This window comes from Patiria miniata, unplaced genomic scaffold, assembly GCF_015706575.1.
Source record: "Patiria miniata isolate m_02_andy unplaced genomic scaffold, ASM1570657v1 HiC_scaffold_7, whole genome shotgun sequence".
NCBI lineage: Eukaryota > Metazoa > Echinodermata > Asteroidea > Valvatida > Asterinidae > Patiria > Patiria miniata.
Window position 1 is genome coordinate 29,897,533 of NW_024037074.1, and position 72,089 is coordinate 29,969,621.

General features: G+C 40.0%; 5 protein-coding genes across 5 annotated transcripts in view; all 5 read right to left on the minus strand.

Moving 5' to 3' along the window:
* Nucleotides 1-2,088: 2,088 nt before the first annotated feature.
* On the minus strand, nucleotides 2,089-2,916 carry LOC119745336 (collagen alpha-1(X) chain-like). The gene has a single exon (XM_038221626.1). It carries the CDS (start codon nucleotides 2,914-2,916, stop codon nucleotides 2,089-2,091), a length of 828 nt encoding a protein of 275 aa, XP_038077554.1.
* A 23,475-nt stretch (nucleotides 2,917-26,391) lies between these two features.
* LOC119745113 (collagen alpha-1(X) chain-like) lies at nucleotides 26,392-27,060 on the minus strand. Its single transcript, XM_038221335.1, has 2 exons — nucleotides 26,764-27,060; nucleotides 26,392-26,574 (listed from the first exon to the last, which is right to left on the minus strand). Exons 1-2 carry the CDS (start codon nucleotides 27,058-27,060, stop codon nucleotides 26,392-26,394), a joined length of 480 nt encoding a protein of 159 aa, XP_038077263.1.
* An 8,450-nt stretch (nucleotides 27,061-35,510) lies between these two features.
* LOC119745114 (collagen alpha-1(X) chain-like) lies at nucleotides 35,511-37,457 on the minus strand. The gene is made up of 2 exons (XM_038221337.1): nucleotides 37,426-37,457; nucleotides 35,511-36,339 (listed from the first exon to the last, which is right to left on the minus strand). The coding sequence occupies exons 1-2, from the start codon at nucleotides 37,455-37,457 to the stop codon at nucleotides 35,511-35,513; spliced, it is 861 nt and encodes a 286-aa protein (XP_038077265.1).
* A 19,010-nt stretch (nucleotides 37,458-56,467) lies between these two features.
* Nucleotides 56,468-57,307, minus strand: LOC119744480 (collagen alpha-1(X) chain-like). The gene has a single exon (XM_038220417.1). It carries the CDS (start codon nucleotides 57,305-57,307, stop codon nucleotides 56,468-56,470), a length of 840 nt encoding a protein of 279 aa, XP_038076345.1.
* Nucleotides 57,308-71,841: 14,534 nt separating this feature from the next.
* Nucleotides 71,842-72,089, minus strand: part of LOC119745115 (complement C1q subcomponent subunit B-like) — a 555-nt gene continuing 307 nt past the window's right edge. The window contains exon 2 of the mRNA XM_038221338.1: nucleotides 71,842-72,043. Coding sequence (XP_038077266.1) covers nucleotides 71,842-72,043 — 202 coding nt within the window. The remainder of the gene's footprint in view (nucleotides 72,044-72,089) is intronic.

The window sequence follows — 72,089 nt, forward strand, 5'->3', positions numbered from 1 at the left end:
CTCGTTCGTTGCTATGACACACGATATCAATAACTGTTTTCATTTGAACGGTTAAACACGTTTGAAGCATAAATGTAGCCTAGCAGAAGGCGTAGGTAGTTTCCACATTATCAAAAGCTAGTGTAAAAGGGTATAGAAAAGTTTTATATCAAACTATTCTTTTCTTATAGTTTTAAGTTGTCACTGTAAGCTACTTTGGGGTTCAAACTTCAAAAGAGGACAAGGCACATGAAACCTAATTTGAGAACTCCAGCATTTTAAGGAGCACGATTTTGTTTGTAATATCATGCCTTGGTCCCGATATAAATTGACTGTTATTAAGTTAATAGTTGTAGTTTCTCACAAGACCGCCGAAGCGATTTTTTGTTTGTTTTTCTAACCCGTGGCTGGTTAAACACTATTAACAAAATGTTGTAAATCTAACACACTGCCATTTTTTCAATTCCACAATTTCGAACAAATATCTCAGCAAAACTGACCGGAATTATATATTTGTTTTCATTATCTCAGTCAGGCCCAGGGTAACATTTTATGTTAATTATAACATCTCATCCTGCGCATTCATAATAAGCTAGTCCACTCAATGGCATTTTATAATTCAAAGGCGACCTCATATATGTGCTAGTTTTGGCTTAGCTAGTTTATTTAATTGATATAATAACGGGACAGGAAACGATAGTCATATAAGAAGTCACAATGCTAAAAATAAACATGGTTCACACTTGGAGAGGTTATGGTAAATCATTAATTCAAAATATGGTATCAAATAAAATAAAAATCAATTACGTCATTCCAGGTGGAATACTAAACAATTATCCCATATCCGTAAAGAACCTTTCTCACTTGAATGGAATTTTTGCTTCGTAGTTATTGATTTGTTAAAGATTGTTTCTTTACCATCTCACAGGCATACACTTTCACTGATGTTTTCGGAGTGAGTTTCCTGAATGCAATAAAGTGCTGGTAAAAAAACAACATAATTGTTCAAATAAGTTTGAGTCTTTTAATCAAGAAACACATGCCGCAAATTTTGTTGAAAAAAAATAAATAGATTTTTGCTCCATACATGAATTTCCATACATCACAAATTGTGGTAAGTGTTTACTTTTTTTTTTAATCATTTGGATAAGGTTTTGTACATTTTTGTAAACATTTTTTTCTCATTAGTTACATAATTTTACATAATATAATTTGACAAAAATAATGCAATCATTTCATAAGAAACAGTGCATTCTACAGTTTTCCAGTCACCTGTCAACTGTAACATTTTACATGCAAGTTTTACCGTTTCAACGAATTGCTATTTCGTGACACTATTTCAAACAGTTATTATTTTCTAACGCCAGATTAAGTCAATGAGCAAATAATTTCCATTCACTTGAGACTTTTTCGTGACATGAACTAAAACGTGATACACACTTGGGATTAATTTAATTTACATCATCTATGCTGGGCATACATGAAATAATGCTAAACAAAAAAATGTATGTTTACGGTAGCGCGCTAAAAGCATCCAGGTCTGTAGGTAGGAATTTGTTTTGACTGTTTGTCTGTTATGCTTACTTTGCGTGCTCTAGGATATAAAGGTATATATGGGTATAAAGATATATGTTTAATAAATCTGTTTTATTGATTAATTACCTAATAATAAGTAATAACATACCAAAAAAACAGTCACATTTATGTTCAGAATAATTATACTGTATTTCATTTGTTTTGTCAAATGTGGCAATCAATTCTGAGGTCGGCAGTTTGGCGTAAAACAGACCCACGTAGGTCGGGTTACCGTAAAGACAATCTGCTATTACTCTTTAACATTCCCATGGCACAGTTTTATGACAAAAACTGTTTTGTTTTTGAAAAAAAAAAATGATGAAATTGCTTTGCATTTTTTTCTTTCATTCTACAGTGGATAAACAATGGTCAACAAATTTAAAGCATACTTGTTAATATGCATGCGCATGCGAAATGCAAAAAAGGAATAATAGCAGATACATTTTGTGACATTGGAAATTAACTTTTTTTTTATAAATTGGTTACTGTTTCGGCGAAACGGAAAGCGAGAAAACAAAAATAAGCAACATTTGTTTATTGGGGGTAAAGGAGGAAGCCACTGAATGAGGCCCAGCCACGGGAAGAACTATGCACCTTTCCGTACATGGTGAGATACACCGTGTCTTCACGGTGCAGAACCAGCGCCGCGCTCGCAGACACCTGCTCATATTGACTTGAACTATGGCTAAGGCCAGCGACAACTATTTCATCGTTTTTCTTGAGATCAACGTACATATTGCTGGTGGAAGCATGTTTAAGCACAGAAAACATGAACACGTAGGTGCCCGACACAGTACAAGTGAAGGTGCCAGTCCCTAGATCGAAGCTGGTGCCCGGCAGAAGCGTTTCGGTCTCCTGAAAGGGCAAACGGTACCCGTGACTCGTAGAGGTATCCGAGTCGCTCGTCCTCTTCACGGTAAAAGCCACCCGCTGGTTGGAGTCGTCTGGCGTCTCCCCTGGCTCACCTTTTTGACCTTTGACACCAGCTTGCCCGGTTCCTCCAACTAGACCTGGTTCACCTCTGGGACCTATCTTGCCAGGCAGACCAATACCTTCGTCACCTTTAGACCCAGTGTTCCCAGGTGCTCCCCGCTCACCCATAGGGCCAATAGGGCCAATCTCACCTTTTTGACCTGCATCGCCCTTTGACCCCGGCTGACCGTACGGCCCCGTCTGTCCCACCGGTCCAGGCAGACCTGGTATGCCGGGTATTGCGGCAGGTCCGTGGCAGCATTGCTGACACACCTGAGTCGCAGGACCATCACCGTCCGAGGGAACCGGCCCAGTAACGGAAGCTCGGAGCTTGACAGAGTTACCTAGAAGAAGGGCGATAGCAAGAATAGTTGTCAGGCAGATCTTCATCTGTAAAGAACAAAATAATAAATAATCATGAGAACAATGGGGTGAATATATGAGAACAGATATTGAGTTCAGGGAAACTGGGAAATCATTTCAAAAGAATGACGAAAAGTTGCCTTCCTTTGAAAAAAATAATGCATAACAATTTATGCACATGTAAAGTATATGAGGATGCATATCCTCAATCATAACCGATCAAATTAGAATAAAAAGCTTCTCTTTTAAATTTGATTTGAACGAAAATCATTGCCTGTTGACGAAAATGACGGCATTAAACATTTTAGCGCGTGAATCGTCGGATATATGTCATTTTGTGACAAATCCGACTTATAAAGAATGCGAATAACGGATCTGACTTTCTGAAATGAATAACGCGAATTCTTAATTGAGATTGTCGCCACAAAACTTTGCCAGTCCGAGTTTTAGTGGCTGACTCGGAAAAATGAACCGCTGGGGAAACTGAATGAGCAAAAATTCTTCGGTATGATCATATCAATATGAACGCAAGAAGATGCTTTTAAATGCCAGTTTGACAAATTAGGCCCAAAACAATTCGACGTTTGCGGTTAAAGGAAATATACTACATTTGGTTTTGCTGTATTTTCAGAAATGGATGGATTTAGGGGATTAGCATTTTATAGCAAAATATTGTTACTGTGACTTGTGTGAAGCTTTGTGTCGGTATATGCTGGAAAAACCAAGAAGAACAATCATGTTCTTGTAGTCAGGTACCCTTGCCCACTTAATTTGAAATTAAACAATTTATAGGCTCGAATTGTAAGATCAGGGAACCAGTCTAGCTGGCTTGTTCCAGTTTATAGGCGTCAAATCGATTGCAAACAACATTCATACTAACTAAATTTGGTAAATTGCGGCGGTATTTGAAAAAAAAAACCAATTTATTTTCAACGCAGCTGGTCAGCCGACCAGTGTTGGAAATTAATACAAAATATCTCTTTTCTTGAAAATGAGGGCGCGCCACTTAAATAGTGGTCTCGATAATTATCCACCACCAAACTCGTTTGGGGGCAACAACTCAAGAAATACAAGATGTATTAAATTGAATTTTTTTCTACTAATTTGTCACTATGCTTAACAATACGAGATTAAACAATGAAGCTATATTGACCTAACAATACAGTGTTTAAGCTCGACAAATGCAATCCCAACGAAAATCAATGGGTATTTTTTGCCTGTAAAATACTACATTGTTACGATCATATAATTTTTATTGTTGGACTGTTTTTCATGATATTCAATACCTCTGTTACACATGGTGGAAAATAAGTGCACGGAATTTCAGGTCCCGAGAAACCTGATTGCAAAAACCAGATTACAATGTGTATACAAAGTCAAATTAGGTTTTGCCCTTCACTGACGTTTTTTAAACACTGTATACTCAGTGTGTTACCTCCCGAGTGAAAGTTGGAAAAAATCACTCGGGTGGGATTTTTTCCAACTTTCACTCGGGAGGTAACACACTGAGTATACAGTGTTTAAAAACGTCGGTGAAGGGCAAAACCTAATTTGATTTATATCACCCCGACGCAAAATTCCATCTTATAATAGTTTATGCGGTACCCACTGCTATGTACATCAGATTCGAACCGGCCAACCGATCCCGTTAGCTCGGTGGTCGAGTGGTAAGACATCTGCACTAGAAAGCAGGAAGTCGTGGGTTCGAGTCCCACCAGAGTGATTTTTCCAACTTTCACTCGGGAGGTAACATACAGTGTTTAAAAACGTCGGTGAAGGGCAAAACCTAATTTGATTTATATCACCCCGACGCAAAATTTCATCTTATAATTGTATAAAAAGTGTTTTTTTTCCGTCTAAATTTGGGACTCATATGGTGTGACATCATGTACAGAGTTGACAGGTATACAAATAATTTGGCCCTTCTGCTCTACTGTCCGTCTTAAAAATTTGAAGCAAGGGCTCTCGAATGATTTCACTCATGTTTGCATGATGTCTGGGGATCTTTTGTAACAAAATAAGGGGGGATATTTTGTAGGGTTCCACTCAGTACGCCCCTTCAAAACAGCAATATTTGTTTTGTGCTTGATATTCTGAAGTTTGCTAGTTTTACAGTTGGAACAGATTTTCACGAATCACACACATTTTGTGAGACTCGCTCTGGTTTAAATCACACAGTGATGCTAATTGCCAAACCGGTGTGCTTATTTCTCTACACGGAAATACTGCGTAACGACTGTAACTTGACTATGCTGGTCATCCTGTAATATTTCCGCCACTGTTTCCATGGTATTGGATCAGTTTCCCTTTTGATTGTAGAATAGTTATGCCCATTGTGACAGAATTCAAATTCAAACACCTTTGAATCAATTAATGTTCCTTTTTTGCATGAAAGTTTCTCTACCATTGTAAAAGTTTCTCAAAACTTGTATGTTCTTCACTTTTGGGTGAGACATCGAACAAAGTAACCCATCCACATTAAGTTATTAAATAATACAAGCTTACAGATTTTGAATAACTTGTTTCCGACAATAATTCAGGCAAAGTTTTGGTGCTTTAAACTCACCAAACCAACCCCGAATTTTTTTTTCCTTCAAAAATGTCCGTGTTTTTTTTTTGCGTAACAGAGGGGTATGGAATATCATGAGAAACAGTCCGACGATAAAAATTAATATGATCGTAACAATGTAGTGTTTTACACGCGAAAAATACACATTGATTTTCATTCGGATTGCATTTGTCGCGCTTAAAAAACTGTATTGTTACGGTCAATATTGCTTCATCGTTTGTCGGTTTCTTATGAAATTAAATGTCGAAATGTTAAACGTAATGACGAATCAATAGACGAAAAATCAATTTAAGCATCTTGAATGTCTGGGGTTGCTATCCCCAAACGAGTTTGGTGGTGGATAAATATCGAGACCACTATTTATGTGGCGCTATATTGTAAGAATATTAGTGCAGATGCTGCACTATTGAACAAAAATAACAACTCGTTTTCTGAACAACAACTAAAGAAATACACGATGTATTAACCTGAAATTTCGTGCACTTTTTTCCACGGCGTGTAACAAAGGGGCATTGGATATCATGAAAAACAGTACAACAATAAAAAAAATATATATGATCGTAACAATGTAGTGTTTTACAGGCGAGAAATACACATTGACTTTCATTCGGATTGCATTTGTCGAGCTTAAAACACTGTATTGGTCCCGTTTCATATAGCTTCATTGTTTGACGGTTTCTTATGAAATTAAATCCCGTTATATTAAACATAATGACAAATCAGTAGACGAAAATTCAATTTAATGCATCTTGTATTTCTCGAGTTGTTGCCCCTAAACGAGTTTGGTGGTGGATAATTATCGAGACCACTATTTATGTGGCACGCCCTGGCCCTCTATGGAAAGAACATTGGTGCTAATGCTACACTGTTGAAAAAGAACCCGCGTTTTCCTAACAACTAAAGAAATACACGTAGTATTACTGTCGTATTATGGTGAAATGAGCGAATGAATATAGTTGGATAAAGTAATGTGAACTTGAATAAAACTGTGCGCATTATACCAGGTTCGTTTATATTAGCGCCCTCTAACAGTGAAAGTAAATGAGTGTCTAATCTGACAAGTGACATTTTGTATCAAGCAGTGCCTGAATGTATCTGGTAAATGAACCCAGAATGGTACGCTACCGTGAAATAGCGAAATGTCACAGTTTACCCACAAAGTGCAAGTGGTACTACTGGCATCATCCTTCTAAGCAGTAGTTATTACCACATGGTGTTACCGCAAAACCGAAACGATACAGATACCCCACCATGCAAAGCCTCAAATCTTATTTCCGCATAACTTTTCATCATGAATTATTTAGAGTGATAGCCAAAAATGTGTAAATAAATCGCAACAGATGTTTGTGTGTGTGTGTGTGTCTGAGAAGGAAAGGTTTGAATCTACAGGGCAAACACGAGGAAGGAACTACAGGGATAGGTTGATCACACTGATGCACTCTTGGAAACCTACAGTCAGATTTGACTTAAAAACAGTCGATCATGAATATTCATGTTGAATGACATCTGAAAAGTGGGTTTAGATTGTGTTAACCAAATGTTGCCTTAAGAGTTTAGAATTGAGGCAGTGGCGAAAATATTGTAGGCAGAAGGGACATCTATAGTTAGCTTTACATTGCCTAAAATTTACTGCCTCACACACAATTTTGTTCTGGATCAGCCCCAACAATCCAGACTAAGGGCTGAACCAATCTCATGCACAGCATAATGCTCGCTAGACCTGAATAATTTCAAAAACTTAATTATCGAGTAATTTCTATATTTTTTTTATCTAAAAAAACATAATTTCTTGATCGGAAATTAGCCCGCTGGTTTGACTGTTACCAATCGTGAATCGGTATCACAGTTACGCAAGATCATTTCAGTGGAAATTGTGTTCATAAAACAATCTCCATCAAAGAAATACAGAAAACGAAGAAATTTCAAGCTTACTACTGCGCTCATTGTTTGAAAATTATTGGGTTAGCAATGATCTTCGGAATGTTAGTCACATGTTGATTAAAACAATATATCAAGACAGGCAAAGTTAAAAAAGAGCATTTGCCAAAATGTCAGGCACATCTCTATATGGTGGGTGTATAGGGAAGGGGGATCTCTCACTTCACCAAATATCATCGAGCGACCTTTTCGGTTATAATTTTAACGAAAACAAATCCATTATCAATGCAAAGAAAAAGTAGTCTCCCGACAAATCATCGCTTTATTCTTATGCTTGCTTGATTTCAAATAACAGACACTCACCTTTAAGAGACGTTCTTGAATTCTATCGCGAAGGGAATCCTCAACACTCAAGCAGATTACTGAAAGACAAAACACCAACAAAAGAAGGGGCGTTCAACATCCGCTCGGAGATGACTTGGAGGCTGCTTGGGGAGGTATAGCTGAATTTCACAGGCAAAACACACTCTCTCGTGCGAACGTGATGTTGATTCATTATTGCAATCAGAGTGCGTTCTCAAACGGCCCTAAATGGACTCACGTACGAGCAACTTTCAAGTCTTTATCTAATTATTATTTTTTGACGGGAGAGAAAGGATTTTAAGGGCGCATATGCCCTTCTGCCAAACATCCGACAAAGGGGGTATATCAATCCCAACACCCTACTCGTTGTTCGGAAAGTTATTATGCCAGCGACAATTTTCAGAATCTAAATCCGTCGGTGATTCAAAAACTGCTTGTAGGCCTTTGAGCAACTCGCAAAAAAAAAAAAAAAATTGTTGTTTCGAACACTCACCGAGCAAATCCCGTTCTTGTCGTTCTGGCAATCAAGTCTCTCTCGGGTTGTCGGCTGAAGATGAAGAGTTATTGTGAGTACAGAAAATGACCGCTCCAGCCTTTATATCCTACCGCCGATTTCCTGATCAGTGACTAAATGACTTGGCCCGCTCTTTGATTGGCCCTTGCGCTCTGTCAATCTCAAATCACTGACTTGCTCAATCATATTTATGAGACGGAATATGATATTATTGCCGTTGAGGCTACAAACTCCGAATCAAAACGTGTACCACCGACACTGAAATAGCCGGTGGTGGATAGTGTATTGATGTCGGTGACCCATCCAAAACACGTGATTTGCGATTGACACACACAACCTGTCAATCACAGACCACTCGCTTGTGATCATCGACTTGTTGGGTGACAACCTCTGATTGGTGGATTGAAACATGACGCACACCGGCCGTGATTTATTCGGATGCTGTGTGTGCTTTGTGCTGCAGGTACGTGCTCTATGCACACTCGCGAGTCGCGAGGCCCCTTCAATGGAAAAAAAAAAAAAACACGTTATGCACGGGATTGTACACAGCAACTGCCAGTGACGGAAAAGCTGGACATTAGCTAGTACAATGCTTTCGACATTGGAGGGGGCCTTCCCGATAAAATTGATAGATTGCCCGGATTGGCCTATACATCTTAACAATTCTGTTTGTTCTGTTCGCCCCCCCCCCCCAAAAAAAAAGAATCAAGCTTGAAAATCTAGTGAAGGTCCAGTGAAGGTTCCGATCAGTATGCCATAATCCTCTTCAGGAGATGAAGATGATCAGAGCATTATGATCGAGACGTCGACTATCTCAACCAACCAGTTCTTTTCAGAACCTAACATCTTCTCAAACAAAGAGATTTTTACAACCTTCACTAGTTCCTTCCACCACCATGCAAAGTTTCAAATCTTCCTTAGCCTAATTGGTAATGTAACAAGAACTTTAAGGGGCGGATCCAGACATTTTTGCAGGGGGGGGGGTTGTTTCATCAGCAAATCAATGCTGAAATGTAGACAGTTTTTTTTTGTTATGTCCGGACACTTGGCTCCGTGAAATCAATAGGTGTGTGTGTGGGGGGGGGGGGGGAGGTGGTGGAGGGTGTAGGGGGGGGGGAAATTAATACCAGTATAATTGTTTTGGGGTGTCAGAGCAGGGGGGGGGGGGTTAACATTATTCCTTATCAATTTTTATTGGATTTCTATGGGTTTGAAACACCCCCCCCCATCCACGCCTGACTTTAAAATAACATCCTGTTCATTATGAATACGTTGCCAGTCCACTTTTAATAGTGGGGGGGGGGGGGGGGGGTGACAGCAATTTTAACCGACGGACAATTACTGTTCTAAATGATAGAAATATTGTTTTCCAAGACACCCACCCTCCGAACAATCGCTATAGCAATGGAACGCAACTTGACGTACCCGGGATGGCGCAACTGTACTGATCTACCACAACGACAGTGCTAAATATATTGGGTCTATCTAAATGTAAAGGAATGTAAAGGAAGTTTAAAAGGTCCGCATTTCCTGAATTGGTCTTTTTAGGTTATGACCAATTTCCGCATAACAATTCAGCCGGAAATACTTTGATGAATCCCATGGATTTTCTTTCGACAATGACTTACCAGCTAATCTGTTTTCTCTCCCTCAACAGTGTCTTGTGTCGAAAAACGGAGAAAATCTTGGCGATGGGCTGCAGTCGCAGTCCAAACACAACATTTGCCTCACTTTTGCACAGAACGATAGTCCAGCTGCTGGTCACGCTATCTCAAAAATTAAGTGATGCATTGAATTGAATTGTTGCCAGATGAGTGGTCATTAAAAGTAGACAAACAAGACAAATGATTTAGACAAAATATTGTTTTTTGCTCCCTCAACAGCGTCTTGTGTTGCAACACGGAGAAAAACTTGGCGATGGGCTACAGTCGCAGTCTGAACACAGCATTTGTTTCACTTTGCGCAGAAATGACAGTCCAGCTGGACAAGCCATTTCAAACATTTAGTAATGCATGGAATTGAAATGTGGCCAGATGATTGGTCATGAAAGGTAGAAAGACAGAAGATTGAAACGAAATATTGTTTTCCGCTCCCTCAACAGTGTCTTGTGTCATCACGGAGGAAAACTTGGCGATATAGGTTGCAGTCGCACTCCAAACAAAACGTTTGCCTCAATTTTGCACAGAAACAATAGTCCAACTGGACACGCTACCTCAAAAATTTAGTGACTCATTGAATACAATTTGTGGCCAGATGATTGTTCATGAAAAGTAGACAAACAAGACAAATGATTTAGATAAAATATTGTTTTTCTTCCCCTCAACAGTGTCGTATGCCGCAACACGGAGATAGACGTGGGGATAGGCTGCAGTCGCAATCCAAGCAGAACGTTAGCCTGACTTTTGATCAGAAAAGACAGTCGAGCTGGCCAGATTATTGATCATGAAAGGTATACAAACAAGATTGAAGATTTGGACCTGCCATAAAGACGTCCCAGTGTACAGAAAATACTCCAAACTATTGAACACGCAAAAACAATCTACGCGTTGCTTAAGTAATAACTTATTAAATACCTGTTGTACTGGTTTGAAATGTCTTTGAATCATTGTCGAGCACATGTCCAAAAAGCCTATACAGTATTAAGACAAACCAAAGTTATAGTCATCAGTGTTGTAGTACTCGTACTCGGTACTAGTACGCAAGTACTACTCGAGTACTTTTTTGGATTACTCGTACTCGTACTCGAATGTCGAAGTACTCGTACTCCATACGACGGTACTCGTACTCGAGCAGCAAAGTGCTCGTACCCGCCCACGTCGAAATTGTACTTGATCATCAAAGAACTCGTACTCGAATAATAGTACCCGATAAAACTAAGTACTCGTACTCGAATATCAGTACTTGATAAAAAAAAAGGTATAGCACTTACGTTACCACGGGCTTAACAATACTTTGAGTTTCAAATGACCGATTGCGGAAAAATCGAATTTTTCTCTACTCTACGCACGTCCGTACAGACACAATTAACAGTTAGCCGTGACTGGGTCTGTATATAGGTCTGACTGGGCCGGGGCCAACTTACCCATAATAACCCGTTTGCCGTGGGCATAATGGTCGATCATTGTACACACTGTACACCGAGGTGTTCCTCAAAACGGGCGTACGATTAACTTAGATGATTGGAGCAAAGCCGTTTTCTGAACCCCGGTTTCGGTCATATAATACGGGTCAAGCCCCATTGCCAATGTGCATGAATGGAAAAAGAGACACAGCCGAAGCCGAGGTTTGAAAAACGGCCCCTAGTCTGGTTACGGCAGCAGTTTCACAACGGCCTAACCTTAAACAGAGGCCTATGAATGGGAAGCAGTCTAAATGCGTGCTGAATCACCTGCAATAAAAAAAAACACGCGCATCTGCCGGTTTTTTTTGCATACACGTTGCATGTACTTGTGTACGTGTACGCTTACGCTTGCCTGAGTGGCATTTCAGTCACTTTTTTGTACCCAAATTGTATACGTTGTTCGTGCAGCGGGCATGTTTTGTGCTGTTTGCATATCAGAAACATATTGGACACTGACTTCGAACTTCATCTTCGAACTTCTTCAAGCATATGCGGAACTTCATCAAGCATAGGCGGAAGAAACACCCTGCTTTTGTAAGAACACTAAGAACAGAGGTTGAAACTAAGTAGAAATAAAGAATTATTTTCTCGGCCATTTGAATGTTTGTTGTACTTGAGGTTTTTTTTCAGTCTGAGGAATGACAGTTTACCTAAACGTTCATGTGTGTATCTCAGCTGAGTAGCATTTCCTTGGAAAATACATTTACACTGATTTGAGACTGCTGTTGCCGATTTAAGAAACAAATTAACTTTAAAAAAAAAAAAAAAAAAGCTTACAAAGACGAACCCTCTTACAAGTGATTAACAGTACACATAATTTTAGGCTTCAAGCACAATATACCAGGTGCCGTATTCAGAAATACAAGTACTCGTACTCGTACTCGGAATACAAGTACTCGCACTCGTACTCGTACTCGGAAGTACTCGTACTCGTACTCGTACTCAGACGTTCAAGTACTCGTACTCGGAGACCTGTTCTTGTACTTGGAAGCACTCGTACTCGTACTCGGCAACCTAGGTACTCGGCAGTACTCGGTACTTGGAAAAAAGTACTCGACTACAACACTGATAGTCACCCAAAAACGTTTTGTGTCGCCACGGAGAAAACTTGCATTAAATGTGTCCTAGTGTACAGAAAATGCTCCTTACTATTGAACACTCAGAAACAACCAACACGTTGCTTGAACAATAACTCATCAAATACAAGTCGTACTGGATTGCATTTTCTCTTAACTATTGTTGAACACATGTCCATAAGGTCTGTAAAATATTTAGACAAACCAACGTTGCACTCACCCCCCAAAAACTTCTTTTTTGTCATCACGAAGAGAGCCTGCAATGAAGACGTCCCGGTGTGAAGAAATTACCCCTGACTATTAAACATGCAGAAACAACCCACGCGGTGCTTGAACAAGAACTCAATAAATACATGTTGTACCAGTTTGAAATGTCCCTTCATTGTTGTTGAGCACATGACCATAACGCCTATGATGTACTAAGAAAAACCAATGTTGTATTTATCCAAAAAACTTGTGTTGTCATCACGGAGAGAACCTGCCATAAAGACGTTCCAGACAACCAACACGTTGCTTGAACAATAACTCATCAAATACAAGTCGTACTGGAATGCATTTTCCCTTAACTATTGTTGAGCACATGTCCATAAGGCCTGTAAAATATTTAGACAAACCAAGTTGCACTCACTCCAAAAAAACTGTATTTGTCATCACGGAGAAAACCGGCCATAAAGACGTTCCTGTTTACAGTAAGTACTCCTGACAATTAAACACGCAGAAACAACCCACGCGGTGCTTGAACAATGACTCATTATATAGCTGTTATACTAGTTTGAAATTTCCTTTCAGTATTGTTGAGCACATGACCATCAAAAAAAATCATCCAAAAACTTGTATTGTCATCACAGAGAGAACCTGCCATAAAGACGTCCCAGTGTACAATAAATACTCCTTACTATTGAACACGCAGGCACAACGTACGCGTTGCTTGAACAATAACCCCTTCAAAACCTGGTGTACTGGTTTGAAATTTATGTTAATTAATGTTGATTCTATGATTATAGAGTCAATAAAATATCAAGATAAACCAACGTTGTAATCACCAAAAACCTTTTTTTTTTTTGTCATCACGGAGAAAACTTGCCATAAAGACGTCCCAGTGTACAGAAAATACTCTTGACTATTGAACACGCAGAAACAACCTACGCGTTGCTTGAACAATAACTCATTAAATACCTTTTGTACTGGTTTGAATTTTTTTTAATTATTGACGAGCACATGTACATAAAGCCTATAAAGTATTAAGAAACCATTGTTGTAGTCACCCCAAAAACCTTTAGTGTTACCACGGAGAAAACTTGCATAGAATGTGTCCCAGTGTACAGAAAATACTCCTGACATCAAGCAGAAACATCTACGCGTTTGTTTTGCTTGAACAATAACACATTAAATACTTGTCGTACATGTTGATAAAATATAGATTTTGGCTCAATATTCTGTCTTGTTTGTCTATTTTATGACCACTCATCTGGCAACCATTCAATTGAATGTATCCCTTAATTTTTGAGTCAGCGTGTCCACCTGACTATCATTTCTGTGTAAAAGGTCAGGCAAATGATCTGTTTGGACAGCGACTGCAGCCTATCGCCAAGTTTTTCTTGGTTTTGACACCAGACACTGTTAATGGAAAAAAACACACAATATTTTGTCTCAATAATCTCTCTTGTTTGTCTTCATTATGCATTCCATGATCAATCATCTGGCCACAATTCAATTCAATTCAATGCATCACTTAATCTTTTACTGGACGTGTCTCCCTGGAATATCGGTCTGTGGAAAAGTAATGCCAATGTTCTGTTTGGACTGTGACTGCAGCCTATCGCCAAGTTTGTCAACGTGTCAACACAAGTTTGTCAACATGAGACACTGTTGATAGAGAAACAATATTTTGTCTCAATCTTCTGTGTTGATTGTCTATTTTGTCAAGACCAATCATCTGGCCACAATTCAATTCAATGCGTTTGCAGTCGCAGTCGAAACAGACCATTTCCCTCACTTTTGCACAGAAACGATAGTTCAACTGGCTGGACACGTTATCTCAAAAATTAAGTGAATCATTGAATTGAATTGAATTGTGGCTTGATGATTGGTCATGAAATGTAGACAAACAAGACAGAAGATTTAGACAAATGATTGTTTTTCTCTCGCTCAACAGTGTCTTGTGTCGCAACACGGAGATAATCTTGGCGATGGAATGCAGCCGCAGAACATTTGCCTCACTTTTGCACTGAAACGATAGTCCAGCTGGACACGCTACATCAAGAATTAAGTAATGCATTGAATTTAATTGTGGCTAGATGGTTGGTCATGAAAAGGACACAAATAAGACAGAATATTTAGACAAATTATTTTTTTCTCTCCCTTAACAGTGTCGTGTGTCAACACGGAGATAAATTTGGCGATAGGCTTCAGTTGGAGTCCAAACAGAACATTTGCTTCACTTTTGCACAGAATCGATAGTCCAGCAGGAAAACACTATCTCAAATATTAAGTGAATCTTTGTATGGATTTTTGGCCAGATGATTGGTCATAAAAAGGTAGACAAACAAGACAGAAGATTTAGACAAAGTATTGTTTTCTCTCCCTCAACAGTGTCTTGTGTCGCAACACGGAGATACATTTGGCAATAGTCTGCAGTCGCATGTCCAAACAGAACATTTGCCTCACTTTTGCACAGAAACCATAGGTAAAACTTTAAGAAATTAGATGGGTCGACAACGTCGTTTTAAAACAAACCTTATATTTATTTGTTCTCTTGTTTGATTTTTGAACACAATAAAACAAAACACTTTTTTGTGGAGATATGTGAATGTCCCCTTCCTCCCTCAAAACCAACCTACAATCAACCCTTACCCTAACCTACTTACCCGAAACCCCATTCTCAAACCCCACAACCTCAAACCCGCTTTCATCCTCAAACCCATCCCAACCTCAACCCACCCGAGTCAACCAATCTTCATCGACCTTTGAATCCAGACCCAAATGCCATCATCGTGACTTGCCACGAATTCAAAGATCAGCACCTTCAAAAGTATTCCAAAGTTTACCAATGGCTATAACATAATTCCAATATCAAAACAATTAGATTTTTAACAAAAGTACTTCCATTTATTCACGAGTCAGCGTCAAATGTGTTGGTTGTCATCCATAAAAGACAAAGGATTCCAGTTCAAAAACAACTTCTTGCTTTTACTTCCCAGTAAATTCGTTTACATTGTTCCAAACACAGCGTACCATTACAAAACATGAATTAAGTCCAGCCAAAGTGTTAAAATAAGTGGATAGGTTTTCGTATTATTAAAGGCTATTAGTTTTAGGTAGTTAAATTCGATACTTATCACATTATAAGTAAATTATTTAAGCTGTCAAACAGAGCGATATAATCAAATAAACTAGAGGCTAATGAACACTTTTCGGGGTGCTGTGGTCCAATGGTTATTGTGTTCGACTCGTGTGCCTTGGTGCATGGGTTCGAATCCTGACCGTGGGAACATGGTGCTTGCGCTCCTGAGCAAGGCGCTTCACCATTATTGATTCGTCCTTCGGATGGGACGTGAGACCGTAGGTCCCGTGTGTTGTGTAATGCACGTTGAATAACCCAGTGACACTTATCGCTAAGAGAAGGGGTTTGCCCTGGTGTTTCTGGCAGTGACTGCTTAATGCGCCGCAGCACCTTGTAAACCATTATAAAGGTGCTACATAATGGTTTTCATATTCCCCATGTACTTCATTTACCTGTCTTTAGTAATAGACATAATTTCCAGCGCCTTGAGTACCTAATTGTTGGTAGATACGTGCGCTATATAAGACTTCGGTATTATTATTATTATAACACTTTTCTTAACGTGTTACATTGTTAATACAAGTAAGCGTTAGAAAACATTTCTATAGGCCTATTTCTGTAGTACCCGTAGTGTCAAGTTTAACAACCAACATTGCATGCAATCATAAACAATGATTTTATAAGAAGTAAACTTTCAAAATCAATTTACAGATGCAATAAAAACACGGGAGGGAAAAAAACCAGGTGAGTTACTACTTTTTTGAGAATATTCTGGCACCATGAGTTGGAATTAGAATGCAATTACTTTAAAAAAAAATATGTCAACGATAACAATATAGGACCGTGTCCCCGCCTACCTAACAATAGACCTCAAGCCCCTTTTTTTTTTCGGAAACACACCTTTCCAATGCACTTAAGTATGGATGAGAGACTTTATTCGGAAACCTGGGCCGGTGTACGAGGACATGATTCCAATGACAAATGCTGACATTGTGAGCGTGAGTAGATCCAGAAGGCATGATCCTTCAACAAAAACATAAACCTAAGAGAACACAATCAAAGTCGTGAATTTCTATAAGCCCGAGGACAATGCTTTGTGTTTCCCTTTGTCCCTGTAATATAACACTCTCTCACAGACTAAGCAATAAGTGTACGATCGAAGACCATTTGTAACAAAAGATCACAAAAAAGTTCAGTGTTCTTTCAACAAAACGAAAACAAATCACATGAGGATGTGTGTGAATTGTTTTCGTTTTGCTGAAAGAACGCACACCTTTTTTTGTCATTCGTGGACAGAACTTGAAAACGGTGGTTGTGTTTAAAACTCCGTAACATAAAAAGTACATATGTGATGTGGATGATTCTTGTACTAAAAGAAAGCTCATGAATTGGACTTTCATATTCTACATTTTGAAAGTGCTACATGCAGAACTTCACTAAAACAATGGTCCCGACATTTGGGTTTCGGTTTTTTTTTTACTCACCCTGTAATGTGCGATTTAAGGCATCTGAACGTGCTACCAAAATGGTTTCAGTCGAACAAACACCGTTTACATTGATACTGATCTTTTTATAATTTAAATTGACCATTTTAATTTCATGCAAAGAATGAAACAAATCATGAATGCTTAATACGTGACAGACGTATCTTTACAAAAGTAGACAAACAAGACAGAAGATTGAGACGAAATATTGTTTTTCTCACACTCAACAGTGTTTTGTGTCGCAACACTGAGAATAACTTGGCGATGGGCTGAAGTTGCAGTCGAAACACAACATTTGCCTCACTTTTTTTGCACAGAAATTATAATCCAGCTGAACACGATATTTCCAAAAAATAAGTGATGCATTGAATTGAATTGTTGCCAGATGAGTGGTCATTAAAAGTAGACAAACAAGACAAAAGATTGAAACGAAATATTGTTTTTCGCTCCCTCCACAGCGTCTTGTGTCACAACACGGAGAAAAACTTGGCGATGGGCTGCAGTCATGGGCGTCGCGAGTGTGTGTGTGTGTGTGTGGGGGGGGGGGGGGCAAAGGGGGGGGCACTTGCTCCCCCCCCCCCCCCCCCCCGCCCATGGAAAAGCCCCCCCCCCAAAAAAAAAAAAAAAAAAAAAAGAGGAGCGAAGACAAAGTGGAGTAAATTTAATGATTTTTTTTGGGGGGCCCCCCTCTAAAACTTTTGGAAAAGAAAATTGTTGCCCCCCTCTAGAAATAAATCCTGGCGACGCCCATGGCTGCAGTTGCAGTCTGAACACAACATTTGCTTCACTTTGCGCAGAAATGATAGTCCAGCTGGACAAGCTATCTCAAAAATTTAGTAATGCATGGAATTGAAATGTGGCCAGATGATTGGTCATGAAAGGTAGAGAAACAAGACAGAAGATTGAAACGAAAAATTGTTTTCCGCTCCTTCAACAGAAAACTTGGCAATATAGGTTGCAGTTGCACTCCAAACAGAACCTTTGCCTCACTTTTGCACAGAAACAATAGTCCAGCTGGATACGCTACCTCAACAATTAAGTGACTCATTGAATAGAATTTGTGGCCAGATGATTGGTCATGAAAAGTAGACAAACAAGACAAATGATTTAGACAAAATATTGTTTTTCTTCCCCTCAACAGTGTCTTGTGCCGCAACACGGAGATAGACGTGGCGATAGGCTGCAGTCGCAGTCCAAGCAGAACATTAGCATGACTTTTGAACAGAAAAGATAGTCGAGCTGGCACGCTATCTCAAAAATTAAGTAACTCATAGAATAAAATTTGCGGCCAGATTATTGGTCATGAAAAGTAGATAAACAAGACTGAAGATTTATACCTGCCATAAAGACGTCCCAGTGTACAGAAAATACCCCAAACAATTGAACACGCAGAAACAACCTACGCGTTGCTTAAATAATAACTCATTAAATACATGTTGTACTGGTTTGAAATTTCCTTTAATTATTATCGAGCACATGTCCATACAGCCTATGTAAAAATTAAGACAAACCAACGTTGCGGTCACCTAAAAACCTGTTTGTGTCGCCACAGAAAAAAAAAAAAATTGCATTAAATGTGGCCCAGTGTACAGAAAATACTCCTTACTATTGAACACTCAGAAACAACCAACACCTTGCTTGAACAATAACACATCAAATACAAGTCGTACTGGATTGCATTTTCTCTTAACTATTGTTGAGCACATGTCCATAAGGCCTGTAAAATATTTAGACAAACCAACGTTGCACTCACCCCCCTTAAAAAAAACCGGTTTTGTTGTCATCACGGAGAGAACCTGCCATAAAGACGTCCCAGTGTGAAGAAATTACTCCTGACTGTTGAACACGCAGAAACAAGCCACGCCTTGCTTGAACAATTACTACAAAAATACATGTTGCACCAGTTTGAAATTTCCCTTCGTGATTGTTGAGCACATTAATATAACGCCTATGATGTATTACGACAAACCAATGTTGTATTCATAAAAAACGTGTTTTGTCATCACGCAGAGAACCTGCCATAAAGACGTCCCAGTGTACAGTAAATACTCCTTACTGTTGAACACTGAGGAAACAACCAACACGTTGTTTGAACAATAACTCATTAAATACAAGTCGTACTGGATTGAATTTTTTCCTAACTATTGTCCATAAGGTCTGTACAATATTGAGACAAACCAACTTTGCACTCACCCTCCCCCCCCCCAAAAAAAAAATGTTTTTGTCATCACGGAGAAAACCTGCCATAAAGACGTCCTAGTGTACAGAAAACACTTCTGACTATTAAACACGCAGAAACAAACCCGCACGCTGCTTGAACAATAACTCATTCAATACATGTTATACTAGTTTGAAATTTCCCTTCATTATTGTTAAGTACATGACCATTAATCCTTTAATGTATTAAACCAAACCAATGCTGTATCCAACCAAAAAAGCTTGTATTGTCTTCACGGAGAGAACCTGCCATGAAGACGTCCCAGTGTACAGAAAATACTACTTACTATTGAACACGTTGCTTGAACAATAGGTCGTTAAATACCTGTTGTACTAGTTTGAAATTTCTGTTCATCATTTTCGAGCACATGTCCATAAAGCTATGCATTATTCAGACAAACAATGTTGTAGTCACCCAAAAACCTTTTACGTCGCCACGGAGAAAAACTGCATTAAATGTATCCCAGTGTACAGAAAATTCTCCATACTATTGAACACTCAGAAACAACCAACGCGTTGCTTGAACAATAACACAATAAACCCATGTCGTCCTGATTTGAATTTTAAAAAACCAATGTTGTATTCATCAGAAAACTTGTATTGTCATCACGAAGAGAGAAACTACCATAAAGACGTCCCAGTGTACAGACAACACCCCTTACTAGTGAACACGCAGAAATAACCTACGCGTTGCTTGAACAATAACTCAATAAATACCTGTTGCACAAATTTGAAATTTCTTTTAATTATTGTCGAGCACATGTCCATACAGCCTATATAAAAATTAAGACAAACCAACGTTAAGGTCACCTAAAAGCCTTTTTGTGTCGCCACAAAGAAAACTTGCATTAAATAAGGCCCAGTGTACAAAAAATATTCCTTACTAATGAACACTCAGAAACAACCAACACGTTGCTTGAACAATAACTCATCAAATACAAGTCGTATTGGATTGCATTTTCTCTTAATTTTGTTAAGCACATGCCCAGCAGGCCTGTAAAATATTTAGACAAACCAACGTTGCACTCATCCCCCCCCCCCGCCAAAAAAAAATCTTCTATTTTGTCATCAAGGAGAGAGCCTGCCATTAAGACGTCCCAGTGTGAAAAAATTACTCCTGACTATTAAACACGCAGAAACAAGCCACGCGTTGCTTGAACAATAACTCAATAAATACATGCTTTACCAGTTTGAAATGTCCCTTCATTGTTGTTGAGCACATGACCATAACGCCTATCATGTACTAGGACAAACCAATGCTGTATTTATCCAAAAAACTTGTGTTTTCATCACGCAGAGAACCTGCCATAAAGACGTCCCAGTGTACAGAGAATACTCCTTACAATGGAACACTCAGAAACAACCAACACGTTGCTTGAACAATAACTCATCAAATACAAGTCGTACTGGAATGCATTTTCCCTTAACTATTGTTGAGCACATGTCCATAAGGCCTGTAAAATATTTAGACAAACCAAGTTGCACTCACTCCAAAAAAAAAACTGTATTTGTCATCACGGAGAAAACCGGCCATAAAGACGTTCCTGTGTACAGTTAATACTCCTGACAATTAAACACGCAGAAACAACCCACGCGGTGCTTGAACAATGACTCATTATATAGCTGTTATACTAGTTTGAAATTTCCTTTCAGTATTGTTGAGCACATGACCATCAAAAAAATCATCCAAAAACTTGTATTGTCATCACAGAGAGAACCTGCCATAAAGACGTCCCAGTGTACAATAAATACTCCTTACTATTGAACACGCAGGCACAACGTACGCGTTGCTTGAACAATAACCCCTTCAAAACCTGGTGTACTGGTTTGAAATTTATGTTAATTAATGTTGATTCTATGATTATAGAGTCAATAAAATATCAAGATAAACCAACGTTGTAATCACCAAAAACCTTTTTTTTTTGTCATCACGGAGAAAACTTGCCATAAAGACGTCCCAGTGTACAGAAAATACTCTTGACTATTGAACACGCAGAAACAACCTACGCGTTGCTTGAACAATAACTCATTAAATACCTTTTGTACTGGTTTGAATTTTTTTAAATTATTGACGAGCACATGTACATAAAGCCTATAAAGTATTAAGAAACCATTGTTGTAGTCACCCCAAAAACCTTTAGTGTTACCACGGAGAAAACTTGCATAGAATGTGTCCCAGTGTACAGAAAATACTCCTGACATCAAGCAGAAACATCTACGCGTTTGTTTTGCTTGAACAATAACACATTAAATACTTGTCGTACATGTTGATAAAATATAGATTTTGGCTCAATATTCTGTCTTGTTTGTCTATTTTATGACCACTCATCTGGCAACCATTCAATTGAATGTATCCCTTAATTTTTGAGTCAGCGTGTCCACCTGACTATCATTTCTGTGTAAAAGGTCAGGCAAATGATCTGTTTGGACAGCGACTGCAGCCTATCGCCAAGTTTTTCTTGGTTTTGACACCAGACACTGTTAATGGAAAAAAACACACAATATTTTGTCTCAATAATCTCTCTTGTTTGTCTTCATTCCATGATCAATCATCTGGCCACAATTCAATTCAATTCAATGCATCACTTAATCTAGACGTCCCAGTGTACAGAGAATACTCCTTACAATGGAACACTCAGAAACAACCAACACGTTGCTTGAACAATAACTCATCAAATACAAGTCGTACTGGAATGCATTTTCCCTTAACTATTGTTGAGCACATGTCCATAAGGCCTGTAAAATATTTAGACAAACCAAGTTGCACTCACTCCAAAAAAAAAACTGTATTTGTCATCACGGAGAAAACCGGCCATAAAGACGTTCCTGTGTACAGTTAATACTCCTGACAATTAAACACGCAGAAACAACCCACGCGGTGCTTGAACAATAACTCATTAAACACCTGTTATACTAGTTTGAAATTTCCTTTCATTATTGTTGAGCACATGACCATAAAAAAATTCATCCAAAACTTGTATTGTAATCACCGAGAGAACCTGCCATAAAGACGTCCCAGTGTACAAAAAATACTCCTTACTATTGAACATGCAGGAACAACGTACGCGTTGCTTGAACAATTACCCCTTCATTACCTGGTGTACTTGTTTGAAATTTACGTTAATTAATGTTGATTACATGATAATGGAGTCAGTAAAATATCAAGATTAACCAACGTTGTAATCACCCAAAAGCTTTTTTTTTGTCATCACTGAGAAAACTTGCCATAAAGACGGCCCAGTGTACAGAAAATACTCTTGACTATTGAACACGCAGAAACAACCTACGCGTTGCTTGAACAATAACTCATTAACATTTTGTACTTGTTTGAATTTTTTTCAATTATTGTCGAGCACATGTACATAAAGCCTATAAAGTATTAAGAAACCTTGTTGTAGTCACCCCAAAAACTTTTAGTGTTACCACGGAGTAAACTTGCATAGAATGTGTTCCAGTGTACAGAAAATACTCCTGACATCAAGCAGAAACATCTACGCGTTTGTGTTGCTTGAACAATAACTCATTAAATACTTGTCGTACATGTTGATAAAATATAGATTTTGGCTCAATATTCTGTCTTGTTTGTCTATTTTATGACCACTCATCTGGCAACAATTCAATTCAATTCAATGCATCACTTATTTTTTGAGTTAGCGTGTCCACCAGGACTATTGTTTCTGTGCAAAAGGTTAGGCAAATGTTCTGTTTGGGCAGCGACTGCAACCTATCGCCAAGTTTTTCTTGGTATTGACACCGGACACTGTTGATGGAGAGAAAAACAATATTTTGTCTCAGTATTCTGTCTTGTTTGTCTACATTCCATGATCAATCATCTGGCCACAATTCAATTCAATTCAATGCATCACTTAATTTTTGACTGAACGTGTCTCCCTGGAATATCGGTCTGTGGAAAAGTAATGCAAATGTTCTGTTTGGACTGTGACTGCAGCCTATCGCCAAGTTTGTCAACGTGTCAACACAAGTTTGTCAACATGAGACACTGTTGAGAGAGAAAAACAATATTTTGTCTCAATCTTCTGTGATGATTGTTTATTTTTCAAGACCAATCATCTGGCCAAAATTCAATTCAATGCGTTTGCAGTCGCAGTCGAAACAGACCATTTGCCTCACTTTTGCACAGAAACGATAGTTCGGCTGGCTGGACACGCTATCTCAAATATTAAGTGAACCATTGGATTGAATTGAATTGTGGCCTGATGATTGGTCATGAAATGTAGACAAACAAGACAGAAGATTTAGACAAATGATTGTTTTTCTCTCGCTCAACAGTGTCGTGTCGCAACACGGAGATAATCTTGGCGATGGAGTGCCGCCGCAGAACATTTGCCTCGCTTTTGCACTGAAACGATAGTCCAGCTGGACACGCTACATCAAGGATTAAGTAATGCATTGAATTAAATTGTGGCTAGATGATTGGTCATGAAAAGGACACAAATAAAACAGAAGATTTAGACATATTATTATCTCTCCCTTAACAGTGTCGTGTGTCAACACGGAGATAAATTTGGCGATAGGCTTCAGTTGCAGTCCAAACAGAACATGTGCTTCACTTTTGCACAGAATCGATAGTCCAGCCGGAAAACACTATCTCAAATATTAAGTGAATCTTTGTATGAATTCGTGGCCAGATGATTGGTCATAAAAAAGTAGACAAACAAGACAGAAGATTTAGACAAAGTATTGTTTTCTCTCCCTCAACAGCGTCTTGTGTCGCAACACGGAGATAAATTTGGCAATAGTCTGCAGTCGCATGTCCAAACAGAACATTTGCCTCACCTTTGCACAGAAAACATAGTTAAGACTTTAACAAATTAGATGAGTAGACAACTTTGTTTTTAAAACAAAATTATATTTATTTGTTATCTTGTTTGAACACATTTTTGTGTAGATATGTGCATGTTCCCTTCCTTCCTCAAAACCAACCTACCCTCGACCCCTACCCTAACCCACTTACCCGAAACCTCCATTCTCAAACCCCACAACCTCAAACCCGCTTTCATCCTCAAACCCATCCCAACCTCAACCCCACCCGAGACAACCACTCTTCATCGACCTTCGAATCCAGACCCAAATGCGATCATCCTGACTTGCCACAAATTCAAAGATCAACACCTTCAAAAGTATTCCAAAGTTTACCAATGGCTATAAAATGATTCCAAAATCAAAGCAATTAGATATTTAACAAAAGTTCTTCCATTCATTCACGAGTCAGCGTTGAATTGTTTGGTTGGTTGTCATTCATAAAAGACAAATGATTCCAGTTCAAAAACAACTTCTTGTTTTTACTTCCCTGTAAATTAGATTGCATTCTTCCAAACACAGTGTACTATTACAAACGTGTCAAAACATGAATGAAGTCCTGCCAAAGTGTTAAAATAAGCGGATAGGTTTTCGTAGTATCACAAGCTATTATTTCTAAGTAGTTATATTGGATACTTATCACATTATAAGTAAATTATTTAAGCTGTCAATCAGAGCGCGATATAATCAAATGTACTAGAGGCTAATGAACACTTTTCTTAGACGTGTTACATTGCTAATACTAGCAAGCGTTAGAAAAATTCTATATATTTCTGTAATACACGTATAGTGTCAGGTTTAACAACCAACATTGCATGCAATTATAAACAATGATTTTATAAGAAGTAAACTTTCAAAGTTAATGTACAGATGTAATTAAAACATGAGAGGAAAAAAACGAGGTGAGTTACTACTTTTTTGAGAATATTCTGGGACCATGTGTTGGAATTAGAATGCAATTACTTAAAAAAAAATATTTCAACGATAATTACATAGGGGCGTGTCCCCGCCTACCTAAGAATAGACCTCAAGCCCCTTTTTTTCGGAAACACACCTTTCCAATGCACTTAAGTATGGATGATAGACTTTATTCGGAAACTTGGGCCGGTGTCCGAGGACATGATTCCAATGACAAATGCTGACACTGTGAGCGTGGGTGGATCAAAAGGGGCATGATCCTTCAACAAAAATATATACCTAAGAGAACACAATCATAGTAGTGAATTTCTATAAGCTCGAGGACAATGCTCTGTGTTTTCCTTAGTCCCTGTAATATAACACTCTCTCACAGACTAAGCAATACGTTTACGATCGAGGACCGTTTGTAACAAAAGATCACAAAAAAGTTCAGTGTTCTTTCAACAAAACAAAAACAAATCACATGAGGATGTGTGTGAATTGTTTTCGTTTTGCTGAAAGAATGCACACCTTTTTTGTCATCCGTGAACACTAAAAGAAAGCTTATGCATTGACCTTTAAATCCTAGATTTTGAAACTGCTACATGCATGGGTTTCGATTTTTTTTTAATCACCCTGTAATGTGTGATGTAAGGCATCTGAACCTGCTACCAAAATGATTTCAGTTATGCAAATAACGTTTACACATTACATTGATACTGACTTTTTGTTTACAAATTAAATTGACCTTTTTAATCTATAGGCCTCACTCGTTGGCTGCCTTGTCGAATTTACATCTATTTCATACAAAGAATTCAAAAAATCCTAAATGCTAAATACGTGACAGACGTATCTCTCCAAAAGAATATAAATTTAAACATATGTAATGTTGCCTTTATTCAAACAACTATTTTAACGACCGTTTCTTCTGCTTGTACATTATTATAGATCTACAACCAACGTTTGAAAAACGATGAAACGATAAAGAATGTATATCTTTTTATATATCGATATCGTTAATTTCAGTACTTTGTAAGCTGTTTTTAATATACACCAATTCAGTGTCGGCACTTAAACCATTAGTTATTCCAATACCGTATTACTGATCTACGTATGCGCTAATGAAAATCTCAATATAATCAACTAAATTTTGTTGATAACAGAGAAAAAAATTCACTTAGGCCTACTCATTGATTTTTTTTTAATAAACAAAGGAGCGATTGGAAATTCGGCAATGTGTATAATTTTGTGTTTTAGTATGAGTGGTTATTATGTTTGTCTATAAGGGATAAAGGAGGAAGCCACTGAATGAGGTGTAGTGACTGACATCACTATACGCCGTACCGAACATAGTCAGATACACCGTATCTCCCTGTTGCAGAACAAGCACCATGTTCCCAGACACCTGCTCATAGGGACCTGAATCATTGCTATGAGCAGAGACAACCGTGTCCTCGTTTTTCTTAAGATAAACCCAAAGGTTGCTGCTGGGACGTTTGAGCACCGAAAACATGAACACGTAGGTGCCTGACACATTACAGGTGAACGTACCGGTCTCGAGATCGAAGCTGGTATCTGCCAGAAGCGTCTCGGTCTGCTGGAAGGTCAAACGGGTGTCGTGACTCGAAGAGGTGAAGGCGTTTGTCCTCACCACGGTGAATGCAACCCGCTGGTTGGAGTCGTCTGGAGTCTTTCCTGGTTCACCCTTTTGACCTTTGACACCAACTGAACCTGGTGGACCTATCGGTCCTATCTTGCCAGGGAGGCCAATGCCGTCGTCTCCTCTAGATCCAGAGTTCCCAGGTGCTCCCCGCTCACCCATAGGGCCAAGAGGTCCCGTTTCACCTTTTTCGCCCTTTGACCCCGGTGGGCCATAGGGTCCCACCTGTCCCACCGGTCCTGGCAGACCTGGTATGCCGGGTATTGCCACTGGTCCCTGGCAGCACATTTGACACACCTGAGTCGAAGGACCATCATCGTCCGAGGGAACCGGCCCAGTAACGGAAGCTCGGAGCTTGACAGAGTTACCCAGAAGGAGGGCGATTGAAATAATGTTCAACCCCAAGATCTTCATGCTGCACAGAAAAAGAAATAGATACAATTTGACACAAAAATCGAAGGAGAACGGGAAAAAAAGGGGTAAGAAATAGGTAACAATCAAGAACAAATATTCAGTTTTTTCTAAGTTTTTTACTATTGAATTAGTCACAAGCTAATGAATTTTTGCGGTCGTTTGAAAAACCGTTCAGAGCTAGAGATTTGAGAAATCTTTATTCAGATAATTTGTGTTCGCCGTGATATATAAGTGGCGAATCAGTGGACAAGGAATTAAATTGTTTTTTTTGCCTTTCGATGAAAGTAAGGAAAGGTGCTATAACTTTGTGGGTTTGTTTTCATTTTATTTTATTTTTATTTTAGAAAATCATAAATTAAACATCAACACACCCACCTCGAGTTTGTTCTTGAAGATCAGGTCCAAGAAGAGATCACAAGGAGCTCAGTGTAGGCTGAAAAACATAGCAACGAAAACCGGTTACGTTTACACATTAGTAAGGGATCAATATTAATTGTATTATTTATTAATAGATAAAAAAGCGAGATTCTTTTTCATTTTGATAAATCGTCACTTTGAATGTCAATTTGAAGAACTCGGCCGGAAATACCTGATGTTTGTACTTCAAATAAAGAGTTGTGCTAAGGTTAAAAAAAAGTATGATTTGTAAAGACTAGCGTAAAAGTTAGGTAAAGTTATACGGTAGGTGTGGGGAGGGATCCAAAACTTGCCCAAATGTCTCTCTTTCATTTTGTTTATGGATTGAAAGTATGTGTCACAATTTTACCCAAATAAATGCATAGAAATTAGTCTTGTCTAACGAATCATCGCTCTTTTCTGATGCTTGAGGGGTAAAGGCCACAATTTCAACAGACGCTCACCTGGAAATAACGGTCTTGAATCTATCACGAAAGAAATCCCCAATACTCGAGCAGATCGCTGGATGAAAAATAACAACAAAATAAGTTACTTAAATGCGTTCGGAGACAACTGCAAGTAAAACACACTTTGTCACGCAAAGTGTGATCTGGATTGACTATTTCAAGCGGAATGCGTTCCCCAACGGCCCCGACGGGACTTTTTAAAAGGATTTTCATTTTTGAATCAAACGAATTGCTTACTAAAAAGGAGATTTCTTTTGGAACAAAAAACGTTGTGCAAAAGCAAGTGAAAACCACGTATTTGTGTCACGGATAGGCTAAGCAGTGAGCCCACTTGAACATACAGAAGGAAAACAAAGTGCAGTATTGATAACAATACATTATTTTGTAAGTTCATTTGCAAGTGCCCTGGAAAAGTTTATTGACAGAAACTTGGCAATGCTAAAAGTGAAGATTGGACTGCTTGGTTTTAAATACGCCGTGAAATTGTTCGAAAAGGTGTTCGCAAAATAGTGTACCTTGGGACACACTCTGTAAGTTAATGAGGAAATCCACTTGAGAACCCAACAATATTGTGCAAATATTTTGTTTGTTTGGGTTTTTATCAAAATGTATATGATCCTGTAAGTTAAAGCTTCAACGGGTGGTTAGGTGCTATGCACCAAAAGCAAATAATCCTTTGTTTTTCTAATTGGAATCATAAGTGCACTAGCGCAGTCACATTACATTCGTTAAATAATGTCTATTTTCCGGATGGGGAATCAGCGCACTTGTTTGGCTATTAGCATCAGCCAACATCTGTTTGTCAACCATGAATATGTCGCAAAAAAGTTTTAGCATTTGTTACAATCTGTAACAACTGCCCAACCGAAATCCATTACAGAACCCAAATAACACAAAACAATTCAAACAAATCTAAGTGGCATACTGAGTGGAACCCTACATGCAAACGTGAATGAATTCATGCGAGATCTTTTAAGGCAGACAGCAGAGCAGAAGGGCCGAATAATTTGCACAAACATGAACTCTACACATGATTTCTATAAATGAATCCAGCCAGATAAAGCAATTTGGACTTTAATAAATCTGTGTGCATGATTATCCTGACCCTTTATATTTGCGCCTTCTCACAGTGAAACTGAAGAATGTTCATTCCGACTAGCCACACATTTTATCAACAATGTGTGAATGTAACCAGGAACTGATGGAACAAAAAATAATGGCGCGGATCGGAATATTAGCGAGCTGGTTTGGCTGTACGCAAGCGTGTATCAGTATCGTAGTCACGCAAGATAAGTTTTAAATGAAGTTTTGTTCCTAAAAATCTTGTTTTTCGGTCCTCAAGCAACTACATTTTTACAAGCTTGCAAAGAAGGCGTTGTGTGCCTGGCAGAAGGGCGTCTGCGCGAATGGCGTATCACCAAAATCTTTCCATCAAAAGGGCGTAAAGCAGAAAACTTCCTTCGTTTTAATGAAATTTGAAACTTATCAGAGGAAACACAAGTTGCTTCAAAAGGTATGATTCATGCGTGTGACAAATTTAAAATCCATACTATTTTGAATAATTATGCCTGACAGATAATGGATAGTACGCATGAGGGAAGTTTCAACGCAATTTTCTTAAAAGTATAAATAATCTTAACAAGTGATTATTCAGCGTTACAACGGTCACATGCCCTACTGCCGGGCATTCGACAAAATGGCAACATCAAACCGAATACAACTCTCCAAATTCCGAAGAGTGCAAATTCAGTCCATTCGAGTGAAGATTCACTCCCACAGTCTGAAACTAGGGACTAGACGTTTTAGAGTGAAATGTCTTTAATCGTAAAGATCGAGTTTTCACTCGTGCTTCAACTGAAGTGGTTTTCAGACTATTTCAATCAAAAATGAGAGGGATTTTCACTCTAAAATGTCTAGTCCCCAATTTCATTCTTTGGAATATAGATAGAACGCTCTTTGTTCGGAAAATAACTGTGTCAGCTACAATTATCAGAATATAGATCCGACGCTGATTCAAACGCTATGTGCAAAAAGGCAACAATTGTTTGTTTGCGCAGGGATAGATTATTGTTTCAAAGACTCACCGAGTCAATCCCGTTCTTGTAGTTCTTGCAATCAGTTCTCTCTCGGGTTTTTGTCTGAAGGTGAAGATGAGTTTCGGCCGTTGTGAGGAGTGAAGTGGCCACTGCTGTCTTAAATATTACCATTGATTTCCTGATCAGTGACTTAATGGCTTGGCCCGGTTTGTGATTGGCCCCTGCGCGCTGTCAATCTCAAATCACGGAATTGCTTCGTATTAATGAGACGGAAGATAATGCTGTTGCCGTTGAGGCTATATACTCACGATCAAACCGTGGACCACCGACACTGAAATAGCCGCATCTTATTGGTGGACTGAGCGCTATGCCGGTGACACATCCAAAACACGTGATATGTGATTGACACAAACAACATGTCGATCACAGACCACTTGCTTGTGATCACAGATTTGTTGGATGACTAACTCTGATTGGTGGATTAAAACATGACGTACAGCGGCCGTGATTTATGCGGATGTTCGTTGCACTTGGTGCTATTGAATTGCATGCATATAGACGAACCCGTGTACGTGATCACTGTACACTCGCGAGGCCCCTTCAATGGAAAAAGAAATATGCACGATTTTGTACAAAGCAACTGCCCCGTGATGGAATAGCGGAACAATATGCATTAATACGGAACAATTCACTTCAATATTTCACTATGCCTCATATATTTCGCCAACCCTCTTTGAATTGGTGGGGGTGTGACAACAAGTTTGTCAACAGTTGTGCTAAAAGATGTAATTTTTCTTCACGAAAGAATCCCTTTGCAATTCCAAACACCGGGGTGGGGGAGGCAGACTGGGAGGGGGGGGGGCTTCACAACATCTTCACACAGACGCACGATTGGACACACAATTTTGCTTGCAGGACAACGATTTAGCCGACCAAAACTATGGTGTCACGACCCCCACACCCCTCTAGCGACGCCCGTGAAATTACCACCTTAACGGTGGAACTATGTAAAGTGTCAATTCCGACTTCTGTTGCTCAAGTTTTGCATTCAGCAATGCTTGAATGCAATTTGATGAGGTACCCACAAGTGGCGCAACTGAACTACAACAGTGACACGATTTACAACGAAGTGCAAAATGTATTGGGTTTGTAAAGGAAGTTTGACATGTCCGCATTTCCGGAATAGGTCTCCACAAGTTATGACCAACTTCCGCATATCAGTTCACCAGGGATTGGTTTAATAGATTACACAGGCTTGTAATAATCTGGATTTCTTGACCGCCGTGACTCACCAGCTAATATGTTAAAATCAAAACAATGATTGGTTCATATTTTTCGCAGCTTTTTTAATTCGTGTCCAGCAGTACAGAGAAATGATCGTCGGGACAACGTCAGGGCGCAACGTGACGACAGCTGGGGATGCACTTCTGCATTAAATTTCCCATAGACACAAGTGTAAAATGCCCATACTTCAAAATTCTTTAAAAATTAAACCTCAGAACTCTCACAGGTACTTCAGCTGCACAGAAAAATGAAGATCAACAGGTCATTTTTCATTTTTTCTTTTCATTTTTAGTGGGTTGACCATTGCCTTTTGAGAGATTTTCTTCCAAAGAAGAGAACCCTATTGCCCCCAAAGCAGAAAAGTAGGTATCTTGAAAACTGGTCCCTCCACAACATGGGGAAACAGTGCCATTCCATTGTATTACTGCCACAGTCAATTGAGTGTGATAGGCCTTCTGATAAGGATTATGCACAATTACAAACCGCAGCGCTAGGGGTTTTGTGTAGAATGATTAGAGGACCACTTTTTTTGTTGCAATGTGTCACTAATATAAACACTACTCACCACGAGCCGACTTCTGTCCATTAGCAATGTAAACACAATAATTGCAAGCTCAAAAACTCAAGAAAAAATACATTGCATTGAAATGACATTGCATACATGATATTTGAAATATGAACCTTGAACATTGACAGAAACCGTGAAAGAAGAAACTTGTTATTTAAGGAAGTGCAGTGTAAGCCTCTGACACTCCGTCTTATCATCATCAATTGCTTCCAAAAGAGGGCGCGCTGCATAAACACTGCTCACCGCGCGCCGACTTCTGTCCATTCGCGATGTAAACACAGTTATTGTAAGCAAATACCCACTTGTATGAGTGGTCCAGGCGGCTAAGTCTCGTCATTATTTAAGGCACACACACTCGTTCAAGAGCAAATTATAAATGATCACTTAAAGTTTAGATTTTACTGTGCTTTTGTTTATGTTACTCTTACCAGATACTAGTTTGTCTTAAGTGAACACTCAATGATGAGACTTTAAGATGCTGTATGGTCAGAATGTTACATTTAATTGCATAATTGAAAGGGACAACCCCATATTGTTATACTTCCACTTAGTACAAATTGGCGAATAGATACATAAGAAAAATATTAATGTAACTTTGTTCCTAGTTCAAGTCGGATAAAGTGTTTTGGTTTTTTTTGCATAATTTGCAAATTCAAACGATTGAAATTCGTGTACAAAACCAATGAGAGCTGTTGCTAAAAAAGTTAAGTACAAACAAAGAAATGAGGATCAGAGACAATTGGGGGTCAACGATTGCCGGTGTTTACAAAGGTGTGTGTGTGAGGGGGTGGGGAGACGGGTTTATCCGATGGCCCGTTGGCTTCCCCCGGTACAAAAAAAAAGGCGTGTGGGCGGGTGATATCCACGGCCCCACCCCCCTGATTTAAGGCCCGGTCGACGACGGCAACGGGTGTGTAGCTTAGTCCGCGGATGAGAACGGCGGCATGGGATCTAACGTAATGATGATAGACGGTTGGGACTATGGAATGTCCTGTTAGGTGTTCAGGGTCACAGTCAAGGCCGGAGTCTAACAGTGAACTAAAGCAAACGGAAATGTGTCTTGCCAGTCTGGCTTAGTGCTGGAGTACTCGAGCTGAGTTTTGCATAATATTGCAACTAGCAGGTTTGATTCAGTCTTTGAAAATTGCGGCCTGATATTTTTCACTTGTTCTCAAAAAAAATGGGCGTGGGCAGAATGGGAGGGAAGGGAGATAAATCAGAGGGAAGGGAGAAGGGGGAGGCGCACATCACTTACATCGGCATTGACTGCGGAGTAGTTTCAGTCGTTGCGGAACGTTACTGGACGTGGGGGCGCACAGTTCAAGCGTCTCTTAAACGAGGTATCCAAAATTGGGTGGGAAAAAAATCAAAACGTAGGTGGGGAGATGAACCCTCTCCCACCCCCACTTCCGCCAACTATGAAAGTAATTGTCCAGCTGTTTATATTGAACGGATTGCCGACAAGACCACTTTGCAACTCGGGCGATTCACAATGCATTGCGCCACCAAGAGTTTGCCAAGGAAAGTTACTTTTTCCTAGTGCATTGTGGGAGATGGTCGACTAATTCGCAGCGTGGGCAATTGAAATTGTAAGTATTTCAGGTCTTTTGCAGGCGTACGATTCGAGGATCTGTTTGGCCTTTTCTTTATTTTTTATCAGTACGGTGTTGATGTAAGGTGGCAGAACGCTATGCCCCATCTATAACTGTTTACCTCAAGTTGTCTATTGACACTCATTCAAATGGGCCATGTATTGTCGACCGTAAACTTGAACAATTGACTCTCCATTATGGGCAAACTCTTGGTGGCGCACTTCATTGTGAATCACCCGAATCAAATGAGCTGGGTGTCTCACCCCTCTCCTACCCCCACTGAAGCGAACCCCCTGCCCCTGAGAGCTAGTTGGTCAGACAGGTCCGTAAGCTGAGCTTAGCTTAGCTTTTAAATGTGTCAACCACCCCGCGATAAGCTCTGTGAACGTCCCCTCCCCTAAATCAAACTAAATCCCACCCACGTTAAATCCCAACGCTTCTACCCATATCTTTACCATTAACCATAGTCCAGCCTACCCCCTGCAACCCACGCCAACCCATATTCGCTCCCCCCCCCCACTCAACCCGACCCACCTCGTCCCCCACCCACCCTTAATAACCCATCCACCTTCATTCCCACTCATCCTCAAACCCCATCCACCATCAAGCCAATCCCCGCCAGACCTTAACCCCATTCTGCCCTGCAAGGAATAGAAACAAATATCGAAACGCACAAACTCCGACTCTGTTTGCAATAATCTGTTTACTATCACAGCTATAAGATAACTCTAACAAAGATTAAACATGAGTACTTGTAAGAAAGTTGTTAACTAAAGCAGATTTTGAATGGTATCGTTTCATGACATCATCAAACGATTCAAGTATAGGTGTTGGAAAATTGCCTTCAAAAATAGTGTGTTATGAAAGTGTTTGGAACCACTAAGTGTGAATAGATCTCTTCTCTCTTTGTAACTTTTTTCTCTGTACTTTCCTTTGTAGCTCGCACCTTGAGCACCTCGAATGGCCTTGAATGGACCTGTGATGGGCTATGCCAACAAAAAATTGTATTAAAACGTAAGCAACTATGTTTGAGTCAAATAAACAACAATTACAAAAGAACTACTTAAAATATGCCAAGTAAAAATAAATAAGGAATAATTAATTGAATTATGAAATTTGAAATATTATATGGGTCATGTGGTGCAATTCAAAAAGCATGCTTTGAAAAAAATAATAATTGGTATTTGGGTGTGTCTCCGCCCATCTCATGAAAAGCCCTTGTTACAACCCCTTAACCGGAAACACACCTTTTTCAATCAGTAGAAGTTTGGATGAGAGACGTTTTATTGGGAAATCAGTATTGAGTCTGAGGACATGTTTCACAGGACAAATGCTGGCATTGTGAGCATGAATGAGTCCAGAGGGCAAGATATTACTACAAAACGTAGACAGCTATAAAGAGAACGTATGCAATCCGCAGCGATACGCACACCGATCTGTGCACTGTCAGCGCATTTTAACGTGTAACCAAAACGATTGAACTCGTAAATGCAAACAACCTTTACACATTACCGTTACATTGATATCTTTATTTATTTAAACGTTGACCTTTTAAGCTGATCGTCAGATGCCTGGTCAGATGTTTAATCAATTATATGTACAGAATTAAACAGTGACAAGAATGCATGTGTATAATACTGAAATATCAATGTATGTTTGACAGTATATGTAATATGTACCCTATCCACACGAGATACTAAATTTTCTAATGACTTTTTTTTTCTATGTCTACATTACATTCGAATATGCTAGTAGTTATATGTTCAGTATTAGTAAGTAGGTTTTTTTAAGAGCCCTATGTTTTTACACAATGCTACAGTATCGAAATATTCAACTATTATTACTTCGATAACATTGAAATAATTTGGATGCACACTTGCTCATTGGTTATTTGTTTCCGGTAAACGGAGGATCATAGGAGCGATTGAAACTTCGGCCATGCGTTTGATCGTGTATATTTTATGCGTGGTTACATGTTTGTCTACTCGGGGTAAAGGAGGAAGCCACTGAATGAGGTGTGGTGATAGGAGGAATGACTATTCGCCGTACCGTGTATAGTCAGATACACCGTGTCTGCTCGCTGCAGAACCAGCACCGCACTCGCAGATAATTGGTCACGTGAACTATCACCATTGCTATAGGTAGAGACCACCTTGTCGTTGTTTTTGACAAGATGAACAGTAAGACTAGTGCCGTACTTTTTGAGCACAGAAAACGTAAACACGTACGTTCCCGGCATATAACAGGTAAATGTACCTGTCTCGAGATCAAAGCTGGTACCCGGCAGAAGGGTCTCGGTCTCCTGGAAGGGCAAACGGGTATCGTGACTCGTTGAGGAAGCCGAAGGGCTCGTCCTCACCACGGTGAATGCCACCCGCTGGTTGGAGTCGTCTGGTGTCTCCCCTGGCTCACCCTTTTGACCTTTGACACCAGTCATCCCGGTTGTTCCAACTAAACCTGGTATACCTCTCGGACCTATCTTGCCAGGCAGACCAATCCCATCGTCACCCTTCGACCCAGTGTTCCCAGGTGCTCCCCGCTCTCCCAAAGGGCCAATCGGTCCGCTCTCCCCTTGCTGACCTGCATCGCCCTTTGGCCCCGGTTCACCATAAGGCCCCATCGGTCCTGCTGGTCCAGGCAGACCTGGTATGCCGGGTATGGCAGCAGGTCCCTGGCAGCACTGCTGACACACCTGAGACGCAGGACCATTACCGTCCGAGGGAACCGGCCCAGTAACGGAAGCTCGGAGCGTAACAGAGTTACCCAGAAGAAAGGCGACTGAAATAATGTTTAACCCCAAAATCTTCATGCTGCACAGAAAAAAATAAATGAAAAAAAAAGATGAAAGAGAACGGGGTAAAAAGAGTTAAGAAATAGGTAAAAGTAAAGACAAATGTTCAGTAATCTTTTCTTTTAAATTACTGAATAAGTCAAAAAGTAATGAATTTTTGCGGTAATATGAAAAACCGTGCACAGCTATGGAGATTTGAGAAATCATTATTCAGATAATGTGTTCGCCGTGATATATAAGTGGCGATTCAGTGGACACGGAATTAAACCTTGAACAAGCGTAGTTTGAATCGGTTGCCAAGGTAACCCGTTGAATATATTTTGTTATTATTTTGCCTGCCGATGAAAGTTAGAAAGGTCACCAAAGTCCATGCCGATCAAGCGAAACTTTCCGTAGCTTTTTATTTTTTTTTTTGGGGGGGGGGTGTGGGTGGTTTCAATATTAACCATAAATTAAACATCACCACACCCACCTCTATGGTTCGTTCTTGAAGATCAGGTCCAAGAAGAGATCACAAGGAGTTCAGTGTAGGCTAAAAAAAACATACCAACGAAGACCGGTTACGTGTACACTTTAGTAAGGAATCAATAAAATTGTATTATCAATTAATACAGGGTCGGAGTCATAAGGAGCGAAACCCAAATGCCGGGACCATTGTTGTAGTGAAGTTGTGTATGTAGCGCCCCAGAGTCTTGGATATGAAAGCCTAATTAATAAGGTTTATTTTAGTGGAGGAATCGTTCAAATCACATACGTACTTTATTTTAAGTACCGTTTTAAAGTTCTGTCCACGGATCACAAGAAGGTAAGTGTTCTTTCAGCAAGACGAAAACAAATCACATACAGAAATGTGTGAATTGTTTTCGTTTTGCGGAAGGAAGGCACACACCTTTTTTGTGACTCGTGGACAGAACTTTAAAACGGTAATTGTGTTTAAAATTCCGTAGCTTGCAAAGTACATAAGTGATTTTGAATTATTCTTGTACTAACAAAATGGCTTATGAATTGGGCTTTCATGATCATATCCTATATTTTTAAAGTGCTACATGCAGAACTTCAATTAAACAATAGTCCCAACATTTGGGTTTCGCTTTTTTTGACTTACCCTGTATATGACATAGCGAGATTCATTTCCATGTTGATGAATAGTCACTTTGAATGTCAATTTGAAAAACTTGGCCGGAAATACCTAATTTTTGTAATTGAAATAAAGAGCTGTGCTCACCTTCAGAAAGTTATGATTTACAAAGAATATCGTAAAACTCATACAAAGTTATATGGTAGGTGTAGGGGAGGGGATCCCAAAATGTCTCTCTTTTATTTTTTCATGGAGTTAAGGTTTCTGTCATAATTTTACCAAAATAAATGCATAGAAACTAGTCTTCTAACGAATCATCGCTCTTTTCTGATGCTTGACTGGGTAAATGCCACAGTTTCAACAGACACTCACCTGGAAATAACGGTCTTGAATCTATCACGAGAGAAATCCCCAACACTCGAGCAGATTGCTGGATGACAAATATACCAACAAAATAAATGTAAGTTTAATCCGATCGAAGATAACTGCTGGGTAGGCAATATTTGAATTTCACAAGTAAAACACACTCTGTCGCGCAAAGTGTGATTTGGATTGACTATACCGATCGGAATGCGTTCTCCAACGATCCTGCCTGGACTTGTTTAACCCTAAAAGGGCTGGGTTATTTTGACCATCTCTCAGCCGGAGGGGAGGGGGGGATTCCGCCACTAAGATCTCGGCCATCGAGTGACCAAAAATGTTGAAGCTCGGTACATGCATAGAGCAACTCATCATAAACATACCCAAGAAATTTTATGACTATACTCTCTAAATTCCAAAGATTGAAAATTCACTCCATTCGAGTGCAGATTCAATCCCACCAACTGCAACCACAAAAGTTCAAACTGTTATACAAAGCAATGCAAAAGAATCTAAGTGGCATGCTGAGTGGGACCGTTCATGCAAACATGACTGAATTCATGCGAGAGCTTGTGCTTCAAACATATCAGGAGGGCCGAATAATTTTACCAACATCAACTCTACACATGATTTCTACAAGTGAATCCAGCCAGATAAAGCAATTTGGACTTGAATAAATCTGTGTGCATGATTATCCTGACCCTTTATAGTTGCGCCTTCTAACAGTGAAACTAAAGAATGTTCATTCCAATTAGCCACACATTTATCAAAGATGTTTGAATGTAACTAGGAAATGTTGGAACCAAAATTAATGGCGCGGATCGGAATATTAGCGAGCTGGTTTGGCTGTACGCAAGCGTGATTCAGTATCGTAGTCACGCAAGATTAGTTTTGAATGAAGTTTTGTTCCTAAAAATCTTGTTTTTTGGTCCTCAAGCAACTATATTTTATAAGCTTGCAGAGAAGGCGTTGTGTGTCTGGCAGAATGGCGTATATGCGAAAGCCGTATCACCAAAATGTTTCCACCAAAAGGGAGTAAAGCAGAAAACTTCCTTCGTTTTAATGATATTTGAAACTTTTCAGAGGAAACACAAGTTGCTTCAAAAGGTAGTATTTATCCCTGTGACAAATTTAAAATTCATACTATTTAGAATAGTTATGCCTGACAGATAATGGATAGTACGCATGTGGGAAGTTTCAACGCAATTTTCTTAAAAGTATTAATAATCTTAACAAGTGATTAATCAGCGTTAGAACGGTCACTGCCCTACTACCGGGCATTCGACAAAATGGCAACAGCAAACCGAATACAACTCTCTAAATTCCGAAGAGTGAAAATTCACTCCATTCGATTGAAGATTCACTTCCACAGTCGAAAACTAGGGACTAGACGTTTTAGAGTGAAATTTCTTTCATCGTAAAGATCGAGTTTTCACTCGAGCTTCGACTGAAGTGGTTCTTTTTTTTCCAGACTATTTCAATCGAAAATGAGAGGGATTTTTACTCTAAAACTTCTAGTCCCTAATTTCACTCTTTGGAATACAGATAGAACGCTCGTTGTTCGAAAAATAATTGTGTCAGCAACAATTATCCGAATCTAGATCTGACGCTGATTCAAACGCTATGTGCAAATAGGCAACAATTGTTTGTTCGCGCAGGGATAGATTATTGTTTCAAAGACTCACCGAGTAAATCTCATTCTTGTCGTTCTTGCAATCAGTTCTCTCTCGGGTTTTCGTCTGAAGGTGAAGATGAGTTTCGGTCGTTGTGAGGAGTGAAGTGGCCACTGCTGTCTTAAATATTACCATTGATTTCCTGATCAGTGACTTAATGGCTTGGCCCGGTTTGTGATTGGCCCCTGCGCGCTGTCAATCTCAAATCACTTAATCGCTTCGTATTAATGAGACTCAAGATAATGCTGTTGCCGTTGAGGCTATTATACTCACGATCAAAACGTGGACCACCGACACTGAAATAGCCGCATCTTATTGGTGGACTGAGCGCTATGTCGGTGACACATCCAAAACACGTGACATGTGATTGACACACACAACATGTCAATCACAGACCACTTGCTTGTGATCACCGATTTGTTGGGTGACTAACTCTGTTTGGTGGATTGAAACATGACGTATACCGGCCGTGATTTATGCGGATGTTCGTTGCACTTGGTGCTATTGAATTGCATGCATATAGACGAACCCGTGCACGTGATCACTGTACACTCGCGAGGCCCCTTCATTGGAAAAAGAAATATGCACAATGTTGTACAAAGCAACTGCCCCGTGATGGAATAGCTGAACAATAGCTAGCATAATGCTTTCGCCATTGACAGGGGCCGTCGTGATTGAAGTGATAGTGCCCGGATGAGTCTATACATTTGAACAGTATTATCGTACCGCAGTTATAAGATCTGATTTTGGGAGGAAAACATCACAAGCAAGCATTAATACGGAACAATTCACTTCAATATTTCACTATGCCTCATATATTTCGCCAACCCTCGTTGAACTGGTGGGGGGTGTGACAACAAGTTTGTCAACAGTTGTGCTAAAAGATGTAATTTTTCTTCACGAACGAATCCCTTTGCAATTCCAAACAGCGGAGGGGGGGGGGGGACTGGGACGGGAAGGGGGGGGGGGGGGCTTCACAACATCTTCACACAGACGCACGTTCGATTGGACACACAATGTTGCTTGCAGGACAACGATTTAGCCGACCACAACTATGGTGTCACGCCCCCACACTTATCTAGCGACGCCCTTGAAATTACCACCTTAACGGTGAAACTATGTAAAGTGTCAATTCCGACTTCTCATACTAAAGTTTTGCATTCAGCACTGCTTGAATGTAACTTGATGAGGTACCCACAAATAGCGCAACTGAACTACTACACTGACACGATTTACAGCAAAGTGCGAATTGCATTGGGTTTGTGGAGGAAGTTTGACATGTCCGCATTTCCGGAATAGGTCTCTACAAGATATTTACCAACTTCCGCATGACAATCCACCGGGGATTGGTTTGATAAATTACACCAGCATGTTATATTCTGGATTTCTTGACCGCCGTGACTTACCAGCTAATATGTTAAAATTAAAACCATGATAGGTTCATATTATTCGCAGCTCAATTTTATTCTTGTCAAGCAGTACAGAGAAATGAGCGTCGTGACGACGACAGAGGGCGCAACGTGACGACAGCTCGGGATACACTTCTGTATTAAAATTTCCATAGACACTTGTGCGAAATGCCCGTACTTCAAAATTCTTTTAAAAATACTCAGAACTCTCACAGGTATATAAGCTGCACCGAAAAAGGAAGATCAACATATCGTCTTTAATTTTATTTTCATTTTTGGTGGGTTGACTGTTGAATTTTTGAAAAAAAATTCCCCGGAGAAGACGACCCATGTTGTTCCCAAAGCAAAAAAAGTAGCCATCTAGAAAAATGGTCCCTCCACAACACGGGGGGGGGGGGGAAAGGGCATTTTCGAGCCCGATTGCATCCAACAAGCTCAGAATTCTTTAATATAGAATATTTGAGGGTATAACTTTGAGGGATTTAGGCCTGTTAACCGGTGTGCACCCATCGACGCGACGGTACAACGACAGGTCTCTGAGTAGACACTTAATTGGTACATTGTACTTCCATTGCCCTCTGTGCACGAGGACAATCAGGCTTATTTTGAACACTATACTTGTCTCCTCAAGACTTTGCTGTCAATCTAAAGGTGTGTGTTACAGTTACGACACCCCCAACCCTCCCCGTTCAGCCGCTGACTAATGTTAAGATAGTCATAAAATGTTGTAAAAAATAACAAATGGAAAGCGTAATTTCCTAAACGTATTCGAAAATTGCATCAGGATGTAGGATGTATTTCCTCGGGTGCTGCCCCGGGATCTCGCAGCCAGACATGAATTCGACGCGCCCTCGCACACCCCCTCTTGATATCTCTCCCCACCCCCTGCCCGTTTACAGATCGATACGCCCCTAACTACCTGGCGGGATTTTTTTTTCATAAATATCTCCAAACATCTTACCCTTTATTAGCCCTGATACAGGGGCGCTACATACAAGTCCAGGGCCAGAAATCCCAACTAGTTTTAAGGGTAAATGAGCAAATGGACAATGGAAACTTTTACAGTCCACTCGGCTTCGCCTCGTGACATGGAAAAGTTCAGATTTTACCTGGCGATAATACCTCCCCTTTCACTCTGAGCCACTCAATATTTGTATATTATAACACACCTCTTGCTGGTTCTTCATCCTGGTTGGCTGAAACACGATCACGTGTGATTCACAAATATAGGCTAGTGCATGACATTTGTGTCAGCGTGAACTAGACGCGTGTCAAAACGTCGCGCGCGCGTCATTTCCGGAGATACTCGAAATTTGTGACTGGTTGCCCTCTAAAAAACTCAAACTCAACAACTGAATCTAGAGTAACTAAAATCGTTCATTTAATTGTTGAATTGCTCATAATTGAATTGCTTATGAGTTAATTGTTGAATTGAAACAGTTGAATTATAAAACTCTGAAAAGTGAATGTCTATGTCCCCTCGGGCCTGTGAGTGACCAAGAGAGGATCCTATTTCCCTCAACCCTCGGCCTCGGGAAATATAGGACCCTCTTCTGGTCACTCACGGTCCCTCGGGGCGCATAGACGTGCAGTAGTGACCTATTGCCAGTGTATATGTGTATACTATTACACTTCCAATATCTTTGTTTATGAACTTTTAAAAGATCACACAAAGAGAAAAGTAATGTCGCGAGACTTTCCCACTGTAAAACGAACAACCCAATTGAACACAGAGAGGGCGCATGACTTTGATAAAGTCATTTCCCAAATCTCGGTCAAGTATCGAGCTGATGTTTCTGCCCGCGATACACAATTTTGAAACCTTATATATCGTTTTAAAAAGCGTTGCACTTTGAAACATGATGCATGCGCTCCATTGCATAGATCAATTTTAGGGCCCAATTTCATCTGAATTTTACAGAATACGAGCTCGCGCCTCTTTCCCCGCTTGCACCCATCAAGTTCATGGCCCACAAAATGGTATAATACTGTATAATTTGAGGGCATTTCAAATCACGATTTCACCGGTGTAGGCAATTTCGGGCATATTTACTGGCCTGCATGTATAGGTACAGTTCTAATTAACCTCCTTAGCCATTATGAGGGGTCGCTTTTAGAAGGAGACAGGACCTGATACGGTCCGACTCTAGATGCAGCTGACTGTTGACATTTTGCCGACAGTAAGCCGGTGTTTTGCCGACAATAACCTGGTGGCAGGCAAGAGCGCCATAGTCTGGCGCCATCCCATTCAACAGTTAACATTATTATTATTATTAATTGGTTTATTATTATGTCTTTCGCCGCCAGCAGCGGAATTGTAAAGAACATTTACAATGTTTAATCATTAAAAACAAAACTTTACTTTACAAGAGCAGTGAAAGACAAAAATATTGAAAAACATGAAATGTAAAAAAACATGAAATGGAGAGGGTGGGAAGGGGAGAGGATGACAGGGGAGGAGGTAAGACAAGGAATATGAACAAACATAGAATTACATCATTTCAAGACCAACGACTAGATAAACATGGAATTAAATATAATCATCACAAGACTACACATAAAAAGATGTGCATTACATTACATACAAATGGATGAGAGAGAATGATAAAAGGTTTATGGGTAAAAAAGTTTCTAGGCTTAAAAAATTGCTTTACACAAACAAAAAAAAGACAAAGGAATACATAACTGTCATAAAACATCAAACTCACAATAGGACAAAAATTAAGCTATGTGGGGAGTTAAGGGAGGAGGGTGTGGGCGGGGAGGGATAACACAAATTCCAAGGATTAAAACAGATTATTATTCCAATAAGACGTTTAGATATGGATGTCAATAATAAAAAAAGTGATTAATTATGAGGAGGCACTTAAAAAAAAATTGTTCACTTGTTTTTAGAGTTCCATAGCCTAAGGTACGTAGAAGGTAAGCTGGGAAGGGGAGAGGATGAGAGGGGAGCTAGTGGTATATGAACAAACATAGAATTACATCATTCCAAGACCAACGACTGGATAAACATGGAATTAAATATAATCATCACAAGACTACACATAAAAAAATTTGCTTTACATTACATACAAATGGATGAGAGAGAATTGATAAAAGGTTAATGGTTAAAAAGTTTCTAGGCTTAAAAAGTTCACAATACGACAAAACAGCTATGTGGGAAGTTAAGGGAGGAGGGTATGGGCGGGGAGGGATAACACAAATTCCCAGGATTAAAACGGATTATTATTCCAATAAAACGATTAGACATGGATGTCAATAATAAAAAAGAAGTGATTAACTTAATGAAATACCTTTAGGGAACTCGACAAAAATGGGCAACTCGTGAGTAAAGCCCATCACAGCTTTCCCTCATTCAGCCTGACTCTCTCATCATCTTCTTGAAACTTATCAATCAATCATGAACGCATCCGCCTTTTAACTAGTCTGAGTATCACCCCTTCTCCACGCAGCCCATCTCCGGTAGAACGTCTGATATATCTAAGCATGCATGACGTCATTTCATTCCGATATCAGGACTATGACTGTGATTGGTCAATTTCGATGCCACGTTTTTGTAATACAACAACCTGTAAAAAAAAAAATGCTCCTCATCGTGGGCGTGATGTTGACGCACGCGGGGCGCTCGCATAAAAGGCGCCCGCTGATCGGTCAGTCTCTCTCGAGGTCATACGCAGTTTATAGTTGCATATTTAATCGCCAAAACTGTTCACATACCATAGACTATGGTCGGCTATACCGGGGCCAGGGTCTATTACATATATCTTCCTTTAAACTCAGGCCCAGATTAAGTGTTTCGTAGGCCATAGGCACCAGTGTTCCGAAGAATGCAGATGGAAGGGGAAAGGGAGAGGGAATAAGAACATAGTGGAGAATGTAAATAATAAACACCGCTGCTCAAAACTCCGCATAGCTAAAATTAAGTTCTGCAAGGCGAAAGATTGTACATTCTGTAATGTCGACACAAGCTGACGTGCGAAGTCGCTTCATATTAGGGCGTTGACCAAGGTGACCGTACGGTTATGGCAAAAATCTGTCGGATTTATCAAAAATCTTCCAAATTCCCCCAAATTACTCGAAATACACTATAAACACTTAAAATCACGCGCAGATGTTGTAGTATTGCCTTAATTAATCTACCAAAAAATTCCGTTCAAATTTTCTGTCAAACTCGTTTTTTAACAAAAGAATCTGTCAAAGTTAGCGGAAAATCGGCTAAAACGGTCACCGTGGCGTTGGCAGCTACAACTGTGCGAAATTCAAGCACGTGCTCGCTCGCAGGCAGTATCGAATTAAGCTGATCCTTATTAGTGATTACTCAAAATGACGAGGGTATACTTCGATAGAGAGTCAAGCTATAATTTTGATATTTGTGCCACAGAGCATCTGCAATCCAAAAATTTCCCGGGGCTCTTAAGTGTCCCAAGACCCCACAACTTCAGGGCTTCGCGCTCGCATATCAAACATTCCACTATATAGGATTTAACGACCCCCCCCCCCCCCCCTCCCTGCAGTCTGGAAATAGGGAACATGCCTGAACAAGGTATGGGCGAAGATACTGAACATGTACATGCAGTTTTGCGACAATGAAATAAAAACGTTATAGCTGGATTGAATTTTGTATTTTCAAGCAATTTCTCAAATTAATTTCGAACGATTACAGTACAATTGCAAGCTCTCAATATAACAAATTAATCATTCTTGCAGTATTGTCCTCCGATAGAAAAGAAAGAAAATAAAACAAAAAGTTATGTGGCGATGGCCAAGTCTTCAGGAGTCGGACTTATGACCCTAACTCAATGAGCCCCTTACCGACTTCCAATATAGAACTCTTCCGGGACTCGGTACCCGGCCCACCACACCTCCTTCCCTGTCCATCCATGTAACTCGAAAGTCAGGCACCATAAAGGGAGGAAACGAGGTGGCACCCTAAGCCTTGCTGCCGAGTCAGCAAAAGAACCCCGTACCTATACGCAGACGCCAACCTGGACTTCGCAGACAGTCCCAACTTGTGAGTCAGCTTACCGACCGACCGAGCTAACTTCTGTTGGTGAATGACGAAGGGGAATTAATACTCTTAAGTGACAGAACCGCGGGCATCCAAAACCAAAAATGACAACAATCAGGCTCGAACCCCTAACCCTGGGTCCGCTGTCAGACAGCTTAACAACTAGGCTGTTTCACTTGGTGATTTTCTCTTTGCGTTTAAAACATAATCCTTATTTCCGCAGTGGGAGAGTTACTTTGTGTTTCAAAGCTGCACGAAATCAGCATCGCGCTATACACATGAATGCTGTTACGTAACTCTTTTCTTATCATTCTTACGTACCGAGCAGTTAACTATTCAGAGTCACTACGAGCAATTAACTTTACCAAGCTCGTCCTTATTCTGTCTTATTGTTTCGCGTCGCGCTACTTTCGACCGGCAATGATATATCGCGCTGATTGAGTGAAATTCTAGCAAGTTTCCCTTACCTCATTATATTTATATCAAACTAATGACCCGTAAATAAATATTTACGAAGGAATTGTGTTTGTTTGATTCTAATTCAGCTCTCTTAAAAAATCATCTTTTCTTGTACTTACGCTATTAAGTATTTAGGGAATGATGCATTATAACACAATGTCATATTAATGTCAGCCGGTGGCATGATTAGATTCGTGAACACGCGAGTGCAATGACGACCAGTGGCGTAAATCTGTGCCGGCGAGTGTGTGTGTGTGTGTGGGGGGGGGGGGGGGGGGGGTTGACCAAAGCCCGGTCTTGGACATCCCAAAAGCTTCTCAAAAATGGGGGTGGTACATACATATGTATCTTGATCAGTACTAATTAAACGGCGTGGGGTTTGAATAAAAAAAATTCTAGGCGCACTGTGGTGCGATCTGAGGTAATTTCTGACGACTGCCAAAGTTTTACCACAAGATCATCATTTAAACGTCTTTTTCGAGTTTGGAGTCATTAAATCAGCTGTTCTGAGCTAAAGATTCAAATGTAGGCTACATTTTTTTCATTCAGGGAAGAAAATCGTGGTGTACGACATGTTCCCCCGTTCCTTATAGCCTTTAGTCAAGTCCCACGCGCTTACCCGGACACGTGACGCACCCCGGATGCTTACACGTAAACAGACTAGCACGAGCGGCGAAGCCGCGATGGCCTTTACCATCTCGTGGAAAACGCTTATGTTTTTCTTTACATTTGGCTACCGATTTGGTAGACATGCATAATGCATTACCCGCTGTGAATTGACCAATGAAAATGCGGAATTACTAACGTAAATCAGGCGTCGTCTGGCACCAGACAGCAGGCGTAGCCTCCCCCCCCCCTCAAGTTTTCGTAGGCCCCCAAATTTTTCGTAGGTCCTAGGCACAGTACCTAAACCCCATCAACCCTCAAAATAGAAGCCCACCTGACACCAACTATGATCACTCCTGGATCCTAAACCAAATTTGGAGGCGAGGGGGATCGGAGTGGTTATTAGTGGATCTGACCTTCGGCAAGCTGGCCGTTGCAATTTTAAAACTCTGAAAAGTGAATGTCTATGCCCCCTCGGGCCTGTGAGTGACCAGAAGAGGGTCCTATTTCCCTCAACCCTCGGCCTCGGGAAATATAGGACCCTCTTCTGGTCACTCACGGTCCCTCGGGGCGCATAGACGTGCAGTAGTGACCTATTGCCAGTCTATGTGTGTATACTATTACACTTCCAATATCTTTGTTTATGAACTTTTAAAAGATCACACAAAGAGAAATGTAATGTCGCGAGACTTTCCCACTGTAAAACGAACAACCCAATTGAACACAGAGAGGGCGCATGACTTTGATCAAGTCATTTCCCAAATCTCGGTCAAGTATCGAGCTGATGTTTCTGCCCGCGATACACAATTTTGAAACCTTATATAACCGTTTTAAAAAGCGTTGCACTTTGAAACATGATGCATGCGCTCCATTGCAAAATAGATCAATTTTAGGGCCCAATTTCATCTGAATTTTACAGAATACGAGCTCGCGCCTCTTTCCCCGCTTGCTCCCATCAAGTTCATGGCCCACAAAATAGTATAATACTGGATAATTTGAGGGCATTTGAAATCACGATTTCACTGGTGTAGGCAATTTTGGGCATATCTACTGGCCTGCATGTATAGGTACAGTTCTAATTAACCTCCTTAGCCAATATGAGGGGTTGCTTTCAGAAGGAGACAGGACCCGATACGGTCCGACTCTAGATGCAGCTGACGGTTGACATTTTGCCGACAGTAAGCCGGTGTTTTGCCGACAATAACCTGGTGGCAGGCAAGAGCGCCATAAGCGCTGTCACATGCACACCACACCTTCTCCACCTCTCTTGCACTATCGCCAAGCCGAGATTGACAGGGACTCCATGGGCCTTATTCACAAGTCGGCCATATTGAATTGAAAGTTAGGTAAAATCTTAATGTTTGGAACTTGCTAAGAGAAATGAAAGCAAGTTCATTTATAATAAATTTCAGTTTGCTTTAATGAATAATTTATAATTTATAATTTAACATCCCCTAATGTTTAAAGCCATATTGAACAAAAAAAAATGACCGTAAAATAAGGCTGCATTGTGCCTGCATAAATAGTCTGGCGCCATCCCATTTAACAGTTAACAATTATATAATGAAGTACCCTTAGGGAACTCGACAAAAATGGGCAACTCGTGAGTAAGCCCCATCACAGCTTTCCCCTCATTCAGCCTGCTTCTCTTCATCATCTTCTTGAAACTCATCAATCAATCATGAACGCATCCGCCTTTTAACTAGTCTGAGTGTCACTCGTTCTCCACGCAGCCTATCTCCGGTAGAACGTCTTATACATCTAAGCATGCGTGACGTCATTTCATTCCGAAATTAGGACTTAGTCTGGTTCCCAGACAAAAAGATTCTGACTATTTCTGATAAATCTTAGGTCCAGTAGCCTCCGGTAATACATTGTTTTACAATTTATGTCACGTGACTAAAACGGAAGGAATTCCTCCTTTTTCCGAAAATGTCCGAAGTTTGCCGAATTCATTTCGTCGACAATCGGATAGTGCCCGAGTATTTCCAAGTACAATATAGGTTTTATTAACTGCTAATTGCTTATTAAAAACTTTAAAAATAGTTCATAATTAATATCCATTGCTTTCATTTAGAAAACTTGAAATTCAACGACGATTTTGTACTCGGATCGTATACGAGGGCGAACTTTTTGCTGCGTCATGTACTAGTTTGGATTTGACGACCGTTACTGGCATTTTCCAAAACTCGGCGTGGTCTCCATTCGGCTCCGCCTGCTAACAGTGCTATTTGGGTGTCTAACTTTGAAGATTCCAGGTGAAAATAAGTGAATGGTTTCTTACAGAATTATAAAACTGTATATCATAACTGCATGATATATGAAGCAAGTGATTTTTTTTTTTTAATTTAATTTAAAAACGAAGCCGAGCTTTGAAAAAAGGTTGTCGATGTCGTCATGTTTATTTTTAGCCACGGAGGCTGCCTGACCTTCAATTTAGACGTGTTGACGTCGGGGAAAATTGTCAGGTCGGGGAACCAGACTAATCAGGACTAAGACTGTGATTGGTCAATTTCGATGCCACGTTTTTGTAATACAACCACCTGTAAAAAAAAAAATGCTCCTCATCGTGGGCGTGATGTTGACGCACGCCTCTCTCGAAGTCATACGCAGTTTATAGTTGCATAATTAATCGCCAACACTGTTCGCATAATCATAGACCATGGTCGGCTATACCGGGACCATGGTCTATTACATAGACTACCTTTAAACCAAGGCCCAGATTAAGTGTTTCGTAGGCCCTAGGCACCAGTGTTCCGAAGAATGCAGATGGAAGGGGAAATGAAGAGGGAATAAAAACAAAGTGGAGAATGTAAATAATAAACAACGCTGCTCAAAACTCCGCATAGCTAAAATTAAGTTCTGCATGGCAAAGGATTGTACATTCTGTCATGTCGGCACAAGCTGCCGCGCGAAGTCGCTTCATATAAGGGCGTTGACCAGGGTGACCGTACGGTTATGGCAAAATTCTGCTAACTGCACTTCAAAAATCTGTCAGATTTATCAAAGATCTGCCAAATTCCCCAGAAAAACTCGAAATACACTATAAACATTTAAAATCACACGCAGATGTTGTAGTATTGCCTTAATTAATCCACCAAAATATTCCGTTCAAATTTTCTGTCAAACTCGTTTTTTAACAAAAGCATCTGTCAAAGTTAGCCGAAAATCGGCTAAAACGGTCACAATGGCGTTGACAGCTACAGCTGTGCAAAACTCAAGCACGTGCTCGCTCGCAGGCAGTTACGAATTAAGCTGATTCTTATTAGTGACGACTCAAAATAACGAGGGCATATTTTGATAGAGAGTCAAGCTACAATTTTGATATTTGCGCCACAGAGCATCTGCAATCCAAAAATTTCCCAGGGCTCTTAAGTGTCCCAAGACCCCACAACTTTAGGGCTTCGCGCTCGCATATCAAACATTCCACTATATAGGATTTAAAGACCCCCCCCCCCCCCCCTCCCTGCAGTCTGGGATAAGGGAACAGGCCTAAACAAGGTATGCGCAAAGATACTGAACATGTACATGCAGTTTTGCGACATTATAGCTGGATTGAATTTTGTATTTTTGAGCAATTTCAAAAATTAAATTCGAACGACTACAGTACAATTGCAATCTCTCAATATAACAAATTGATCATTCTTGCAATATTGTCCTCCGATAGAAAAGAAAGAAAATAAAACAAAAAGTTATGTGGCGATGGCCAAGTCTTCAGGAGTCGGACTTATGACCCTAACTCAATGAGCCCCTTACCGACTTCCAATATAGAACTCTTCCGGGACTCGGTATCCGGCCCACCACACCTCCTTCCCTGTCCATCCATGTAACTCGAAAGTCAGGCACCATAAAGGGAGGAAACGAGGTGGCACCCTAAGCCTTGCTGCCGAGTCAGCAAAAGGACCCCGTACCTATACGCAGATGCCAACCTGGACTTCGCAGACAGTCCCAACTTGTGAGTCAGCTTACCTACCGACCGACCGAGCTAACTTCTGTTGATAAATGACGACGGGGAATACTCTTAAGTGACAGAACCGCGGGCATCCAAAACCAAAAAATGACACCAAGCGGGTTCGAACCCCGAACCCTGGGTGCGCTGTCAGACAGCTTAACAACTAGGCTGCTTCACTAGGTGCTTTTCTCTTTGCGTTTAAAACATAATCCTTATTTCTGCAGTGGGAGAGTTACTTTGTGTTTCATAGCTGCACGAAAGATACATCAGCATCGCGCTATATGAATGCTGTTACATAACTCTTTTCTTATCATTCTTATGTACCGAGCAGTTGACTATTCAGAGTCACTACGAGCAATTAACCTTACCAAGCTCGCCCTTATTCTGTCGTATTGTTTCGCGTCGCGCTATTTTCCAGGCGCGGTTCTAGGGGGGGGGGGGGAGGGGGGGGGGGGGCTAGAGGGGCTTTAGCCCCCCCCCCAATTTTTTTTGTCTAGCCCCCCCCCAAAAAAAATCTCTTAAAAGAAATTGCATTAGCAACAAGAAGGATTGTGATGTACATGATTGTAATGTACATGTACATGCGAACGGTCTCCCCCTAAAGAAATAGTCGTGACAAGGGTGCATTTGTAGTTAATATAGTGTGAATGATTTTAGGATTTTATTGGCGCTCCCCATTTAAAATATGGCATGAGCCCCCCCCCCCCTCTAAAAACAATGTATCTTTAAACGATTAATGTACACATGATGAACAAAAAAAAGTTCACTTAAAAGAATTCCAATTTAAAATGATGGAACTCCAAAATGCAGATATTGAATGGTCTAATGGCAACTGGAGTAATGACAGTTTGATTAATGATAATAATACTGATACCCCCTGATTAATGGTTGCATATAAAAATGACAAATAAAATAATGAACATAAAAACGTACAAATAATTATCAGTTGTTTAGAAGTTTAAAAGCCACTGGGATGAAAGAGAACTTTCTTCTGTTGGTTTTACATGGAGGGCATCTTAGTCGGCGTCCTGATGGAAGAAACTCAAACATGGTTTTCAACAACTAAAATGTCCATTCTTTAAAAAAAAATCGTTAAAAAAACACTCAGAACTCTCACAGGTATTTCAGCTGCACAGAAAAATGAAGATCAACATGTCATTTCTCATTTTTTTCTTTTCATTTTAAGTGAGTTGGCCATTGAGAGATTTTCATCCAAAGAAGACCACCCTATTGTCCCCAAAGCAGAAAAGTAGACATCTCTAAAACTGGTCCCTCCACAACCTGGGGAAATAGTGCCAATGCCGAAGTCAATTGAGTGTGACACGCCTTCTGATAAGGATTGTGCACAATTACAAACCGCAGCGCTTGGGGTTTTGTGTAGAATGATTAGAGGGCCACTTTTTTTGCTGCAATGTGTCAGCAATATAAACACTACTCACTGCGAGCCGACTTCTGTCCATTTGCAATGTAAACACAGTTATTGTAAGCTCAAAAACTCAAGAAAAAAACACATTGCATTTAAATGACATTGCATACAATTTTTTCCAAAGCATGAATCATGAAAATTTACAGAAACCGTGAAAGAAGAACTTGTTATAATTTTAAGGAATGGCAGCGTAAGACCCGGACACTCCGTCTTATTATCATCAATTGCTTCCAAAAGAGGGCGCACTGCATGAACACTGTTCACCGCGCGCCGACTTCTGTCCATTTGCGATGTAAACCCATGAAGTGTCAGCAAATACCCACTTGTTTGAGTTGTCCAGTCAGCTGTCTGGTCATTATGTATTGGAGGGCAGGGAGATTAATCAGAGGGAAGGGAGAAGGGGGAGGCGCACATCACTCACATCGGCATTGACTGCGGAGTACATGTAGTTTCAGTCGTTGCGGAACGTTACTGGACGTGGGGCGCACAGTTCAAGCGTCTCTTTAGCGAGGTATCCAAAAGTGGGTGGGGAAAAAAAAAAACTTCAAAACGTGGGTGGGGAAATAAACCCTCTCCAACCCCCACTGCCGCCGACTGTGAAAGTAATTTTCCAGCTGTTTATACTGAAGGATTGCCGACAAGACCACTTTGCAACTCGGGCGATTCACAATGCAGTGCGCCACCAAGAGTTTGCCACGGAGAGTTATTTTGTCCCAGTGCATTGTGCGAGATGGTCGACAAATTCGCAGCGCGGGCATTGAACTAAATTGTTCGTTTTTCAGGTCTGCACTTTCGTAGGCGTACGATTCGAGGATCTGTTTTCCCTTTTTTTGTCTTTTTATCAATATGGTGTTTTGTAAGGCGGCAAAGCGCTATTCCCCAATCTATAACATATTAGCTCAAGTTGTCTATTGACACTCATTCAAAAGGGCCATGTTTTGTCGACCGTAAGCTTGAACAATTTGGACTCTCCTTGTCAAACTCTTGGTGGTGCACTGCATTGTGAATCACCCGAATCAAATGAGCCTCACCCCCCTCCCATCCCCCACTGAAGCGAAACCCCTGCCCCTGAGAGCTAGTTGGTCAGACAGGTCCGTAAGCTGGGCTTAGCTGAGCTTGAAGTGAAGAGTCGCACTTTCGTACCCATTGTCAACAACCCCACGATAATCCCTATGAACGTCCCCGCCCCTAAATCAAACTCAGTCCCACCCACCTTAAATCCCAACCCCTCTGCCCATATCTATACCCTAAACCATAGTCCAGCCTACCCCCTGCAACCCACGCCAACCCTTTATTTGTTCACCAACTCAACCTGACCCACTTCGTCTCCCATCCACCCTTAATAACCCATCCACCTTCAATCCCACACATCCTCAAATCCCATCCACCATCAAGCCAATTTCCGCCAGACCTTAACCCCAGCCTTAAAATTCAAATTGTTTTCTCCTGAGCTGCAAGAAAATAGAAACAAATATCCAAGCACACAAACGTCTACTCTGTTTTCAATAATTTGTTTACTATCGCAGCTATAACGATAAATCTTACAAAGATTAATTATGAGTACTTGTATGATAGTTGTTAACTAGAGCAGATTTTGGATGACATCGTTTCATGACATCATCAAACGATAAGTATTGGGAAATTAATTGCCTTAGTTATGAAAGTGTTTGGAATCACTAAGTGTGAATAGATCTCTTCTCTCTGTGTAACTTTTTTCTCTATACTTCCCTTTGTAGCTCGCACCTTGAGCACCTCGAATGACCTTGAGTGGACTTGTGATGGGCTATGCTCATAAACATTGTATTAAATCGTTAGCAACTAGGTTTTACAAGAATTAAACTCAAGTGATTTACAATTACAAAAGATCTACTTAAAATACTATACAAAAGATCTACTTAAAATATGCCAAGTAAAAAAATAAGGAAAAAATTGATTGAATTATGAAATTTGAAATATTCTGGGTCATGTGAGGCAATTCAAAATGCGCACTTTGAAAAAAAAATATAATAATTGGTATTTGGGCGTGTCTCCGCCCATCTTATAAAAAGCCTTCAACCCCTTATCCGGAAACACACCTTTTCAATTAATAGAAGTTAGGAAGAGAGACATTTTATTGGGAAATCAGTATTGAGTCCGAGGACATGTGTTCACAGGACAAATGCTGGCATTGTGAGCATGCGTGAATCCAGAGGGCAAGATATTACCACAAAACGTAGACAGCTATAAAGAGAACGTATGCAATCCGCAGCGATGCGCACACCGATCCGTGCACTGTCAGCGCACATATTCCAACATTTGTATCCTTGTGGAGACATTTCTTTGTTCCCGTGTGGTAAAGTGTTCAATTTTGAAAATGAATTTTCAAAATGCTCTTATTTTAACCAGAATAAGTTTCCCGGGCTGAAATTTGGAATTAATATCCCTTTTCTAAAACTCTTCCATTTGCGACAAATAAACCCACCTTGGAAATTCCTAGTTTTTGAGTAAAACCCATATATCTTTTTCGTGAAAACCTTGTGGAGACCTATTCATCTATAGAAATTGCCCTGTGGAGACCTTTACAATGTTTTGTTCCCTATTGTGTGTGAGTCTCCACAAGGCTACGAATTTGTGGTCATCTTAACGTGCAACCAAAACGATTGTACTCGTAAATGTACATAGCGTAATACCCGTTACCGTTACATTTATATGTTTATTTAACTAAACTTTGACCTTTTAAGCTGATCGTCGGATGCCCGGTAAGATTTTTAATCAATTGTATGTACAGATAAAACAGTGACAAGAATGTATGTGTATAATAATGAAATATCAATGTACGCTTGACAGTCAATGTAATATTTGCCCTATCCACACAAGATATTAATTTTTCTAATGACAATTTTTCTATTTCAACATCAGGGGCCATTCAAGATGTTCAATGTTTTTAAATTTTGATTATTTTTCCAAATTGTGGGTGGGTCAAGGTAAATAATTGAAAATCCAAATTCACTGTTCACTTAGAAAAAAAAGAGCAAAAACAAAACTAGATCTTCTGACTTGCCCGTGCTACGCACGAGCGTTCTGATTCACGTTTTTTTTTTCCAACGTCGTCCCCATTTACAAATAATGACCTCTGTAGATTATAAATAGCGCCTCCTAGCACTGCATGCATGTGACGCATAATGAACAAGTATTAATGCGGCATTCCCACGACGATAACAGTGGCCGCCATCATGGATGTATGCGAGACACCGGCAGATCCTCGCGAAATACCGGCAGATCCAGCACACATTTTTGTTCCCGTAATGGAACGGAGCACAAAACTAAACAGTTTTACTATCGTTTGGTATTATGGCCTGGAAATAGTTTTTTAGAAATGAATTTTGAATTCCCAAGCAGGTTTTTAAGGGGAAGCATTTAGTTTGGGTGGTTAGAGATTATCTCCATAGCCCCCAAAATAAAATGTCACCCCTTTTTAAACCTTTTTGAGTAGTTCAACATTTATTTTTAAAATGTAGTGGCAGGACGGAACTCTTTTCTTAAAACTTCACAACTGACGATGCACACCCATTTTTTAGCACTGGACTGCAACACACATACCTAATCCAACTATCAGCGATGAAGCACAATTTCTCAGGGCACCATGGCAACAGGGGGAGCAGCGCTTCATCTAGCCGTCACTGAACTGGACACACAATGTGCATGGACACATAATTTGCATACATGGATATGCATTGTGCATGGACACCTGTACATGTATCAGTATATTTGTATGCAAGTGCATGTAGGGCTACATGTTCATGTATATGATTTTTAATGACACATAATTTTTTTTAAATCGAAAATAGGGGTGGGTGGGTGGGTGGGTCAAAAACATTTGGAAAAAAAATCCCAATTTAAAAACATTGAACTTTTTGAATGGCCCCCAATAGGTATGATGAAACAAATAATTAAAGACGCATATAGACCTGCAGTGCTAATTAAGCACCAAAACCCCTTTGCGAATCTAATGCCGTTGAATGGATCTACGAATGCGCTAAACAGTACAAATGTTACATATGTTACAACAGTTACATATGCATGTAAACTAATTTCTGTTATATCGAAATTTCTATTTTACAATTACTTGGAGAGATTGAAAATTCGGCAATGCGTGTGATTCCCTGCATAATTGTATGCGTGGTTAATGTTAGTTTATTCGGGGTAAACAAGGAAGCCACTGAATGAGGTGTAGTGATGGGTGGATTCACTATGCGCTCTACCATATATAGTCAGATACACCGTGTCTGCTCGCTGCAGAACCAACACCGCGCTTCCAGACATTTGCTCATGGTGATTTGTATCATAGCTTAGGCCAGAGGCAACCCAGTCGTTATTTTTTCGAAGATGAATGTATGCAATGCCCTTGTCATAAAGTTTGCACATAGAAAACATGAACACGTAGGTGCCCGGCACAGTACAGGTAAATATGCCAGTCTCGAGATCGAAGCTGGTACCCGGCAAAAGCGCCTCGGTCTCCTGAAATGGTAAACGGGTGTCGTGACTCGTAGAGGTATCCGAAGGGCTCGTCCTAACCACGGTGAATGCCACCCGCTGGTTGGAGTCGTCTGGTGTCTCCCCTGGCTCACCCTTCTGACCTTTGAAACCAGTTTCCCCGGTTGTTCCAACTAAACCAGGGGGACCTCTCGGACCTATCTTTCCAGGTAGGCCAATCCCATCGTAACCTTTAGACCCATTGTTCCCCAGTGCTCCCCGCTCACCCATAGGGCCAATAGGGCCAATCTCACCCTTTTGACCTTGCTGACCTGCAACGCCCTTTGACCCCGGCTCACCGTGCGGCCCCATCGGTCCTGCTGGTCCAGGCAGACCTGGTATGCCGGGTATGGCAGCAGGTCCCTGGCAGCACTGCTGACATACCTGAGACGCAGGACCATCACCGTCCGAGGGAACTGGCTCAGTAACGGAAGCTCGAAGCTTGACAGAGTTACCTAGAAGGAGCGCAATTGAAAGAGCGGTTGTCACGCAAATCTTCATCTGTAAAGAAAAAAAAAACATAAAAAGGAAACACATAAATATGGAAACAAATGGGTCAAGCTTAGAGACAAACGTTGACGTCAGAGAAGCTGTCGAAATCACATCAGAGTAAGACTTTTGCAACCTTGTCGTCGTTTAAATAAAAACCAACAAATCATTACACATTTACCATGTGAAGTATGTGAAGATTTTATATCCTAAATCTTAAATCTGATCAAGTTCGACAAGCTTCTTTAAACTTCTCATTGAATGCAAATCATTGCTCGTAGACAACATTTGATGAATTGAAGACTTTGGTGTATAACGCCACATATTCTTTGACGAATCCGTCCTTTAACAGATTCGAGTGACGGATCTGCCTTTCTGAAATGAATGATTTCGTCGAGGTCTAAATTGAGAGTGTTATACCACAAAACCGCAATACCACGGGACGGCGAGGGGGTGGGGGGGGCATAGCACTAAGGGCCCGTGACCATTCAGCCCCGGTATGAAAAGGGTCCCCCGGTAAGTTCGTCCCCTCCCAAGAAGCCCTTGTGTACCATCCCAGCTACCGGCCTCGGAGCTGGTCCGGTTGCTAATCAGGAACTCCTCTATCCTGGGGTCTATTGTTTGCAAGCATTGACACATGTAATATATCCCAGAAGAAACCTGCTTGTGGTTTTCATCTTTCAGCGCAAAACAATAGAACACTTTCGTCGGCACAGATCAAAACCCCTGCCATGAGGTTTTGCGCACAATAGGCCGTAAATTACCAAGGCGTTTGAAAGGATTTTATCTTTAATCCGGTAAGTCTGCTATTGTTCTGCTCTGGACGTTCTCTGAAAGGCAATAAATTGATGCGCCTGACTGACTTCAAAACTTCTGGTCAGACAGGACCATGTACCGGACGAGACTGGGCTGAAGACCGGACTGGCTCTGGACCGGACGCGGTACCGAGGGGGCCTTTTCATACCAGGGCTGAATGGTCACGGTCCCTAAGGCAACCACAGAAAGGCGATGTAATACTTATCTAGGCTATTTTTAGTCAAAATGGTATTGGCCAAAATGTCTACATTGTGTTTAATTTATTTAAATACCTTCAGATTTGGAACAACCAGTGCATGGACCATTATCAATCAAACTAAACAAAACTTTGGCATTGACATTAACCGGAAGAGGACGTTGTATTAATTTCACTTTTTTTGTGGCAAAATCTACATTGTTTGTTCCTAAATGTGATTTTGTTTCTACCAAAAGTGGCACCCAATGAATTTTTATTGTGATTTTATCAATGTTTCTCATTTAATTTGTTCATGAGGGAACTATCGAAAAAGTACCCAGAAACTAACGAAATTGTAAAGAAAGGTGAAAATTAAATGCCGCGTTTTGCGCCAATGGAGGTCATATTGGATTCCCCGAATGCATTGTAGTCTGTCACGTGACCATGAGTATTTGTCTTAAGTGAATATTTAATAGGTTTAGGCAAAGAAATCATGGTTTTGACTGAAGCATTGCTTATTTCAAAGTATTGTGTTTAAAAATACCAAGTTTGATGATAACTGATATTTTAAATCGGTTGCCATATGGTAGCCACGCACATTCTACAGATATTCTGTTATACCACATCGATCCCCGGTAAAAGTTAGGAAAAGACTCCCAAATGTCATGCTGATGGCCAAAACATTCCAAAACTATTATAAGACATGGTCGTTTTCAGTTCAAACATTTTTGTAAGCAAATATTGGCAAAAAATGTCAGGCACGCTGCTATAATGGGTCAAGGGCAGGGGGATCCCTCTATTCTCTAAAGGTGAGTTTTAAATATTTTTGTTTTCAAACTTCGTTTTCTGTTCTAAACTAAAAGACATCAAATCAAATGTTAGAAAAAAAACAGAGCTCTATCGGCCTTAATGAGTAAAGTTGGGCGTTGTATACGACGCCATTCGGGGTATAAAGAAACGTGATGCCAATTGTCGTCAGTATTCATATTGCTATAGTTTAAAATCACATTGTTACAATTTCAATTTTGTATTGATGAAAAAACATCAGCAAAGCGCTTGGACAAATGATTTTTTTGTATAGTGTTTGAGCCCAGAAGATGGTGTCATTTCAGTGTCTTCAATCGCCTAAATATATACCCTAGGTTGATGTTGAATGGAATTAAATTTTTGCAGTCATTTTCAGTAACAGAAACTCACCTTGATGTAATGTTTTTGAAGTCTGTCACGAATGATATCCTCACCACTCGAGCAATGTGCAGGCTGAAAAATAATATCAACAGTCATTGAAAATTCGCTTAGGGATAACTTGGGGCTGTCGGGGCATGCAGGCAAAGCTGCACTTCACTTATAAAACAACGAGAAGATAAATTTATCTGATATTCTCTTTGGTGTAATGTAATTTTTTTGGGGGGAGGGGAGGGGGATTACTTAATGCATTCACCAATTGCCAAGACTGGATTTGCGCAGTAACATTCATACCTTCATTGAATAGTGATTTGTTTTTTTTTTCTGTTTTGTCTAAAAAAAAAAAGGAGACAAATATTATTATGTAACAAACTTTTTATTTGGAGTTTCTTTGGCGAATTTTAAGTACAAAACGTCAGCCGGAATTATCTGCATGAGATGTTATCGGCCTCAAAAAATTCAAATCACAATTTGTACACTAATTTTGTATTCAATATTTTAATGTGTTCGATGTCTCATTCAAAAGTGAAATACAAAAGGTAAATTTGGTGGAACTTGCAGAATAGGAGAGAACCGTTCACGCGATATAAAGAATGGTTATTAATTCAAACGTGTTTGAATTTGAATTCGTAGCGGTCACAGCGAGCATAACTATTCTGCAATTAAATGGGAAACTGTTCTTATACCAGGAAAGTATTGGCGCACATATTACAGGTAAACTACGGTAGTCAAGTTATAGCCGTCAGAAGAAAACTGTTATATTCCGGATTTAAAATCAGCGCACTGGTTTTAACTATTAACACCAGTTACCATCTGTTTCACAACAAAGTGAGTCTCAGAATATCTGAAGGATTTGTGAAAATCTGTTCCAACTGTAAAACTAGAAGAAAATCAAAGTATCAAGACACAAACAAATATGGCTATTTCGAGCCATGTGAATCTAAGTGGCATGCTGAGAGGAACCCTGCATGCAGATATGTCTGAATTCACCCGTTCCTGATACCAAGGAACCCAAGTAAATCATAGTTGATGGGGTACTCCAAGTGGATAGCAGCTATCTAAAATTTCAATATGGCCGCAATTTTGGATCTAATTTGCATATTAAATTTGTACTTGGATGTGGTATTTGAAGTCAATTTTGTTAGCAAAATCATGTAGCCATGGCAGGACCAGGGTTGTTGTGGTGATGTGATGCAGTTGCATTTCCAAAGGGTCTATAGCACGTAGACTGAGAGCTGGATAGGCTCTCATCAAAATTTCGGGAACAAATCCCCTGATTGTCTTAAAGCATAGTATCACCGACCCTGAGCACATAATGGCCAGTCTTAAGTTTCTCTAGATCAGACAAAGGCCAATTGGCGCCATGCCAAATGTGGTCAATTTTGCATTTAATCAAAATGTTGAGTACAAGAACAACACCAGTATCATTTGATAGCTTGGAACTTGTAGATTATTGAAATATAACTTAAGAGCGATTTTAGATCAGACTAATTAACTTAAGAGCGGCCCGAAAAGCGCAGGGGTTGACGTGGCCGTCACCCCCTCTTTCCCTTTTCGATGAGACTGTTGCAACGCAACGGTAGAGGAGAAAATGAAATCAGTTTGTATTGATGCCTTGGCACTTGTGGAACATGAAAATATTACTTAAGAGTGTTTTTAAGTCAGACTAACTACCTTAAGACCGGCGGGAAAAGCCAGAAAGGGGCGGGGTCTCAACCCCCCTCCATGTACATTTTGGCTCCTATTGTCTCAAAGCATTTTTTAAATCCTGCCAAGTTTCTTTGACAGTTGTTCAGTTGTCTTGCGGTTATTTTGACACCAGGTTTATACAAATGTGACATACCTTCGTCACAAAATGTCCATTTTTTCAACACAGTTAGACCCAAAGGTTAACTTTTCCAATTAAAAAAATACATGCACACGAAAGCGCACATTAGAGTGCCGACTAACATATCAAATTGAAGCCGTGCAAATGTACTTCAAATTTGAAATGGGAATATGAAAAAAAAGTTAATGATGCCTTGGCACATGTGGAACATGAAAATACAACTTCAGAGTGATTTGGGGTTAGACTAATTAAATTAAGAGCGGCGTGAAGAACGCGGAGGGGGCGGGTCAGCAACCCCCCTCCATGTACATTTTGGTTTCTATCGTCACAATGCACTTATTCAATTCTGCCAAGTTTCTCTGACAGTTGTTATAAGGTCTTGCAGCTATTTTGACACCAAGTTGAAAATAGGGCTTAAAGTTGTTATGACATACATGAAATACACTTAAGATGTGAAACAAAAGAATATACTTTATTTCCTCTATTTTTCTAACTTATTTCTAGGCAGCGGCTAGACTAGTGTGGGAGAAAATAGTCTTGAGTCACAAATAGTAACATACACTTTGTGCACAATAAGTCGGGGTACCATACGAAATGTGTTTTCCACAGGCTCTGACTGGACTCAATCATATCTTTGTTTTAGGATTTACTAGTTTGGAATCGAGCGATTTCATCACTAAATAAGATTTTCTTTAAACATAATTATGTCAACATTCAGCAAACTTAAGTTAAAATCACGTGAGATCATTTGCAATGCTCGGACAAGTACCTAAAGAAACTTTGCAATATCGACAGTGAAGATAAGACTGGTTTCAATTTTTTTTTGAAATCGTTCGGATAACCTTAGCATAGGTTTGTTTATGGTATGCCGGCGGGAACACTCTTGTACGTACGTTAAGGGACGGAATTTCATTACGAGAATCAATATTTTGCGCATACATTTTCCTCAAAATGTACACAACTTCTTTCTGAGCTGAAACTTCAACAGTCTCCTCAAAATGTACGTATCTACTGAGCTGAAACTTAAACAGGTTTAATGAAATATTACAGGTGACAATATTACAGGTGGCATTCAAGTTAACAGTCGTTTCAAAAATAACTATTCAAAAGGGTGGGAAATTAGAACACCGGATTGGCTATTAGCATCGCCACCATCTGTTTCTCAACAAAGTATGTCCTTGAAAAAAATTCAGATTTACTGCACAATAATTTAGCCTTCATTTACATGCATTTAGTATTTTTTTTTTAGAGTTCCCTGAATGTATTTCATTAATTGTTAACTGTTGAATGGGATGGCGCCAGACTGTTTATGCAGGCATAATGCAGCCTTACTTTACTGCCAGTTTTTTTTAATCTGGCTTCCAACATTAAGGAACGCTAAATTACAAGTTTGAAATTATTCACTGAAGCATGATTAATTAGTAATTAACTTCATTTTATTTCTATACACAAGTTCCAGAAATCAAGATTTTACCTGACTTTCATTCCAATGTGGCCGACTCGTGAATAAGGCACCTACCATTATCAGTGTTTCAAAAACTCAACAGAATCTTAATAGTGGCATGTTGAGTGGAGCCTTTTACATGCATACATCACTAAACTCATCCCAGATCTTGTGTTTCGATTTTTTAAGGCTGAGAGCAGAGAATGCAGAAGTGCCGAAGAATGTTTACAAATTTATATAAACTCTACACATGATCAGAAAAGAAATAGAATAAAACTGTTTGCATGATCATCCGGTCCGTTCATATTTGCGCCTTCTAATGGTGAAACCAAAGAGCGTTTGTTTACGACTAGCCACACTGTTGTTAACAATGTTTGAATAAGCGCTTGTTTGGCTGTTAACATTCGTGTACAGTAGTCACGCAATATCAGTTTCAATTGAAGTTTTGTTCAGAGAAATCGTGTTGTTTCAGTCCTCAAGCAAGTACAGTTAGAGAAAGGGGAAATTTCAAGACGACTACCGCGCTCAGCAATAATCTTAAGAAAAGTCCCACGCTGATTGAAACAACACTATGTAGAAAAAAAAGGCAACTTTTTTGTTTCTGAAAAAGAAAAGAAAAAAACAATTATTAATTGTTTCAAACACTCACCAAGCAAATCTCGTTCTTGCAATCAGTTCGCTCGGGTTGTCATCTAAGGGTGAAGAGGAGCTGCGGTCTTGTGAGTAGTGAAGAGGCCTCTCGTGGCTTAAATATTGCCTTAGATTTCCCAAACAGTGACTGGCCCGGTTTGTGATTTGCCCCGCGGTCGCTGTCACTCAGACATCACCGACTCGCTTCATGTTAATGCGACGGAAGTGATGCCAATGTGGTTGATGCTATATACAGTCAGAATCAAAACTTGTGTCACCGACACTGAAATAGCCGCATCTTATTGGTGGATATGGATGTCGGTGACACGTACATCTAAAAACACACGATTCGTGATTGACACCTACAAATCACTCACTGGTGATCACCGACTTGTTGGGTGATTTACTTTGATTGGTGGATTGAAAATTGACGTACAATGGCCGTGATTCATTAAATGTGCAGTTGGCACTTCAGTACATTGAATTGAGTCGATTTATTTAGGATTGTATGAGGAATTAAATCGTAGTCAAGACGGCGGCCAAAGTATGATTTAACTTAATTCTGGGAGTACCTGCATGGGTGCATAATATGGATGCACTTAACTCAGATGAAACGTACTATTATACAACAGTGCATTTTGTTCAAGTCAGGATTTCAAATTAGAGAAGAGGCAGGGGGGGGAGGCAGTGAGGGGGAAGGGGGAAGCAGTGAGGTGGGGAGGGGGAAGCAGTGAGGTGGGAAGGGGGAGAAGGGGGAAGGGGAAAGGGGATGAAAGGGGGAAGGGGAAGGGGGGCTCATGTACCCCGTGTCTATAGTCGTGCCATGGGTAAGGTACTGCTATTTATTTTGGGGGATTTTAAAGACTAAGATACATTACATACAAGTTGGAAGAAAGTTAAGTGAACTCCGATGAACTTTGCTGTCAGCCTTGTATACTGTTTTAGCAGCCTTGTACTGTTGGACGTGCAGTTTTAGAATTGTGTAAAACCCAGTCCGAATTAACGTTCCCAGAAATGCAGGAATGTATGAAGTGCTATGATGGACCTACTAAGCACAATAAATTAGCTAAACTAATGACACAGTTCAACAATAGAACGCAAAATAAATTAAGATAAATATCCCTCCATATTAACAAGATAGGCATGTATTGCATGACCAGATTTCCTGTGTTTGTTATTTAATGACTTTCGCATAACGAGTCATCCTGAACTTTAGCCTTGGTGATATCCGGACAAATTAATCACACCAGAAGGTGTCAATCTGTTTGTTTAAGCATCTCGACATTTTAATAATCTCTTAAGCAATGGCGTAGCGCCGATATAAGTGTGGGGTGCGGTCGTTGAACGACCACAAGCCCCTCCCCCTCCCCTCCTCCCAAACCCGGTAAAAAAAGCCACTGATGTGTTTAGGGGCTTAACATTGATGGCCATGTTCCGAATCCAGAGACGAAGCCTAAGCTTACAAAACGCCCGAAGTCAAAGTAACGCCTAGTAAGGTGTTTCTCAAACTGCGGCTTCGTTCCGTTATCGGCTTCGGGCATGCGGTTTTTCCAATGGAGCTGCATTTGTATAATTATATGGAATGAAGCCGGGACTTGGAAAATCTCGCAAGTCACTTTCCTGGCGTGTGTATTACATAGTCTCCGATCAAAACGCCTTGCTGTTTAGCCACTCGGTCACATACCGGTGAGAGTCAGGTTGACCTTGTAAAAAGGCTACAGTTGGGTCATTATTTTGACCAGCAGAGTTAATTCCTAGTTATCATTTGGGGAACCGTCAACTTGGAGCTGGTGAAGAGCTGGGGATGCAGAAGATGTTGAGTGGAAATGGACGTTACGAAGCTATCGAGGGCATTGCTCTACAATATATATATACATGTTCTAGCAAACACGCGGGCGTTGATTGTTAATAATTGAACAAAAATGTTGATGAAAAACAAACAAATTGAAACTAAAACTCTTGTAATGCAAACATAAACAAAACAATTTGTTTATGGCTGTGAATATGAGAGGTGCAGATAATTAAATGTTAATATTCAATGACGAAAATATAGAATAATAAGGAAATAAATGTGTGCTTGAGAGGTGTTTAACACTATGTTTAAGACTGATTGGAGTCTGGAATGCTGATAATTACCCAAGGCGACGCAAAGGGCAATTATCAGCATTTCAGACGCCAACCAGTCTTAAACATGGTGTTTAATACCGACCTAGCACATATGTATTCCCATTCATCAATAACCTTTCGGTCAAAAAAATTGAAAACTTTTCGGTTCAAAAGTCAAACCTCGTTTTTCCACAGGCGGGCTCGTGTAGGCCTATGGCCTTTTCACTTAATTCTGTCCCGCACGAGGTGGGCCAGTTTGTCTGTCGATTCTACACCGGTGTCCTTTTGCAACACCCCGGTGTAAGATATTTTCGGTCTTCCTCGCCTCCTGTATCCGTGGGTTGGTTTCCAGAGAATGACTTTGTGTGCCTCCAGCTGCGAGTGCTGGTAGCAGTGGCCTGCTAACTGCATCCGACCGGCTGCGATTTTGTCTCCGACTCGTAGGAGTTAGAGTCCATGTTTCGCATCCATACAGTAGCAGTGATCGATGGCTGCTCGAAAAGTGTTTGAAATCGGAGTTGCTGTCTCCACCTGCCCGTAGCAAACTGGTTTTAAGGCGCAAGAAACCCGCCTTCAGACCTCAAGCCCTCATTTCTAAACGGAGATCGGCAGTGAAGCCGGGCAGTAGATGTTTGAATTAGCAGAGGCTATTTGAGACGTTGATCATAATTATGGGACATTTCATGGAAGAGGAGTGCACTAATCACGATTGCTAAACTGCTCTGCTACCCTGTCGCAAATTGTGAGTGTTCTCCTGGAAATATTTAGCAAATAACCTCCTTAGGGTACCCTCGTAAATAGGCTAAAGATCCATCCCCTGAGCTCATGAATAAAAGTTACACATTCAAATTATTCTATATTAGAGACTTTTGAGAGCCATGGAATTAGTGGATTGAAGACATATGACATTGCACCTCTGGTCTGGACTTTGGGCTTCCAATTCTGAGCATTGTGGGTGCAATTGGGTCCAAAAGTGGCGCTATTTAGCCACGTTGCGGATGGATTCTTTTTGTTTAATGGCTACTCTTCCAGTTTGGGAAATATAATTCGTTTGAGGGGGGGGGGGTTTCCTCTGGAGGGAAACTGCAGTGGAGGGAAACTAAAACTGATTATAGACAACCAAAACCGTTTGTTTTTATAGGGGACGTGAGCACGTCCCCCTCCCTTCTTCAACACCAACCTACCCTTAGCCCTTACCCTACCCCAACTTTCCCGAAACTGCTGTCCCAAATCTGAACAACCATCAATCTCCAACATCTCCCTTCATCTTAAACCCCAATCCACCCTCGACCCTCACCAACCCAAATTCAAACGAAATAAATCAAAACGTACGAAACATTCTAAAATAAATTATAATTGGAAGCGGAATCAAAAAGTTTCACTTTTCTGATTGGAATATCAATATTTTAATTGATGTCTGATTTTATAAACAAGGTAGAATTAAATGAATGACAATCAGTTCCCACATTGGCAAGTAAACCAGTGTTACAGGAGCTAGGCTATATAGGATTATTATGGTCTACAATATTGTCAAGTAACTTCCAGTACAAAATACTGTTATCTTGAACTCAATATAATCCTGTTTAATAGAATTCCATTTGACTTTATTTCATTTCAGTTGAGTTTCAGTAAAGTTCCTAACTGTCACTTAATTTCATTAATTTCTCTAAATTTCCCTAATTTTCCTAAATTTCCCCGAATTTCCTAAATTTCCCCGAACGCCAGGCTGGGCTGTGTTATGGCATCAGACTCGCCAACCCATCACACAAAATGTTTTATGGAGCAAGAAACCAAAGCTAGGATTAGACATACAACAGTCTCTATAAATTACAGACATGAAACAGTCACCGTGTACGACCATGTTTACAACGAAAGTTTACAACAGATCGAGAGGACAAATAATTCCTAAATTACTCTTTTTCCAATCAACACATGAACTCAAGATTTGCCCAATGATATCAGTGATAATGATGTGAGACCACGAGACACGAATCATGCGATAGATCTAAGAATAGTATCATCAAAAGCTGGGTTTTGGGACACAAACTAGTCTTCAATGTACTCACACATTGGCAGCTGATCCGAAAAGGACGGTTTCGCACATCACATTTCAAGATGGCAAAACACACGTAGATTAATGCGCCACACAACCCCTCTCTTGATACTATTAGTTCAATAAAAATGTCTCTAACAATTACAGGATACATTCTCACACATTAAAATAATTTTACAAACAAGTGAATTCGGGATTGATGCGTCCAAACTGTTGTAAATAATTACTTTTCCTCAAAGGAACTATTTACACTACATGTGGATGAATAGCGGTGACATGTCGCTACACGCTTTAAATAGAAATGATGGAATCACGGGCTCACCCGAAAACTACGGAGCCTCTCAAAAGACGCGGACCCCTACATTATTATATACGTTTTCCAAGTAGTTATATCCGATACATATGATATCAAGATAACTTCGTGTTTTAAACACTTTTCTAACAACCACTGATTGTATTGTAACTGACAAGCGTTACATTTTAATACGTGATAGTGTCACATTTTTCCAACAAATATGGCATAAAATCATATCCGAGTGTTTGAATTAAACTCTCAAAGTCAATTGGCCGGGGCAGGCGCGGTTCTAGAACCAATATTTTGGGGGGCTAGCAGGGTGGATCCAGAATTTTTTTCAGGGAGGCGTGCTGAAATGTAGACCGGTTATTTTCTCCAGACACTTACGCCTCCGAAAATCAATTGGGGGGGGGGGGGGGGGGGCTCATGCCATATTTTCAATGGGGAGCGCCAATAAAATCCTACAACCATTCACACTATATTAACTACAAATGCACCCTTTTCACGACTATTTCTTTAGGGGGAGACCGTGTACATCACATGTCACAATCCTTCTTTTTGCTAATGCAATTTTTTTTTTACGGAATTTATTTTGGGGGGGCTAGACATAATTTGGGGGGGGGGGGGGCTAAAGCCCCCCCTAGCCCCCCCGTAGAACCGCGCCTGCAATTGGGCCTAACTTTAATATAAAAATCATATACTAAAACGTGCGAATTCCCCATAACATTTGAGGCAAAACATAACGTGTACAGTGAAATCTCAATAAGTCAAACTCTGATTACTCAATACAACTGTTAAGTCAAACAAAGAATCCATTCCCTTCATAGTATAACAATAATATGCAACCCTGTTTAACTCAAAACTGTGCTGAAGTCAAATTTTGTTCCTGTTCCTTTGAGGTTTTACTTTTAGGACATAAGAATTAAGAATTATTAGAATAAGAATTTTTCTGAGTTCATTGTGCTGCAATTCAAATGCAACCTCGTTTTAAAAAGAACATTTTGAAGATTAATCAATGATTTGGGTGCGTGTCAACTATGTTTGTTTTTTTTCCCGGAAACACACCTTTTCAAGTGTTTTTGGAAATATTTTTGGAAAATCAATGTTTATTTGTCTGAAGACAAGCTTCTGATGACAATATGCTGGCATTGTTAGCACGGGTGGATCCAGAGGCCGTGATCCTATAACTTTATAACCAAAAAAATAAGCAATCCCACCGCTCCTGCACCGTCCGCATTGCTATATGCGTATTTATCGCATTGTGCTTCGTGACATTATTAAGTGTAATCAGTGTGGTTGTATTTTGACAAATTAATGTTCAAAAATTACATTGTAACGATTACATTTATTTGATGTTCTTTAACGTCTGTTGTCTTGATAAATCCCAGGGGTGATTTTGATGTTATTTATATCAAAACTACATATACACTTGTGTTGAGTTATAAACGCAGAGTAACTGGTAGACAAGCATGTCATTGGATATTGCCCAGTTTAGTTGTGAACAGATTTATATAGAAACAGAACAAGAGTCACAAAATTTAGCTTTTCTTCAAAAGAACCATTGGTATAAGAAAATGCACATTTTGGCCTGTCAAATCGTCATCGATGTCACGAAGAGCCACACATGTGGATTTTGAAGAAAAAGCGTTTTTGAAATAATCGTAAAAGAAGTTCCTCAATTTTATAACTTCCACAACAACTACTACTTTGAATTTAACACCAATATGCTGTATGAAAACATGCACATGTTTCTTGAACGGTAAACGTTTATGTAAACCCCGTAAACAGATTCAATATAAATAGTTAATTAGCCAACACCAATTAGTAAAGATGCGTGTCCCTTCGTAAACGAATATCCACGTTTCCTACATTTAGGCCCTTTCTGCACAACGTAATTTTCCACAGGCAAGAGGCGCGCGTATTACACGCACAACTGATAATGTTATAAAGAATGTGTGGCTCTTCGTCAAAACGAAAATCGCACTTGACCTGCTTTTCGCCTTTCCGTCCAAATGATATGTTTTGTACGCGTTCAAGGGGCACCTACGTCTGTGTCTCTACGTGATAACACAAAATGCACTAATTGAGATGCATGTCCTTTGCATCATTAATGTAATTAAGAATTTAATAATATTTTGCTTACAGAAGCATCTTAAAATGGTTTACGGTACGATGTTTTAAAGCGAAGTAGTGAAAAAAAACTCGAAATCGAAAAATTGTCATTTTTGACATGTGTGGCTCTTCGTAAAAACGGTGACGAAATTGCATGTATTTATGCGCACACATTACTTCCGGTTTGATGACGTCATCAGTAAAAAGTGCAAGCTGAATACTGATTTGGTTCGGGGAAGATACCTATGGATTCATAACGTGAAGAGAACTTCTAAAAATACAAAACATGACAATGAAAGAAGAAGAGTATGTATTAATAACATATAACTTCTGGTTAAATGACGTCACAGCATTTGGCAGCCGAAGCCAAATTAGTACCGCAAATCGTTATCGTGCTACGAACATAGTCATGGATACTGATCAAATAATGGATTGATATTAAAAAAAAGCTGAAACTAGATAATTTCAAATTCTTTCTACAACAACTTCCGGTCGGATTTTGAAACGTCGCAAAGTCAGTGGCAGTGGCCAAAAAACATATGGGGATGTTTTTATAAACTTTTGACCAGTGATAAAAAAAGTCTTTTACGTGCCTCTAGAGGGCGTCCTTTCTGAGGATGACGTCATCGTGGCGTTTTTTTGGTGTTTAGCATCCCTCATTAAACATTTCCATTATTTGATTTTAGTAAAACGCTTCCGTTTTCAAATTACATTCAATTCTCAATGCACTTCCGGTAACACCAACGGGAACATCGCACCAAGCGATTGAATGTTTTCGGGAATGAGAAATGTTTCCCAAGGCATCACCTTACATTCACAGGAAAAAAATTGAACAAGGTACACTATTCAGCATATCAGTTCAAAAAAATAACGATATAGTTAAAAACTATTTTGTCCACTTTTAACGGCCATTCCCGGCTGGAAGAGACACCGTGGCCGTCCCACATCATTTTGGTTGGAAACATTTCGGACGGTCTATGACTGATTGTGGAATGAGGCTGTAGGACGTGGGCACAGGAGATCGGCGAGACGGACCTATGCTGTCTATGTGGACGAGTGAGTGAGTGAATGACATCATGATGACGTCACCAAAACTTCCACTCCTTTTACAGTTGACCACGGTTCATGTTCGTACCAGGATTCATCCTCGTAGAAATTAGTCAGTTTTGTAGGCTTCTATGTGCATTTAATATTCAGATGACTTTGACCTTCCTGTTTCCCCGGAATTAGAGGTCATGCGACTTTGCATTTTGTAATCAAAATGTTTATCAAATATGATCACAAAGTGTGAACGTGAGTGTTCATTTTGTTCATGAGTTATAAAATGATTAAAAATAGTAATACATGTATTTTGAACAAAAATCGCTTGTAATTTGATAGCCAATGGCGACATCATGACGTCAGAGTAATATCACACGCCTGGAATCAGGTTTGAGGTTTGTTCTAAGTTTCACGTTAATGTTGTGTACAGTTAGGAAGCAAATTTGCAAAGAAATATCTTCATGGACAAAAGGACGAGGAAATCGATTGAAATTATCTGTAACCGCCAGTATCAATGTCCGTTTGACAGTCGTTATTATTATTAGGCATGTTCATAATTGTACTAAGATAGTATAAATGAAACATTCAAGATATTTTCATCAGAATGTTTTTATTCCACAGTGTATACAAAACCGTTGTCAACAAGTGTAAGCATTATTTTTAATGTCTATCACTAATATATCTATTGTATACAAGATGTGCGTGTGGGTAACGCAAAACAAAATAATCGCGGTTTATTTTTGAGACATTCAACAAGTATTTCTTTTGTGGTTATTGTTTCCGCAAAATGGAATTCGATTTTTAAGTATTCAGCAACACGTTGCTCATAGGCCTGTATATTTATGTGTTGTGATATTTTATTTATTCCGGGTAAAGGATGAAGCCACTAAACGAGGTGTCGTGATTGGCAGCCCCACCCACCCTACCACTCATGGTAAGATACACCGTGTCTCCTTGCTGCAGAACCAGCACCGCGCTCCCAGACATCGGCTGCCAGTGACCTCCAGTGCCATAGCCAGAGACAACCACGTCGTCGTTCTTCCGGAGCTGGACGTGCAGTGAGCTGCTGGAAGAATATTTGCTCATAGAAAACATGAACACGTAGGTGC

Bases quoted from the DNA above. Each gene is read 5' to 3' on its own strand.
- LOC119745336 (XM_038221626.1), bottom strand. From the start codon at position 2,916: ATGAAGATCTGCCTGACAACTATTCTTGCTATCGCCCTTCTTCTAGGT.
- LOC119745113 (XM_038221335.1), bottom strand. From the start codon at position 27,060: ATGTGCTGCCAGGGACCAGTGGCAATACCCGGCATACCAGGTCTGCCA. The intron at 26,575-26,763 runs GTGAGGACAAAC...GTTTATCTTAAG, and splicing joins AGCGGGTTGCATTCACCGTG to AAAAACGAGGACACGGTTGT.
- LOC119745114 (XM_038221337.1), bottom strand. From the start codon at position 37,457: ATGGAAATGAATCTCGCTATGTCATATACAGG. The intron at 36,340-37,425 runs GTAAGTCAAAAA...TTTTCTGTGCAG, and splicing joins CTCGCTATGTCATATACAGG to CATGAAGATTTTGGGGTTAA.
- LOC119744480 (XM_038220417.1), bottom strand. From the start codon at position 57,307: ATGAAGATTTGCGTGACAACCGCTCTTTCAATTGCGCTCCTTCTAGGT.